Below are 72,089 nucleotides of genomic sequence, written 5' to 3'. Positions count from 1 at the left end.
CTTTATTTATTGTATTCCGGACTCGGTTCTGTGGATGTGTTGTTGTCTCATTCTCATTTCCATCCTTTACTCTTTGTATTTGAGTCTTGGGTTGTGTTGGGTAGGTTTGAAACAGGTTGGTTGTGCTCTGAAACCAAAAGTTGATGCCCAGAATTTGGCCTTCACGCTCAAGCGGGCCTGTAGACACCCTATTTTTGACCATCCTCAAGACTTGGACGTCATCGTTTGAACACTCGATGATCATCCCTGTTCGTGTTCGTCTTGAGTTCTCGGAGGTTTCGGCTACGCGCTTTGCCTCAAGACCTCTCGACTTGTTTGTTTTGTGTTTGGTTTACATCAAATACTTATTGTTTTGCTTCTGAGGGTGGGAAATAGCTTGTAGGCCATCCACATACCTCACCGGCCATGGCTTGAGGCCACCGGCCTTGTTTCCTTGCCACCGGCCATTGGTGATGGCCGGTCGGCACTATTGATGGTCGGTTGGCATTGTGTTTGGTCGGCCGGCCACTGTTTTTGATCAATCGGCCACTTTTCCTGGCCGAGACCTTTTCTTGAGGGAGCTTGACCCTTTTGAACCCCCTTTTTTTAGCTTCTTGAGGAAGCTTGAACCTTTTTAGCTTCTCCAAGAAGCTTGACCCTTTTTAAGCTTCTCCAAGAAGCTTGATCCTGTTTTTTAGCTTATTGAAGAAGCTTGAACCTCTTGCCCCCTTTGTCTAGCTTCTCCAAGAAGCTTGGCCCTTTTGCTCCAAGCTTCTAAGAGAAGCTTGGCTTTTTTGATCAAAGCTTCTAAGAGAAGCTTTGCCCCCTTAGTTTTTCTATAAAAAGAGGGCCTCTTCTCCCCTTTAGAGGGTTGGAAAAATCTGATATATAAGATATATATATCACTCTCTCTCTATATCTCCCTCTCTTTCTACATTTGGGTAGGTTAGAGGGTCCAAAAGGGTCTTGTTCTTGGCCTATTGCACACCACTTCATAGCCACACACCTCCATCATCACTTGGAGGTTCTTGGAGCTTGTTTTCAGAGGTTGAGGATTGCATTTTTGGGTCTAAAGGCTGTTGGTTCTTGCTGGTCTTCAAAGGTAACCCCTTTTCCCTCTTTATTCCCTGTTTTTGCACACCCTTTTAGCCTGTCTTGCTTGCTGATTTGGGCTTTGTGTATAACATAAAAAAGTTCTGTTTTTTTGTGTTTAAGATACTTCATTAAGGTCACTTTTGTGTTTGGGGTTGTTTACCCCTCTTAGGCCTTATTTGGCCCCATTTTGTGCTATTTTTGGTGAGCTTCGGGACCACCTTGTTTGGGCCTCCTCACCACTAAAATCTCGAGGGATTTCAGTGGTGAGGATGGTGGTTTAAGGTCCTATGAAGTAGAGGGCCATCCCCTCTCCTTATTGTCTTCAAAAAGTGCCATTTTAAGCCTCATGTGTGAGCACCATTTTTGAACTCATATTGGCCATGTCTTAAGTAGTATTTGTGCTTATTTTGCCATGATATAGCCTGTTTTAAGTAGGTTTAGACACACCATGCTTGCCTTGCATACTTGTCTTGTAATGCCATGAATTGCCTTAACATGTGCCTAGCATTTAGACCACTATGCTTACTTGTTTTGGCTTAGCTTTGTGAAGCTTTTATGCTTGTTTTAGCATGCTTAAGGTCTGTTTTTGGTTGCTTAGGCCATCCATGGCTTGCTTTGTATAGCTACCATGTAACCCCCCCTTGGCTTGCCTTGAGTTTTAAACCATTGTTGCATGCTTAGCTTGAAATGTTTACTTGGTTTTGCACCTTCTATAACATGATTTCAGAGCTTTCTATGCATGCCATGTATCCATGTTTATCCTCTTTTAAGTGCGCTTCGAAGTTGCTCTTTGGTACCTAAGTGTTGGACCTTGTGTGCATGTATGCTTGTATGTGTTTTGGCCCTCATTTCCATGACATTTGGCCGCTGTTTTGGACCTAGTAGAGAGCTGTCCAAATTAGTTTAAGACCATCCCTTTGGCATGTTGTTGCATGCTATACATGTTTGTATGTTTAGGTACTTAGCCTATTTACATGTTGGATGTTTAAGTGTCATCGCATTTGGCATGCTTCTTGTATTAAGTTGCTTTGCATATTTACATGTGTTATGCCTTTCATGTTATTGCATGTGTGTCATTAACATTGATGTTATATGCCTTGCATGCTTACTTGTTTAGTTCATGTGCCTATTGCACATGGTTTTGTTGTTTGCATGATCATGTTGCACACTTAGCTCACATGCCTAGGTTGCATTACATTGGCATGCATGCTTTGCCTCTTGAATTGAGTATGATAGAGGTTGAGGTCATTGTTTGTTTATGTGCATTTCATTCTACATTGAAAATGCATACTTGATCTCTTGGGCCATCACGAATTGAAATGCGCGATTGGTGGTCCGAGAATCGAACACCATATCCCTTTGAGTCATAAATATGATAAGGGATGTGGTGGTGCTTACATTTGCTTGAAATGCATTACCATGCCTCGTTTTGCCTTCTGCTGTTGTCAAAACAAGTTCTGCAGGAAGCTTTGGCCGGCCGGCCATCTATACTGCCGACCGGCCATCCATTGTTGGCCGATGGCTTTACAAATGGTCGATGACCATCCGGACATGGCCGGTGGTGTTCTGTCTTACCCGGTGATGTTCCATAGTGTCCATAGAATGCTCCCTGGGACTTGTGCAATTTTCAGAGGAGTAGAGCAGGGAAAACAGAGGCAAACTTGTGCATGACGTTGGATTTTCGAGCAAACCCGAGCACGCGCGCATTGGACCCTCTTCCCGAGGCCTTTACTGCTTTCTTAGCTTAGTTAATTTGCTTAATTAATTAGGTGGTCTGTAATAATTAATTAGCTTGTAGGTTAATTAATTTGTATTATTCTTTTGGTTCCTCCGAGCAAGGGCGAATTTGTAATAAGTGTGGGTGCGTGTGTGCATGTCTTCCAATCCCCACTTCTTTCTCCCTTTTACTTACCTGCTTTCGATGGTTAGTATTAGGACATATTTAATTTAGCATACCTTATGCTATGCATGCGTGCATCCATACATTTGTCTTGCATGCACTGGGCTCAGCGCACCATACTAACTGCATTGTATTTCAATTCCAAGTTGAATACGTGTTAGTTGTAGCATCATCATATGCCATCTATAGATTAGCCGAGCCTATTGTAGCTGCATCTTGCATGTGTTGCATTAGCCATCTTAACATGAACTAGGATCATGCATATGATTAATAACTAGTTTCTGTTTTGGCTTGGAGTACTCGGTGAGCATTTATATTTTAGCATCCTTGCATGCGTGTGAGTGTTGCCATAACAGCATGCTTACCATGAGGCTACTTGCTTATGTGATATAACTGCTTGAATGCCTGTGGGTGGAGGTTGAATTTCCTAAATTGGAATAATGCATTAAAACTGTGAAATTTAAGCCCACTAGATAGTGGCAAAACCATCTTTTCTAAAGCCCACTTGAGGGTGGCAAAACCTGCATTTTAGCCTACTTGCGTGTAGCAAACTATTCTAAAAAACAAGCCCGCAATGTTTTGTTCCAAATTAGGCGATTTGGTCTATACTTGTTTGTTGTGCGCATAACATAGTAATTCTAGGCTAATAATCGGAATAAGAACACATAACGCTTTCAAAACAAGATATCATGGTTAGTAGAGGCCGATCTTTGATCGGGCGAGAGGGGGTGCTCATAGCTGACCTTCCCTAATCGTACCCAAGTTCCCGAGCCGAGGCAACTTTGGTGATGACGGACACGTGGCCTTTGGCACCGAGTCAGGGTTTCCTAAATTCCCCCAAAATAAAATATTTAGGTGGCGACTCTGTATCTGGCAAAGTAGTCCATGTTTGGCACTTTTTTTCAAAAATCTGTTTCTCAAAATGATTTGCCAGATTTGGACTCTTTGGTTCAGATTAAGAACCGTGACAATTCGAGAGTCCGAACTGTAGTAGACCCACAAAACGAACAGAACGGGACTCGTCCTCTCGGGGCTTTCGGGGACGTCTACAGTTTCTGGCGACTCCGCTGGGGATTTAGAGAGCTTGACTCGAACTCATGATATCCTGTTTTGATTTCATTTATGTGTCTCTTTGCATTGCATGTGCATTGGTGCGCCTAGGACACCGTGTTTGCCATCTGCCATTCCTGAACGATTTGCCGGAGGCTTGAATTTGTCAAAGCATGCCATAAGGCTGACCGGTTGTGGGCTCTGACAGTATGGGAACACAAACCCCGATTTTACCGGGGCACCCTTTTAGACCATTCGACCTAGTGCATATCGAAATCCATAGTGACTATTCCAAATTAGAACAGGTTGCTTACCCGATGTTAGGTTGTTTGAAAACTGCTGCGTGCGTAGTGACACCCTAGCTCCTGACAAAATAGGACAGGGAAACCATACCCCAACATAGGAGTGTCTTGGCTCTCTTTTGTTTGCTATGTGCTTTTAGAGTGTATCTCTACAGGGAATGCGCATACCAGTTTGCAAGTCTGAGTAACAGGCCCGCGGGCATCACTATCAGTATTTGGGGAATCAGTTTTACCTGAGGGTATCAGTTTACAGGCAGTATCTTGGGCGGAATTCTGTAGGGGGGCACAGTCATTCAGCTTTGCTCATATGGGTTATGGTGAAATCAGGCTGAGATGCTCTATGTTTTCCCTTTTGCTAGGTAATCTTGGAACCATAGCTTCAGAAGGATCCGATATTCCCCGAGGTTCATCGGACTTGTGCTGATAGACTTTGTCAGGTCAGAGATTCAGTTCAAGGGCAATCAGTGTTCCTTTGCCAGAGGCAGGGTAAAAAGGCCAGTCAGGCACAGATCATCAGTTCAATAGTCTTCGGATCAGCAATCATTATCCATCTCACCTGTGTGCGGTTGGGTTGAGATATCTGCTTTTACCATAGAGACAGATATACCGATAGATCAGTTAGATCAAGGCAGTATGGCGGGAATGGAAGAGATGGTGCGCCAACTCCAGGGTAGTATGAAAGCCATACAGCAAGATGCTGTCCGTCAAGCAGAATTCGCTAAGCAACAGGCTGTGGTCATAGCCCAACGGGTAGAGACAATTACCAGGTTAGAGCAGCAAACTGGAGTATCTACTTCACACTAGGCTCCTCCCCCACCAAGAGTTCCAACACTCGGGGAGACAGCTAATGTCCAGGAAGATACGGACACTCCGACAGGGCCAGCTCTGCCCCCGGTTCTACCCCAGCTATCTAAAACACCCACCAACCTACCAGACCCCCCTTTGATGTCAAGACGGACCCCACAGCATTGAAAGTGAACAAGCTTGAGAAATTGTTCAAGAAGTCTCAGGGGGCCCACTTCATTCCTGATATTGAATATGGGTATACAAACTCGGCTGTGACGCTGCCGGACAGATTTAAGATGCCGCACATCGATCGCTTTGATGGATTGGGGGATCCCATGATACATTTACGGCTCTTTTCGGACATACTAAGGCCGATGGGCCTTACCAGATTACAGAAGCTATCATTGTTTGGCCGGACCCTGTCTGGGATAGCCGCAATCTGGTATGCAAAATTGGAGAACTCTGTGAAACAGAGTTGGGAAGAGATGGCTGAGGCCTTCAGTGATCAATACTCCTATAACGCACAGATTGAGGTCACAACTCGTGATCTTGAAGTCACCCGCCAAGAGCCAAAGGAGAGCTTCTCAGAATTTGTGGCCCGCTGGAGGGCCAAGGCCTCAATGATGACCATTAGGCCAACAGATAAGAATTAAATACGGATGGTTGTGCGCAACCTCCAGCCCAAACTAATGCAGAAAATGATCGTGCTCCCCTTCCTTACCTTTTCAGATTTGCACGAGATGGGAGTATAGATCGAGGACGCTATGAAGCAGGGCCTCATTGACCAGGAGAAGGAGCAGCCTAAGAGGGCGTTTTCCCGCAATTCAAGTGCGACCACCAGCAGTGATGCAGCTGCAAAATCTTCTGAAGTGGGCATGGTCACCACCACCACACCAAGAACAGCCACCCCCTTTGTTGGTGCATCCAATCCAAACACCCGAACTTCAGACTATCTCCCCTGAGGCAAGAGGGTTTTCGCCCCACTCTTTATGCCTTTATCTAAAGCTCTAAGGGTCCTACTCAGGAAAGGACATCTGAAACCATTAGAACAACGGCCTCCACCCGATCCTCTCCCTGCAAAGCATGACCCGACTAAGTACTGTGCTTTTCATCAACAAACCGGTCATGACACCGACAGTTGCGTCCGTCTCGGCCACGAGATACAAAATCTGATTGACAACAAGGTCATCCCCGCACCAGGTCCTACAAAGTCTATGGGCACTTGATCAGTGAACTTGTGGGGGATAATATGATGTGATCGAGGGATGAACCACCTGGTGGCGGCGCTCAGTTTACTCTGGATGTGGCGTATGGCACGCACTGTTTTGAGCATTTGCGAATGCTAGTTTTGTACTTTCTGACTTGGGTATTGGGTTAGTTTTGTCGTTTTGTATTGAGTCAGTCTTTTCATACTGAGTCAGTCGGGTCTGTCTTGTTGTGTCGAGTCAGTCCTGTTTTGTTAAAGTCGGGTGATTTCGGGGGTGTTACTTCGGACATCACTTGCTTGTTTTGTGCTTGTCTTTTTTGCTTTCTTTTGAGTCTATTTCTACCTTGGAGCCAGTTACGCCAACAGATCCGAATGGAAAAGCAGTGATTTTCATACTCTTGTGTTTGCTTCTGCGGTGTGCCAGTTGTGCCAGAAATTTTAAATGAGATGGCAGTATTTGACTAGAAGCTGTGTCTTTTCTGTGCCTTGAATTCATTGCATCGACCTAAGTTTTCTAGAAATTTTTTCGAAACATTGTGATAAAAATGAAGAGGAAGGAATTCCTCAGGTTTTGCAAAATTTGATCAACTGAGAGAAAGAGAGGCATTCTAAGCCCTTAATGATCAAGATCATGCTTGTTAATATGAGTACTGAGAAGGATCCTGACTTGATCCAGATTGGTTCTACATTGTCTTCAGCACGAGCGATTTGTCGCTTTCTTAAAAGATTTCAAAAACTGTTTTGCGCGATCTTGCGAAGACTTGTGTGGAATCACTCTTGAGATTGTGCAGCTTAGGATCGCTCTCAGCCTAGAGACTCGACCCCTCATTTTCAAACCTTGGACTAGAATTCAGAATGGTCAACGGTCAACCATCAAAGGAGGCCTGTGTGGCCATATTCAAAGCAGCCCTCGAACAAGAGGCAAGAAAGTCAGGCCAAGAAGATCAGATGTTATCAAAAGAAGCTTGCAAAGCTAGATCAGAAGCACTCTTGGAACTAGGGGCAAAGAATTTCAAATGTGCTTGAAGAGCCGAAGATGGATCATTCCATAAGTAGGTCGGCAAGAATGCCAAATCCCAAAAGGGAGGAAAAAAGATAGTTTCTGCTGAAGAACAACTGAGTTCCTATCCGCAACACTAGGGGCAAATTCAGCCCCCCATTGGATGGACTCCTGCATCGTCAGCGAACATCAGCCATTCTCTTGGATTCAGATGACTTCAGGATCTCAAAACCATTTGACATAGACAAAGCTACACTTTTACCCTTGAGAGGCTCGCTGGGCCGAAAAACCCGGAAGGGCGACCCAGGCAAAAGATAGAGCAAGAAAAAAGAAAAAAAAAAAAAAGAAAGAAGAAAAAGAAAAATGCAAAGAATACAACAAAGAAGAAAAAGAACAAAAAAAAAAAAAAGATGAAAAGAATTGAAAAGAAAAGAAGAAAAACATAACTCGCAAGGTTGAAAACCCAGAAAGGCGGCCTTGGCAAAAGTTAGAGCGCAAAAGGAGAGGTTAATACCCGAGTATACCTTAACCCGAACTGCGTAAGGCTTGATTCCCATCTTTGGGATACGTAGGCAACTTCGTTCTGAAGTTAAGCCACAAACACTTCCAAAGCGACTGTGTCCATATATTGGTTTTGACCATCTTCGTCTTCTCTGTATCCGAGAGCTCGGTTGTGATCATCACTAAAGAGGACTGTTTACAACATGCTGAGGCGTTATCCAGACAAGGGGCAACTTTCCGTTGCTATGAGTCGCCGTTCAAACCAGGGGCGACTTTCCGTTGCCCTGCAGTGCCATCCAAACAAGGGGCAATTTTCCATTGCCTCCGATCCGAGGTTGTGCATCTCGAGAGTAAGTTTCGTGCTCGTCGATCATTGATCGTTTGCAAAAACAGTTTTTGAGAATTTTTACTGAGGTTGACTATTTTCTCGAAAATTATTTCATCTTTTTCAAAACTGGACCATTTCTCGGACCCAAAAAGGGAAAATTTCCAGTGCTCATAGCCTGACTTGCATGATTTTCAAATAAAAAATCGAACAAGTATGTTAATCTAACTCTCATATCGGTCAAAATTGTTTTAGTAGAAAGCAAAAACAAAAAATGGTCAAAATGATGAAATAGGGGCACAGTTGAGTAAGGTGTTCTCTCTTTCTCCTGTTGTTAACATACTTGCCAGAAAGGGCACTCTACTTGCCAAGAAGGGCACAACTGAGGTTAATAACAAAAGGGCTGAAAGCTCTCTCATCCTCCAAGCAACGAGGTATCAAACCAAGTGCGAAGCATGAACCGGAACGGGACAAGATACTCCACTCCCTTATCTGGACAGATCTGATCACGTCCAAACTCCCCAGCAGAGCATCGTAAACCGATGTCAGCTGCAGATTTGCTATACACCCAATTGTAGCACAGCCCCTCTGTGGAAGAAACCCACTGTTGTGAACAAGAAGAAGAATCTGGCAGAATGCTAGGGGCAAGAGCCCATAACTTTCTGTTTATCCATCAACCACCCAGGAGAGAGATAAAAAATGAGAGATTGAAGAATAGAGAAATGTGCGCTGAGAGAAAAAGCGAGAAAAGGGTTTTGAGAGAAAAAAGAGCATGAGGGCCGAGTGATGTGAGAATCACAAATGAGGAAAGGGTGGGAAATAATACCCGGAGAAACTGGCTCCTCGTGCACTGAGAGGTCTCTCGTCTTTGTAACACGTCTGTGTGTCGTTTCTTTTGTTTTGTTTACCTCAACTTTTGAGTCTTCTTCGAGTGTTACTCGATGTGTTTAGGTCGTGTACCTTTTGTTGAGTCATAGTATGCTGTGTTCAGTTGTAGGCTCAATACCCGGTTGAGAACCCTTTTCTCATTTTCAAAAAATCGTTTTGTGCTCAGAGTGCTGCGCCATTCCGCACATTTCTGCAAAACAGGATTATTTCTTTCATAAACCGCAAGGTTCAACCCAGGTCATGTGAGAACAGTAAAACAAGGACCTATTTGAAGCTATATAGGTTCCAGACTATAAAGCAAAAGAAAAGAGGGAAAGCCGAAGCATCTGAGTGTGTTTCACCTTTAACAAATTCCGTGATTGTACTCCGGATGTACCTCTTCAGGCCTTGTTAGTGTTCCGAAGAATGAGTGTGCCTCTATTCCAAGCTTAAGCTTACTTCAAGTCAGAATGGCAATTAAAGCAGCAGCAGATGTTATCTCTCACCAACACAAACAGGGTGTACCCTTTTCAAGCGGAGTGTGTTACAAACCCCTCCGAGAGGTAAATCGGAGGTCGCGTTGGGATTTGGTCTCGTTAAGGCTTGTATTTCCTTATTCGGCATTTTGTTTCAAACGCTCTTTTGAAGTTGCACATTCATCGCATTGTTACGCACTCCATTCGTTGCATTGTTATGCACATCTATCTAGCATTGTTATGCATCGTTACACCTGCATTGTTATGCACATTATATTTGCACTGTCGTGCACCTTTTCACTTGCGTTGTCACGCACTTTCCACTTGTATTGTTATACACTCTCTCTTATTCGGAAATACCGGGATACGTCCCTATGTTTCTTCTCCTTGTTTTGAAACACTGGGATATGTCCCTATTTTTCTTCTCCTTTTTCGAAACACTGGGATACGTCTCTATGTTTCTCATTCCTTTCTGAAACACCGGGATACGTCCCTATGTTTCTCATTCCATCCGAAACACCGGGATACGTCCCTATGTTTCTCATTCCTTGCAGAACACCGGGATACGTCCCTACATTTCTCTCTTTTTCCGAAACACCAGGATACGTCCCTATGTTTCTCATTCCTTTCTAAAACACCGGGATACGTCCCTATGTTTCTCATTCCTTCTGAAACACCGGGATACGTCCCTATGTTTCTCATTCCTTGCGGAACACCCGGATACGTCCCTACATTTCTCTCTTTTTCCGAAACACCAGGATACGTCCCTATGTTTCTCATTCCTTTCTGAAACACCGGGATACGTCCCTATGTTTCTCATTCCTTCCAAAACACCGGGATACGTCCCTATGTTTCTCATTCCTTGCAGAACACCGGGATACGTCCCTACATTTCTCTCTTTTTTTCGAAACACCAGGATACGTCCCTATGTTTCTCATTCTTTTCCGAAACACCGGGATACGTCCCTATGTTTCTCGCTCATTTTCTGAAACATCGGGATACGTCCCTATGTTTCTTCTCCTTTTCGAAACACCGGGATACGTCCCTATGTTCCTCCTACTTTTCCGAAACATCGGGATACGTCCCTATGTTTTCTCTTCTCATTCCGAAACACTGGGATACGTCCCTATGTTTCTCCCCCTTCGGTTAAAAGCATTTGGAATACGTTCCAATGCTCACTCAATTCGAAACACCAGGATACGTCCCTATGTTTCTCTCTCTTTCCGAAACACTGGGATACGTCCCTATGTTTCTCCCTCTTTGGTTAAGAGCATTTGGAATACGTTCTAGTGCTTGAACCACTCTGGAACACTGGGATACGTCCCTATGTTTCTCTTTCTTTCCAAAACTCCGGGATACGTCCCTATGTTTCTCATTCCTTTCGAAACCCCGGGATACGTCCCTATGTGTCTCTTTCCTTCCGAAACTTCGGGATACGTCCCTATGTTTCTCCTTCTTTCCGAAACTTCAGAATACGTTCTAATTCTCACTCAATTCGAAACACCGGGATACGTCCCTATGTTTCTCTCACTTTTCGAAACAGCGGGATATGTCCTAATGTTTCTCCTTCTTTGGTTACGAGCATTTGGAATACGTTCCAATGCTTATACCTTATCGAAACACCGGGATACGTCCCTACGTTTCTCTCTCTTTCCGAAACACCGGGATACGTCCCTATGTTTCTTCCACCTTTCCGAAACACCGGGATACGTCCCTATGTTTCTTCCACTTTTTCGAAACACTGGGATACGTCCCTATGTTTCTTCCGCTCTTCCGAAACACAGGGATACGTCCCTATGTTTCTCCCTCTTTGGTTAAGAGCATTTGGAATACGTTCTAGTGCTTGAACCACTCTGGAACTCCGGGATACGTCCCTATGTTTCTCATTCCTTCCGAAACTCCGGGATACGTCCCTATGTTTCTCTTTCCTTCCGAAACTTCGGGATACGTCCCTATGTTTCTCCTTCCTTCCGAAACTTCGGGATACGTCCCTATGTTTTCTCTTCTCATTCCGAAACACTGGGATACGTCCTTATGTCTCTCCCTCTTTGGTTAAAAGCGTTCGGAATACGTTCCAATGCTCACACAATTCGAAACACCGGGATACGTCCCTATGTTTCTCACTCAATTCGGAACACTGGGATACGTCCCTATGTTTCTCTTTCCTTCCGAAACTTCGGGATACGTCCCTATGTTTCTCCTTCCTTCCGAAACTTCGGAATACGTTCCAATTCTCACTCAATTCGAAACACCGGGATACGTCCCTATGTTTCTCACTCAATTCGAAACACCGGGATACGTCCCTATGTTTCTCTCTCTTTTCGAAACAGCGGGATATGTCCTAATGTTTCTTCTTCTTTGGTTACGAGCATTTGGAATACGTTCCAATGCTTATACCTTATCGAAACACCGGGATACGTCCCTACGTTTCTCTCTCTTTCCGAACCACCGGGATACGTCCCTATGTTTCTTCCACTTTTCCGAAACACCGGGATACGTCCCTATGTTTCTTCCACCTTTCTGAAACACCGGGATACGTCCTTATGTTTCTTCCACTTTTTGAAAACACTGGGATACGTCCCTATGTTTCTTCCGCTCTTCCGAAACACAGGGATGCGTCCCTATGTTCCTCCCTCTTTGGTTAAGAGCATTTGGAATACGTTCCAATGCTTATACCTTTCCAAAACACCGGGATACTCCCCTATGTTTCTTTGCATGATCATAAGTTATGCTCGGCTTTGTGCATTGTCTTGCATTTTGCCCCTGCCCTCGGGCGCATACCTTTATTTGTAGCTTGTATGCCTTTGTCTGAGTCTTCGGCCTTGTCAGAAATGGGTCATCTCTGGGCGTTGACAATCACTCCCGTCATTGTTATGACTTTCGAGTTCTGTCAAAGAGGGGCAACTGTAGACACCCCACTTTTGACCGTCCTCAAGACTTGGACGTCATCGTTTGAACACTCGATGATCATCCTTGCTCGTGTTCGTCTTGAGTTCTCGGAGGTTTCGGCTACGCGCCTTGCCTCAAGACCTCTCGACTTGTTTGTTTTGTGTTTGGTTTTACATCAAACACTTATTGTTTTGCTTCTGAGGGTGGGAAATAGCTTGTAGGCCATCTCCACACCTCACCGGCCATGGCTTGAGGCCACCGGCCTTGTTTCCTTGCCACCGGCCATTGGTGATGGTCGGTCGGCACTATTGATGGTCGGTTGACATTGTGTTTGGTCGGCCGGCCACTGTTTTTGATCAATCGGCCACTTTTCCTGGTCGAGACCTTTTCTTAAGGGAGCTTGACCCTTTTGAACCCCCTTTTTTAGCTTCTTGAGGAAGCTTGAACCTTTTTAGCTTCTCCAAGAAGCTTGACCCTTTTTTAGCTTCTCCAAGAAGCTTGATCCTTTTTTTTAGCTTCTTGAAGAAGCTTGAACCTCTTGCCCCCTTTGTCTAGCTTCTCCAAGAAGCTTGGCCCTTTTGCTCCAAGCTTCTAAGAGAAGCTTGGCCTTTTTGATCAAAGCTTCTAAGAGAAGCTTTGCCCCTTTGGTTTCTCTATAAAAAGAGGGCCTCGTCTCCCCTTTAGAGGGTTAGAAAAATCTGATATATAAGATATATATATCATTTTCTCTCTATATCTCCCTCTCTTTCTACATTTGGGTGGGTTAGAGGGTCCAAAAGGGTCTTGTTCTTGGCCTATTGCACACCACTTCATAGCCACACACCTCCATCATCACTTGGAGGTCTTGGAGCTTGTTTTCAAAGGTTGAGGGTTGCATTTTTGGGTCTAAAGGCTGCTGGTTCTTGCTGGTCTTCAAAGGTAACCCCTTTTCCCTCTTTATTCCCCATTTTCGCACACCCTTTTATCCTGTCTTGCTTGCTGATTTGGGATTTTTGTATAACATAAAAAAGTTCTTTTTTTTTTTGTGTTTAAGATACTTCATTAAGGTCACTTTTGTGTTTGGGGTTGTTTACCCCCTCTTAGGCCTTGTTTGGCCCCATTTTGTGCTATTTTTGGTGAGCTTCGGGACCACCTTGTTTGGGCCTCCTCACCACTGAAATCTTGATGGATTTAAGTGGTGAGGATGGTGGTTTAAGGTCCTAAGAAGGAGAGGGCCATCCCCTCTCCTTGTTGTCTTCAAAAAGTGCCATTTTAAGCCTCATGTGTGAGCACCATTTTTGAACTCATGTTGGCCATGTATTAAGTAGTATTTGTGCTTATTTTGCCATGATATAGCCTGTTTTAAGTTGGTTTAGACACACCATGCTTGCCTTGCATACTTGTCTTGTAATGCCATGAATTGCCCTAACATGTGCCTAGCATTTAGACCACTATGCTTACTTGTTTTGGCCTAGCTTTGTGAAGCTTTTATGCTTGTTTTAGCATGCTTAGGGTCTGTTTTTGGTTTCTTAGGCCATCCATGGCTTGCTTTGTATAGCTACCATGTAACCCCCTCTTGGCTTGTCTTGAGTTTTAAACCATTGTTGCATGCTTAGCTTGAAATGTTTACTTGGTTTTGCACCTTCTATAACATGATTTCAGAGCTTTCTATGCATGCCATGTATCCATGTTTATCCTCTTTTAAGTGCGCTTCGAAGTTGCTCTTTGGTACCTAAGTGTTGGACCTTGTGTGCATGTATGCTTGTATGTGTTTTGGCCCTCATTTCCATGACATTTGGCCGCTGTTTTGGACCTAGTAGAGAGCTGTCCAAATTAGTTTAAGACCATCCCTTTGGCATGTTGTTGCATGCTATACATGTTTGTATGTTTAGGTACTTAGCCTATATACATGTTGGATGTTTAAGTGTCATCGCATTTGGCATGCTTCTTGTATTAAGTTGCTTTGCATATTTACATGTGTTATGCCTTTCATGTTATTGCATGTGTGTCATTAACATTGATGTTATATGCCTTGCATGCTTACTTGTTTAGTTCATGTGCCTATTGCACATGGTTTTGTTGTTTGCATGATCATGTTGCACACTTAGCTCACATGCCTAGGTTGCATTACATTGGCATGCATGCTTTGCCTCTTGAATTGAGTATGATAGAGGTTGAGGTCATTGTTTGTTTATGTGCATTTCATTCTACATTGAAAATGCATACTTGATCTCTTGGGCCATCACGTATTGAAATGCGCGATTGGTGGTTTGAGAATCGAGCACCATATCCCTTTGAGTCATAAATATGATAAGGGATGTGGTGGTGCATACATTTGCTTGAAATGCATTACCATCCCTTGTTTTGCCTTCTGCTGCTGTCAAAACAAGTTCTGCAGGAAGCTTTGGCCGGCCGGCCATCTATACTGCCGACCGGCCATCCATTGTTGGCCGATGGCTTTACAAATGGTCGATGACCATCCGGACATGGCCGGTGGTGTTCTGTCTTAGCCGGTGATGTTCCATAGTGTCCATAGAATGCTCCCTGGGACTTGTGCAATTTTCAGAGGAGTAGAGCAGGGAAAACAGAGTCAAACTTGTGCATGGCGTTAGATTTCCGAGCAAACCCGAGCACGCGCGCATTGGACCCTCTTCCCGAGGCCTTTACTGCTTTCTTAGCTTAGTTAATTTGCTTAATTAATTAGGTGGTCTGTAATAATTAATTAGCTTGTAGGTTAATTAATTTGTATTATTCTTTTGGTCCCTCCGAGCAAGGGCGAATTTGTAATAAGTGTGGGTGCGTGTGTGCATGTCTTCCAATCCCCACTTCTTTCTCCCTTTTACTTACCTGCTTTCGATGGTTAGTATTAGGACATATTTAATTTAGCATACCTTATGCTATGCATGCGTGCATCCATACATTTGTCTTGCATGCACTGGGCTCAGCGCACCATACTAACTGCATTGTATTTCAATTCCAAGTTGAATACGTGTTAGTTGTAGCATCATCATATGTCATCCATAGATTAGCCGAGCCTATTGTAGCTGCATCTTGCATGTGTTGCATTAGCCATCTTAACATGAACTAGGATCATGCATATGATTACTAACTAGTTTCTGTTTTGGCTTGGAGTACTCGGTGACTATTTATGTTTTAGCATCCTTGCATGCGTGTGAGTGTTGCCATAACAGCATGCTTACCATGAGGCTACTTGCTTATGTGATATAACTGCTTGAATGCTTGTGGGTGGAGGTTGAATTACCTAAATTGGAATAATGCATTAAAACTGTGAGTTTTAAGCCCACTAGATAGTGGCAAAACCATCTTTTCTAAAGCCCACTTGAGGGTGGCAAAACCTGCATTTTAGCCTGCTTGCGTGTAGCAAACTATTCTAAAAAACAAGCCCGTAATGTTTTGTTCCAAATTAGGCGATTTGGTCTATACGTGTTTGTTGTGCGCATAACATAGTAATTCTAGGCTAATAATCGGAATAAGAACACATAACGCTTTCAAAACAAGATATCACGGTTAGTAGAGGCCGATCTTTGATTGGGCGAGAGGGGGTGCTCATAGTTGACCTTCCCCAATTGTACCCAAGTTCCCGAGCCGAGGCAACTTTGGTGATGACGGACACGTGGCCTTTGGCACCGAGTCAGGGTTTCCTAAATTCCCCCAAAATAAAATATTTAGGTGGCGACTCTGTATCTGGCAAAACAGTCCATGTTTGGCACTTCTTTTCAAAAATCTGTTTCTCAAAACGATTTGACAGATTTGGACTCTTTGGTTCAGATTAAGAACCGTGACAATTCGAGAGTTCGAACTGTAGTAGACCCACAAAACGAACAGAACGGGACTCGTCCTCCGGGGGCGTTCAGGGACATCTACAGGGCCGTTTGTTGTTGCTTCTCCACTTGAGCGGGAGTTTTGATGCTCGAGCGTGACCCTTTGATTTTGTTCCTCCGCTCGAGTGGAGAGTTTGACGCTCGAGCGGGGACCATCGTCTGCAAAACTTCTGTGAGTGTGCATCCGACCCTCGAGTAGGCGTTTTGACGCTCGAGCGTGAGTCTGTGTCTGATGCTCGTGCGGGGGTTTCCATGCTTGAGCGGAGAGGCTTTTGTATCACTTCGGGATTTCACTTTTTGGATCATTTTTCAACATCCTTTCTCTCTCTTACTTTTCGAAAACCACTATTTGAGAGCACCTCACTCTAAAACCTTAACTTCTCTCTAGGATTTGATCTAGTTAGAGTGATCTCCTACCCTTAAGCCTTTACAAAAAGTGTAGAGCTTGGTGTGGGCTTCCTATCAATCCGAAAATTTCTTGATTTGGAGCACTTCGAGATTTCTTCATCATCTCCTTTAGGTTTCATCTCTTGAGATAGGGATAACTACTAATTTATATGATCTTTGACATAAATTTTTAGTCATTTCGATTTAATGTTGAAGTTGGGTGATTTTGGGTGTTAGGGTTTCTAAATGTACAAAGAGGGGTTTGGTTATTTTGACTCATAATGTGTATCTTGGGTCTTAATATGATGATGTTGTTGTTGTTGTTGAGGATATTTGGGACCTTTTGGTCATTGTAGAGAAAAAGGGGGAGAAAGCCCTAATTTTTGCTATGAATTAATTTATATAAATAATTTGGGAATGTTATGGAATTATGAAATTGAGTTGGGAATAATGAAATTGGCTCATTATGAGGTAGAATGGTGGAGTTGGATTCATTAATCACTCACCTTTGAAATTGTTGATATTTTACCTGTTGGTGCATTTATTATCTGCTTAGAAATAATTGCTTTGGGCTATCGGTGGAGGATAGTCTTGATTGTTGTAGACACTGCATGATGATTATGTGAATTAAAACTAATCAAGTTGAGTATTTGAATACATGGGTGCCGAATCCCGCGGATGAAATTTCCGTAAAATGGCCATTCAAAAATAATTACACATGGGTGCCGGATCCCGCGGATGCAATTTTCGTAAAATGGCAATTCAAAAATATCTATACATGGGTGCCGGATCCCGCGGATGAAATTTTCGTAAAATGGCAATCCAGAAACATCTATACATGGGTGCCGAGTCTCACGGATGAAATTTCCGTGAAATGGCCATGAGAAAATAATTACACATGGGTGCCGAATCTTGTGGACGCAATGTCCATGAAATGGTTGTTTGAAGTATTGTTGGCTCGAGATATAATCTCGCTTAAGTTGTTTGGCCAGGTTCTGAGCCGTGTTTATAAGTTGAGTTTTGTTAAGTGAAGGATTATGGAACTGGGTTGTACTGTATGTTGGTTTATATGAGTTAAACATTTATCAAGTGCTAATGTTTTAGTTATTGCTCATATTATGTCCTTTTTGTAACCAAGTGTTGACTTGGAAAGTTGTACGCCTATAGGGCATTTACTTTTATTGTCAACATGTAATAACTTTTGTAAGAATACTCTGATGATTGTAATATGAAATCTCTTCTATTTATCATGAATGTATGTTATGATGGGTTTATTTTTTAGGGCGTTACATTCTCCCACAAGTCTCTTGTGCCAAGGCCGTCGTGTGTGCCAAGTTTCATGTTATTCCGACGTCGTTCGGTGATTTTGGGGCGTCAACATCTCGGATTCTAATTTTCTTAAGGAATTAGTTTGCCTAGACCGAAATTTGGCTCTAACTCTCAAACTGGGAACCCAATTCAAGTCTCGTCTTCTCCCATAAGTCTCTTGTGCCTAGGCGGTCGTGTGTGCCAAGTTCCATGCTAATCTGACGTCATTTGGTGATATGGGAACCTCAACACCTCGAATTCTAAACTTCTTAAGGAACTAGTTTGCCTAGACCCAAATCCTACTCTAACTCCCAAATCGAGAACCTAATTCAAGTCCCATCTTCTCCTATAAGTCTCTCATGCCTAGGCGGTCCTGTGTGCCACGTTTCGTGCTAATCCGATGCCGTTTGGTGATTTTGGGGCGTTAACATCTCGAATTTTAAATTTCCTAAAGAACTAGTTGGCCTAGACCGAAATTTGACTCTAACTCTCAAACTGGGAACCCGATTCGAGTCCTGTCTTCTCCCACAAGTCTCTCGTGCCTAGGTGGTTGTGTGTGACAAGTTTCATGCTAATCCGACGCCGTTTGGTGGTTTTGGGGCGTCAACACCTTAAATTCTAAGTTTCTTAGGCCCTGTTTGTTTTCAAAGGTAGAATAAAAGGGATTATTAGTGAGGGGACTGTTAGTGAGGGGACTACTAGTGAGGAGACTAAGAAAATTGTGTTTGTTTGATAACCAATGGACTAGTAATAGTTCATGTTTGTTTAGAGATAGGGATAAGATAAACCATGTGAAATTCCACAAATACCCTTTTTGCATTATTATCAAATTTAGACTTATACCAACTAAAGAATAAATAAATTTTTACTCAATGTTATTGTAACGCCCTCAAAATAATGCGTATAAATCCAACATTCAAGATATACATAACCAAGAGAATAAAACATATTTCCATTCATCAGAGTATTCTTACAAAAAGCAATACATGTTGACAATAAAAGTAAATGCCCTGTAGGCTTACAACTTTCCAAGTCAACACTTGGTTACAACAAAAGAAGAGTTCTAACTCTCTACACAAATAAGCCCTTGGCCTTAATTTACATGTATCACCAAAATAATAAAACAACCGAAAGAGTCTTCAACTCCCAAAACCATCCAAGCTAAGGCCTTGGTGGCGGCATAGCACCTGAACCTGAAAATGATGTCCCATATAGGGTGAGCCTAACGCCCAGTAGAGATATGCTAAATATAATATGAGCAATAACTAAAACATTGGCATTTGATAAATGTTTAACTTATATAAACAAACAAACATCTTTTTCTATTTCATTAACCAAACCAATTCATAGATATGGTTCCCTATTCAGCCAAACAGTTCATAATGAGCCTACAACTCATATCAACAATGCTTCGTTAAGATCAATTAACATGAGACCACAACTCATATAATTAACACTTCAACACTTCAAGTTCGAATGAGACTGCAACTTATATTATCAACACTTCAATACTTTAATTTATCTACGTTATACAAACGCAATTAGGATTTCGGGACTTTCACCCTGGACACTCTGGCCAATTTAGTTATCACTGGAGTCCATCCCCTATCTCCTCCGAAATCCGGTTTAGGAGTACATCCCCTATCTCCTCCTAAACCGTGGAGTATATCCCCTATCTCCTCCCAAACAATATACATATGTAATGTATTTCAACACTTATCATATACAATGATCAAGCCAAGCACATATTCAATGTGTTATTCCATCCGTCATATTCAATGACATATTCAATTGATTAGTTTTAAATCACCTAATCATCATGCAGTGTCTACAACAATCAAGACTGTCCTTCACCGATAGCCCAAAACAATTATTTCTAAACAGATAATAAATTATCAAACAGATAAATTATCTACAATATCAAAGGTGAGTGATTAATCAATCCAACTCCACCATTAAATCTCACAATTATCCAATTTCACTATTTCCAACTCAATTTCATATCTCCATAGCTTTCCCAAATTAATTCATCACAATAAATTAGGGCTTTTCTCCTATTTTTCTCAGCATTGACCCAAAAGTCCAAATATTATCAATAAACAACAATAACCTTATTTTAAGACCCAAAATGCCTATGTATTGGTCAAAAGGACAAAACCCCTCTTAATTCTTCTTCTTTTTTTCTTTTTTAATTATTAAAGAATCCAATTATCAAAAAAAATTTAGTCAATGTTATTTATTTATTTATTAATATTAATGAATCCAACTATCAATAAATTTGTAGTCAATGTTATTCTCTCTTCTTTTTTTTTTTAATTTTTTTATTCTTTTTTGTAAATATTAAATAATCCAACTATCAATAAACTTGTACTCAAACAACACCTTCCATACTGTGCTGAGTATGAAAGACAAAATCCTGTCTCCCTCCTGTTTCCCTGTAGCATAAGTTTAAATCTTACCACCACGCACACAAAAAAGCACACACATGCCTACCTATTTCAAAAAAAATATCAATATAATTTATTTAGAGAAAACTTAAATGGGCAAGACACGTAGTTAAAATGTCCACTAAACTGTATGCTTGAGTATAATTCCTAAAAAGGTTCTTTAACAACTCCTAGCCTAAAGTGGTAGGCACATGCAAACTCAATAAACATTTCTCCAAGAAGTTCAAAGTCCAATGCATATAATAGAAATTGTGGACATCGAATTGTTCCATGACAAGGACAAACCTCAAAGATTCAACAGATAATTGTGTATGATAACAACTTTGAAAGAGCGTCACCACCAGCAATGACATGAGATATATCAACATGAAGTGTAATATTCCCATACATAAAATGACAGGTCAATGACAATACAATTTTAGTTGTCCATTGTTAGATTGGGTCCTTTATCTGAAAGCTTCAACTCAAAGCTAAAGCCTTGAAAGATTTCTTGCCGAAATTGACCAAACAACCATTATATAAACAACCATTGTTAGATTCCAGTTAATACAACATATGTGACAAACAACCATTACATAAACATTCCCTGCTAAAATTGACCAAACGGTTGGGACCACCCCCAGCCCCACATGGGCCCGAATTCAAATTGATGACCTTTCTTTCTCTAATGGAGTCTCTGGAAGCAATTGAAAGCTCAAAATATCCAATGAGTCCAAACTTGCAGAATCCAAACTTCACTGTCCCAAGTTTAGCAGAGGATTTAGATGCTACACATGCTATTAATAAGCTAAGAAAGGTCAGACAACGCGCATCATTACGTTTTCTATTTTTAACAAATAGAAAATGTTATCTCTCATTTTGTGCACTATGTCTCGTTGCTGAAATTGCTTGAAGACCAGACTCTAACATTAAACAGGTTGACACTATACCAGGGTTTACATTTCCTGCTTATAATAATAAATAAAGGGGTTACAAGTTTGTGTATCTATTACTTTGGGTGATGAAAAAGAAATTCCATCAATGAGTTAAGATAATACCCAAATAAATTTGATACGTACCAAGTAACTGTAGTTCAAGAATATGTACCAATCACTAGGCTGAAGTTCTGAAAATAAGTTATAGTATCTAACAAAAGAGTTCCAAACCTTTTCTCGATGGAAAAGAAGTTCCAACACCCTAGCACCAACAGCATAGCCTGCATCCTCCAACTTGCCCCAATCCAACAACATTAGAGAACACCCACACTGGAATGTATGATCTAATACAGATCAATTACGCAGTAACTTAATTAAAATATAACCATCAGCTACTAAACAAGTTTGTTCTAGAATAAACCAATGTATGGACCTACTTAAAATTATTAACATTAAACAGACGCAAGTGGTCTCCACAATTCAACTAAATTATATAAGAACATGGGACACCCACAGTGGTCAGAATCACAAGTAGCAAAAGTAGCATATTATGGCTCTTTCAAAAGTAGCAGAGAGCATCATACACATGTTACAAGAATTAGTCCTAACTAGTCCAACATAGGAGCAACATATAAACAGATTGCAAGCTACAAAAACCAGTCTTAAACAGCTCAACACATGAGCAAACAAAAAGAAACCCATCATACAAAAAGACCATCATACAGTAGATGCCACATTCAAATATGACCTTCCAATAGCAAAGAAACCCACTCCATCTTGTCATTCTCATCTAAACTAAAGAACAAGTCAACTTTGTCTTCATCTTTCACTATCATAGATGTTGCCATCAATCTTTGGGTATTACTCATTGGCAACTTCAGAAGTTCTTCATTAACCAACCTCCTTTGTTAGGATAGGTCCTATGAATATCCTATCCTATGAGCAATCTCCACCATCGTAGTATTAGTATTCTCAATGAATGATCCAAGATTTTTTTCCTTCTCTGATAGTTCACTGGGAATCCCCTCAGCAGGTCGAGCCTGTTTTTTCCCAGTCTTAGTAGAGTTAGCACGGTTGGGAACATTACCTACAGTAGACATTGAGTAGTCTGTATCACTTATGTTCATACTAAACTGTTCAACAGGAGACTGTTCTCCTTCTTCTGTAGTTGCATTTGCATCCTCATTTTCCATGGCTGTAGCTGCATCAGCAGGATCCTCAGCCAGTTCACCAGTCGCTCTATCCTTTCCAAATAGAATAAGCCAATCTTCATAGAACAGGAATTGCCTGTTTCGCATCCCTTTTGCATCTGATACCCTCTACACAAGTGATTATCCAATTATTAAAAAGAATAGATTGATTTATAAGTAAAGAGTCATGCAAATAACAACATAAAAATGAGATTTACCCTGACATAGTTCTATTATACGTCGTCACTATTAACAAGCACCATCTTTTGTTCATTATCCCAATCAAAACCACTTATCTTTAACATATCTTGAAGAGTGTTATATTGTTTCCTCCATAACTTAATTTTCGAGTTGATGTGAGGAGTGGCTTGAAGATCAGTTCCAAAAAATGCACTTAAGATCTTCTTCTCACATTCATTGTAGAAGCTGCCCTAAACTGATTATTATCAAGCTTCCACCTGTGATTACTTGCGGTTACATCCTTCATGGTTATAATGAGAAAGAGTTCCTCACGGTGATTCCAAAACCTTCGAGGTTTCCCCTTCTTACGAGAACTAGTGGTACTTGTGTCATCCATACCTATATATATGTATATCATAAGTTTAAATCATAACACACATGTTAATCATAAATAACAAATAAACTTACACAATATTTGTTACAAATACCACACAAAAACTAAACAAATATGGTTCGAATTACATGCTATAATAAACTCTTACTATTACATAAAAATCATCATATAACACTAATTTATTGACCTCTGCTTGCTTGCCATTCATTAAACATTTGGATTGCCCAGGCAGTTCTCCATTCACTCCATTGATCAGATGCTTCAACAACATCAATCATTTCATCTCCTAATTTAGTAGCTGGAGGAAGAGGATTCATTTCCTCATTCTTATCATCATCAAGATCCGTAGGCATTTCACGTTGTATGAGATTGTAGAGAAGGCAACATGCAGTGATAATACGAAGTTGAGTCTTGATTGGAAAGTAAGAATAAGTCCTCAATATTGCCCACCTCATTTTAAGTAGCCCAAAACACCTCTCAATGACGTTATGAGCAGAAAAGTGCCTCATGTTAAAAAACTCTTGTGGAGTTGTTGGAGCACCCCCTTCTCTCCAAATGGAAAGATGGTAACGCTGTCCTTTATATTGTAGCACCTGTATCCTGCAAAGCTTATGGAAAAGTGTATTCGAATCCTTTATTTTTATTTTGGAAATCTTTGGTGTTGTTATGGGTTAGTTTTGGAGGAGTATAATCCGATTTAAACTTGTTGGGTTTGGTTGTTCGCACTTGTTCTTGTCAAGTTCCTTGGAGACTTAGAAATTCTATTCTAGGGTCGACACCAACCTTCCTAAAGGTCAACCCTTACCTATTGGTAAAGTTCCTGGAAGTGTTAATGGAAAATAAGGTAGACACCAGTCTGAGGAGGGTCGACCCTCTTATGTCTGTGTGTTAGTTGCTGAAAAATAGGGTCGACCCCCTGCTGTCTAAGGGTCAACCCCCTTGCATGATGTCAAACATAAGTTTCTTCATAGGGTCGACCCCTATGTTGCAAGGGTCGACCCTTGCAGACTTTTTTTTCCAGATTTCAGCCCAGTTTTTTGCCCTACTTTTTGGAGATTTTGACTTGATATTTTGGGTCGACTTTGGAACTTTATTTCATTTTGACCTAGTACTATAAATAGGCCCCTCACTTAACCTTTTCTTTATTTTTCCTTCTCTTTTTCTTTCTTCAAGCCGTGAGACTCTTTCATCCTCTCCAAAATCACTTTTTGGTCAAAGATCTTTAGATCTACTATCTTGGAAGCATCTCCTCGACTTGCTCCTTTGAGATTAAGTGTAGAGCTTGCCAAGAGCTTCATTTTGATCCAAGTAGAAGTTGGTTTCGACATCTTTGGAGTTTCAACCTTGTTTGGCTCACCTTCTCTTCTAAGCTTGAGGTAGGGATATTCTACTATTTAATATGGGTTTTAACCTAGATATTTGTCATTTTGTATAAATTGTGAGATTTGGGAAGATTTGGGTGAAGTTAGGGTTTGGGTTTAAATTTTGAAATAGGGGTTTCCAATATTTGGCTTCATATATGTAGATGAGGGCTTGATTATGGTATTATAAGAAAATAAATGGTGATATGGGGTCTTGGGGATGATATTGGGAAAAGGGGAAGGTTTTTCCGTAATTTGTGTTAAATGACTATTTTAAATAAATAATGAAATTGACATGGGAAATATGAAATTGGAAGGGTGTATGATTGAATGGTGTAGTTGGATTTGTTAAATCACTCACCTATGGAAACTTGATAAATTATCTGTTTGATAGATTGTATATCTATTTAGAAACATCTGTTTTGGGTTATCGGTAAAGGATAGCTATGATTGTTGTAGAAATTGCATATGGATTAGGTGAATTAAAACTAATCAATTGAATTATGTCATTGAATATGACGGTTTGATTAAACCATTGAATATGTGATTTGATTAGTCATTGTATATGACAACGTGCTTAAATACATTATATATGTATCATTGTTTGGGACAAGATAGGGGATGTACTCCATTGTTTGAGAGGAGATAGGGGATGGACTCCATTGAAAATTAAGTTGGCTGGAGTGTCCAGGGTGAAAGTCCCGAAATCTTATATACATATGGATGCTGGTTCCCTAGGATGTGATTTCGTAAAGTGGCAAGGAGTAGAAGTGTTGTATTGATGAATGTATTGAATTGTGAACCATTGAGTTGTAGTCTCATTTTGGTTGTTTTGATAATAATGAATTAGGTTAATAGATTTACTTGAAACGAATTGAGGTATTGGTTATCTATATTGAATGGTCTTGGAAGGAACATATGTTGGTTAAGAATATTATACATTTATCTGATGCTTATATCTTAGTTAAATCTCATATATTGTTTTAGCATATCTCTACTGGGCTTTGGCTCACCCTACTTGGGAAACCATTTTCAGGTACAAGTGACATGCCGCCCCTAAGGACATAGCTTGGGAGGTTTAGGAGCTGAAGGCTTTATTTTGTTGTGTTGTTTGTGTTAAATGCTTATTCAAGCCGAGGGCTTTGTTTGTATAGAGACTTGGACTCTTCTTTTGTTGTAACCAAGCGAAGTCTTGAGAAGATGCAAGCCCGTAGGGCATTTATTTTGTTGCTATCAATTAGAGTTACATGCTATAGTTTCAAGATGAACATTTATGAAAGTGTAATGCATGTAATATCTTTTGTAATGTAGACTCTGATGAATGAAAATGTAAAATTTCTACCATATTTGTAGATCTTATGAATGGTTGATTTATATCATATTTTTGAGGGCGTTACAACTTGGTATCAGAGCGTACCGGGCTTGAATACTTTGAGTACGTGGGAAGTGGTTAGTACCATAATGGGTTTGTCTCGCTTGTTAGAGACTTAACTATGGATGTTATACGCTTATATGATAACATGCATATGTGGTTATAATGGGTATGAGATTTGATTTCTAGGATGTTGATGGAGTCCATGTGTTTCTGGGAGTCTTGTTGGAATGGTAATTGATCACTGCCTTTTCTAACTGGAACTCTAGAAATGCCACGGGACAGTCATTATCTGGAAATGAAGTTCATATGTGTTTATGTGATTATATGCTTAGATGGAGTGAATTACAGTTGTCCATTGTATTAGGACGCGAGTGAGATAGCTTCGGCACATTTGTAAGTGTGCTAATCTCTTTGTTACCTTTATTAGGATATCAGGATGAGGTCGTGGCGGTAGACGTGGTAGGCCTAGGAGGCACGAGATGCCTATACCGAATGAAATTCCAGCGTAGGAGGAGGGAGTTGGTTAGGCCAACGTGGCCGAGCCAATAGGTCAACAGGCCATGGGCACCTTAGCCCGTGAAATGGCAGGAGCATTGAGGGAATCTATGGACATTCTCAGAGCTGAGAACCAAGTCCAGGCCCATGTAGCTGAAGCCAGGCCGTCTTTTCTGAAGAGGGAGTTTTTCTAATCGAATCCGGATGAGTTTTTGGGTGATCCCAAGGAGCCACTGAAGGCTGATGAGTGGCTTGAGCAGATGGCGAAGACGTTTGAGATGCTCAGTATCGAAGACGGAGGTTTGAGGGTGACCTTGGTATCCTTCCAGTTGAAGGGAAACGCAGGTCAATGGTGAAAATATGCGCGGGGCTGCATTAGAGGGACTGGGGAGCCCTTTGTTGAAGCTTTCTAGGACAAGTACTTACCTGCTATAGTGAGGGAGAAGTTGAGGGATCAATTCTCTAAGTTGGTGTAGTTGAATACACTAGTGGCTGAGTTTGAGGCCACCTTTACCAGCTTGTCTAGGTTTGCACCGAAGTAAGTGGCAATTGAGGAACGCTATTGTCTGGAGTTCGAAAAGAGATTGAGGACCGGGCTCTTGTTTAGAGTTAATGGGTCCATGATTAGGGATTATGGGCGCCGTGTAGAGGCTGCAGCCCACCATGAAACTATCATGCATGCAGAAGAGGAGAGGATGAGGGGCTCCAGGAGAAGTCAGGAGGGTTAGGGGGACAGTAAGAGGCAGAGGGGTTCTAACCCTCAGTAGTCCCACGGAGCGCATTTGAGATCTACATTTCCCGTGCTGAGTTCGGGTTCTGGAAGAGGCAATCAATGAGACATCACCTGTTACAAATGTGGTCAATTGGGCCACAAGTCTCCAGCTTGCCCACAGAGGGGTAGAGGGTAACGAGCAACTTCATCTTTAGCTCGTTCTCAGGGCCAGAGTCAGGACAGGGGCCAACCACTCACTTGTTATCAGTGTGGGCAGGTGGGACACCTGAAGAGGTTTTGCCCACAGTTGGGTGGCACATTTGGTGCGTCTGGTTCGAGGTAGACACAGAGTCACCAGCCAGTGCAGTCGGTATAGGCCCTGAGGGCCAATCAGGGAGCCTTTTCGGCTCAGTCAGTGCAGTAGTCTTATGCTCCGAGAGATGAGCAGGTAGATTAGAGACCCACGGGGCACATGTATGCTGTTACAGCGCCAGATCTTGTACCGGCTCCATCTGTTGTGAGGGGTACCTTTTTGTTTTGTAACTCGGTTGCTAATGTGTTGATTGATACGGGTGCATCCCATTCATTTATTATCTGCATTTACATCTATTTTGGGGTTGGAGTTGGCACAGTTAGTATCTCCTATTTGTGTTGTGTCACCTGTTGGGAGCGAGATAGTTTTAAAACAGGGGTGTTGGGACTGTGACATAGAGGTCGCCGATTGCCGACTTTCTTTTTCTCTTGTATTGATGGACATGTCTGGTTTTGATGTCATTTTGGGTATGGACTGGTTATCATCATACCGGGCTGTTATAGATTGCTACCGTCAGAGAGTGACTGTATGTACCTTGAGCGATGACTGTTTTTATTTCTTGGGGGACCAGGTGGATAGAGTCTTATCACCGATATATGAACCGTGTGGGCGAAATGAGCTTAGTTGTCATCTTGCTAGCTTTGTGAGTAGTGAGTGTGATGAAGTTCGAGTTAAGTTGCCAAGAGTGGTTAGTGAGTACTCACATGTCTTTCCCGAGGATCTTATTAGTTTACCACCTCACTGAGAGATCAAGTTCTCTATTGATTTAGTGCCTGGCACGCACTGATTTCCATGGCACCATATCGGTTTGCGCCAGCTGAGTTGAGTGAGTTGAAGATTCAACTCCAGGAATTACTGGATAAGGGTTTTATTCACCCTAGTACTTCACCTTGGGGAGCACCTGCCCTCCTTGCTAAAAAGAAAAATGGGGCGTTACGACTTTGTATTGATTATCGAAAGTTGAACCGGGTTACGGTTAAGAATAAGTATCCTATGCCTCGTATAGATGATCTGTTTGATCAGTTGAAAGGGTCTCGTTGTTTCTCCAAGATAGACCTAAGATCGAGTTACCACCAGTTGAGGGTTAGGGAGGAAGATATCCCGAAGACGGCATTCCGTATGCGATATGGCCATTATGAGTTTCTTGTCATGCCTTTTAGGCTAACCAATGCCCCAGCTGTATTTATGGACTTGATGAACCGAATCTTTCGAGAGTTCTTAGATCGTTTCGTGGTCATCTTCGTGGACGACATCTTGATCTACTCACCCTCTAAGGAGGAGCACGAGGAACACTTGCGAGTGGTACTTGAGTTGCTTCAAGCCCATAAGCTATATGCTAAGTTCGGGAAGTGTGAGTTTTGGCTAAAAGAGGTTAAGTTCTTAGGCTATGTAGTATCCGGGGAAGGGGTGACTGTAGATTCATCCAAAATTAAGGTAGTGCAGGATTGGGCACGACCTAAGAATGTTTTCGAGATCCGTAGTTTCTTGGGATTCGTCGGGTATTACCGTCGGTTTGTGCAGGATTTCTCCAGATTAGCTTTGCCTTTGACTAGATTGACAAGGAAAAGGGTCAAATTTGTGTGGAGTGAGACTTGTGAAAAGTCGTTCCAAGAGCTTAAGGTTAGACTTACCACCACTCCAGTCTTGATTATTTCGAAGAGGGGTTTGGGCTATTCTGTGTATTGTGATGTGTCACGAGAGGGTTTGGGTTGTGTATTGATGCAAGAAGGGAAAGTAGTAGCCTATGGCTCACGGCAATTGAAAACACACGAAGGGAACTACCCTACCCACGATTTAGAACTAGCAGCTGTGATTTTTGCCTTAAAGATTTGGAGGCACTATCTGTATGGTGAGAGATTTGAGGTGTTTTCTGACCATAAAAGTTTGAAGTATTTGTTTACACAGAAGGACTTGAATTTGAGGCAGAGAAGGTGGATGGAGTTCATAGAGGATTATGATTTCGAGTTACATTACTATCTAGGGAAGGCTAATGTTGTGGCCGATGCCCTAAGTAAGAAATCCATCAGTAGTGTAGCTTGTATTGCTATCCAAGAATGGGAGATGTTGGGTGCTCTTGGGGAGTTTAACTTGCATCTGGGTGAGTCTGTTGAGTCTGCAGCCTTGTTCTCTGTGGTTGCACAACCTACACTTGTGAACCGAGTGTTCGAAGCGCAGAGGGGTGACTTTAAGGTAGAATCCCTTCGGGAGAAGATCTCCAGTGGGAAGGTAGAGAAGGGTTTAACTGTGTATCTCAACCTAAGTATAAGATACCGTGACCGCTTGTTTGTGCCGGAGTCTTGCCGAGAGGAAGTACTTCGAGAGTTTCACCATTCACGCCTTGGGGTGCATCTGGGAGGTACAAAGATGTATCACGATCTGAGTCGCTAGTTTTGGTAGAGGGGTATGAAGAAGGATGTGGTAGTGTTTGTATCGAAGTGCTTTACTTGTTAGCAAGTGAAGGCCGAACATTAGAGGCCAACGAGTTTTTTGTAACCCTTGCCTATAGCTGAGTAGAAATGGGAGCATGTCATGATGTATTTTGTTGTGGGTTTTCTAAGGACTCAATGGGGTAGTGATGCCATTTGGCTGGTGGTTGATCGACTGACTAAGTCGGTGCATTTTATTCTGATGCGCGTAAGAGATTCAGTAGATTACCTTGCCGACTTGTATATTCGGGACAGAGTGAGGTTGCACGGGGTCCCTGTGATGATTGTTTTGGACAGAGACCCGCGTTTCACTGCTCGGTTGTGGCAGTGCTTGCAGAGTGCTGTAGACACCCCATTTTTGACAGCCCATAAGACTTGGGCATTACTGATGGTTTACTTGGTGATAAAAGGTGTGCAGGGCAAAGATCCAGTTTCTTCGGCAAGGAGAGAGACAAGTCTCAAATTCACACCCCGTTTTGAACCAAAGCTATTTTGGATGGTTTTTAGACCTTAAAACCCTCTCTTTCAAAACTTTTTTGAAATAAAGTTTCTGCGATGTTCCGAGGCTCACATTTTGTCAAACGTTGCACTTTTCGGTAAACCGAGCAGGGACAAAGTGGAAATGAATGAAAGAGAGATGAAATCTTTGAAAAATTTTTCAAAACACCTTACTTAGGGGTTTGGAGTTGAAGAAAAGAGGAAAGGAGAGGAGAAAACTAGTTTGGGAGAAGTTCGGCATGAATCCGGGTAAGAGAGAATCGAGCAGTTCTCGCTAAATCAAACTTATCTGTCTATACAAATGAAGTTAAGATATGAAGCCACCACCGTTGGAAAGAAGACTTTCGGGGCTTCATTTTTTGTTCAAGAATCTCTTAAATTCGAGTCCGGATGGCGGAGATATGATTGGTTGAAGTTGGGCATCATCCCGGTTGGATTGAATCTGCGCGGCTTCACCAAAAAGATCATAACTCTTTGAACAGTTGGAATTTTGATGCAAGGTTGATTCCATTGGAAAGATTACTTCCGGGGCTTCAATTTTGACACAGATTGACCTGAAAAGGAGTTCATATGAAGAATTTATGTCCGTTTGAAGTTGGACCTATAGAGCAGATTTTTCCTGCCGACCGGCCAGAACAGATAGCCGACCGACCAAATAGATGGCCGACCGGCCAGAACAGATAGCCGACTGGCCAAGTAGATTGCCGACCGGCTAGTTAAAGTAGCCAACCGACCAATTTTGCTAGCCGATGACCTTCCGGAGTATTCTACAGATTGAGTGGATTACAGCTGTGCCAGCTGTTTTGCATAAAACCCACTGTCCGAAGGTCTTCCCTTTTGGGGGGAAATTTGAATTAGTTTTTCCCCCCTTTTCTCCACCCCTCTCCCTCTATATAACCAGCCTCTCCCCTTCATTTCTAAGGGTTACAAAAACCAGCTGAGGCTTTGATACATACACCCTCTATATCTCTCTCCTTCAACCCTCCAAACCCTAAGGTTCTTGCACCCTTTGCACTACAACCCATAGCACCACACCTCTACAATCCATTCCAGCAACTTGGAGGCCATTTGAAGAGGTTGAGAGCACAGAAACTTGGTCCAAGAGCTGCTGGTTTACTGCTCTACAAGGGTGAGTTCTTCTTTTCCCTTTTCTAGTCTTTTCTTTCTTTGTATCTAAGCCATACTTTCTAGCATTTTTGGGCTCCGACCCAAACTGTAAATAGTCATATTTTGAGTCCCTTTTCATGTTTGATTAAGGGTCTTTCTCTGTTTGAGGCCATTTGCTATCACTTGCTTCTTTATCTCTCTTTTAGGCCTTATTTTTGCATAGTATTTTAGGCCTATTTGTGAGCTGTTTTGGATCTTTCCATAAACTGTAAAATATCTTGTTTTCCGCCCCTCTTCAACATTGTTGAAGGGCTCTCCTTTGTTTGAGAACAGCAGCTGGCACTTGCCTCTTTACCCCTCTTTTAGGCCTTTTCTTGCATGATAGTTTGGCCTTATTTATGATTATTTTTGTGGCTTGATGTAAACTGTAAAGTGACCTTTTTTCAGCCCCTCTTAAACTTTGTTGAAGGGCTCTTTGCCATTTGGGGCCATCTGCTGTCCCTTTGTGTTTAATCTCTCTTTTAGGGCCATTTTTGCATGATAGATTAGCCCTATTTGCATTCATTTTTGGGACTTGTTATAAACTAGAAATATGCATGTTTTGGGACTGTCTTGCATCTGTCTTCATGCTTCATGATCAAATAATGCATGCTTTGTATAGCTATAGGCCAATGCGTATGCCTAGTTTTGTGTTTCGGGGCCATTCCATGCATCGGGTGCCATGTTTCCATGATTTGGGGCTGTTTTGTATCACATTTTAGTGCTGGAATTACATGATTGTATGCCATATTTCATGCCTTGCCATGCCTTGTTAGAGTTGCATACTATGCCTTAGGTTTGCTCCTCGGTTTGTGTGCATGCGTGCACGCATTTCGAGAGTCTCATTTTCATCTAATGGCCACTGATGTGAGTGTGGCTGAGGTCCACTCACATTGGTATAAGCCCATCTTCCATTGTGTATGCCATGTTTCAATGCGTTGTGCATGTTATGTTGTTAGCAATGTGTGTGCCATGTAGTTGCATTGCATGTTTGTATGTTTGCTTGCATGCTTAGGTTGCATGTGCATCGTTATGCATTGCCTCGCCTCTTGATCAACCATGATTGAGGTTGGGCCCCTTGTATGTTTTGTATATATTGCATTTGACATTGAAATGCATACTTGACTCTTCGGCCATCATGCATCGAAATGCACAATTGGTGGCCCGAGGGTCGAGGGGCATACTCCCTTGAGTCCATTACATGATTGGGAGAGTGGCCATGCATACATTGCTTTGAAAATTCCGTGCCATACACTGCTTGCCCTCTGCTGCTGTCAATTGCAGGTGATCATTCCCCGCGGCCAATGACTATTCCTCCTAGCCGGTGGTGCTCCAAAGTGTGCCGAGAACCTATTCCAAGACTTGTGCAGTCTTCAGAGGAGCTAGGGCAGTGTAAACAGAGGTAGTAGTGCTATGGCAGCGAGTTTCCGGGCAAGACGAGTCAAACATGCATCATTCGCGCATTCCGAGGCACGACTGCAGCCACCTTCTTTCTGCATTTATTTTGTTAATTAATTAAAGGTCTGTAATAATTAATTAGCTAGGATAGTTGGTTTGTTATTCGGACTGTATTATTCTTTCGGACCCTCCGAGTGAGGGCAATTGTGTAATAAGTGTGCGTGAGTGTGTGTATGTCTTCCAACCCCACGTCTTTCTTCCCTTTTATTTACCCGCTTATGATGGTAGACTAGGGCATATTTAAATTAGCATACCTTATGCTTAGCATGCGTGCATCCATACATTTGTCTTACATGCACCAGGCTCGGTACATCATGCTAACTGCACTCGTATTTCAATTCCAAGTTGAGTATTTGTTAGTTGCAGCATTTCACATGCTACGTTTAGGATAGCCGAGCCTATTTGGATTGCATCTTTGCATGTGTTGCATTAGCCATTTCAAATATGAACTAGGATCATGCATGTGATCACTAACTGGTTTCTGTTTTGGCTTGGAGTACTAGGTGAGCTTTTATGCTTTAGCATACCGCATGCGTGTGAGTGTTGCTATAATTGCATGACTACCATGAGGCTAGCTGCTTATGTGATATAACTGCTTGAATGCCTGTGGATGGAGGTTGAATTACCTAATTGGAATAATGCATTAAAACTGTGAGTTTTAAGCCCACTAGATAGTGGCAAAACCATCTTTTCTAAAAGCCCACTTAAGGGTGGCAAAACCTGCATTTTAGCCTACTTGCGAGTAGCAAACCATTTGTAAAACAAACATGAAATGTTTTGTTCCAATTTAGGCGATTTGGTCTATACTTGTTTATTGTGCGCATAACATAGTAATTCTAGGCTAATAACCGGAATAAGAACGCATAACGTTTTCAAAATTGGATATCATGGTTAGTAGAGGCCGATCTTCGGATCGGGCGAGAGGGGGTGCTCATAGCTGACCTTCCCCAATCGTACCCAAGTTTCCGAGCCGAGGCAACTTTGGTGATGTCGGACACGTGGCCTTTGGCACCAAGTCAGGGTTTCCTAAATTCCCCCAAAATAAAATATTTAGGTGGCGACTCTGTATCTGGCAAAGCAGTCCATGTTTGACACTTCTTTCAAAAATCGGTTTTCTCAAAACGATTTGCCGGATTTGGACTCTTTGGTTCAGATTAAGAACCGTGACACAAATTGAGTCCGAACTGTAGTGAGGCCCACGGGCACGTGTACAGTTTCTGGCGACTCTGCTGGGGATTTTGAGAGCTTGACTCGAACTCATGATATCCTGTTTTGATTTCATTTATGTGTCTCTTTGCATTGCATTTGCATTGGTGCGCCTAGGACACTGTGTTTGCCATCTGCCATTCCTGAATGGTTTGCCGGAGGCTTGTCTTGCCAAGGCATGACTATAAGGCTGACCGGTTATGGGCTCTGACAGTATGGGAACACAAACCCCGATTTTTACCGGGGCACCCTTTTCGACCATTTGACCTAGTGCATATTCGGATCCATAGTGACCATTCCAAGCTAGGACAGATTGCTTACCCGTTTATAGGTTGTTTGAAACCGCTGTGTGCGTAGTGAAACCCTAGTTCCTGACAAAATAGGACAGGGAAACCCTACCCCAACATAGGGGTGTTTTGGCTCTCACTTATCTGCTATGTGCTTTAGAGTGTGCCTCTACGGGGAATGCATGTATCAGTTTGCAAGTTTGAGTATCAAGCTTGTGGGCATCAGCATCAGTATTTGGGGAATCAGTTTTACCCAAGGGTATCAATTTTGGGACAGATATTTAGGGAACAGTTATCAGTATTGAGTGCAGTCGTTCTGCTATCCGTTTCAGTGAAATTGAACTGAGATGCTGTCTGTTTTCTCTTTTGCAAGGTAGTCCTGGAACTATAGCTTCAGAAGGCTCCACTATCCCCCAGGTACATTGGACTTGTGCTGATAGACTTTGTCGGATCAGAGATTCAGTTCAAGGGCAATCAGTGTTCCTTCGCCAGAGGCAGGGTAAAAACGCCAGTCAGGCACAGATTATCAGTTCAACAGTCTTTGAATCAGCAGTCATTATCCATCTCACCTGTGCGCAGTTGGGTAGAGATATATGTTTTACCTCGGGGAGGTATACCGGTTGCTTAGTTAGATCAGAACAATATGTCGAGTCTGGAAGAGATGATGCGCTGACTCTAGGATAATATGAAAGCCATGCAGCAAGACGCTGTCCATCAAGCAGAATTCGCCAAGCAACAGGCTGTGGTCATAGCACAACAGGCAGAGACAATTGCCAGGTTAGAGCAGCAAACTGGAGTATCTACTTCACACCAGGCTCCTCCTCCACCAAGAGTTCCAACACTCGGGGAGATAGCTAATGTCCAGGAAGATACGGACATTCCGACAGGGCCAGCTCCGCCCCCGGTTCTACCCCAGCTATCTAAAACACCCACCAACCTACCAGACCTCCCCTTTAATGTCGAGACAGACCCCACAGCGTTGAAAGTGAGCAAGCTTGAAAAGCTGTTCAAGAAATCTCAAGGTGTGAAGTCTATTCCAGACATTGAGGATGGGTATACCGACGCAGCTGTGACGCTGCCAGATCGGTTTAAGATGCCACAAATTGATCGTTTTGACAGATCCGGGGATCCCATGGTGCACCTGCGACTGTTTTCAGATATTCTAAGGCCGATGGGTCTCACCAGACTACAGAAGCTTTCACTGTTTGGCCGGACCCTGTCAGGTGTAGCGGCCATCTGGTATGCAAAACTGGAAGATGATGTCAAGAGAAACTGGGATGAGATGGCTGAGGCGTTCATTGCACAGTACTCCTATAACACTCAAATCGAGATTACGACCCATGATCTTGAGACGACAAGGCAGGAGCCTACGGAGAGCTTCTCGGATTCGTGGCCTGGTGGAGGGCGAAGGCCTCGCTGATGACTCTAAGGCCTACTGATAAGGATCAAATTCGGATGATTGTGCGCAATCTCCAGCCTAAGCTAATGTAGAAAATGATCGTGCTCCCCTTCCCTACCTTTTCAGATTTGGATGAGATGGGAGTACAGATCGAGGATGCCATGAAGCAGGGCCTCATTGACCAGGAGAAGGAGCAGCCCAGGAGGGCGTTCACCTGCAGTTCGAATGCGACCACCAGCGGTGATGCAGCTGCTAGGACTTCAGACGTGGGCATGGTCGCCACCACCACATTGAGAGCAGCCACCCCCACGTTGAGAGCATCCACTTCAAACCCCCGAAAACTTCGGACTATCTACCCCAAGGCAAGAGGGTTTTTACCCTGCTCTTTATGTCTTTGTCTAAAGCTCTAAGGGTCCTACTCAGGAAAGGGCATCTGAAACCGTTAGAACAACGGCCCCTACCCGATCCTCTCCCTGCAAAGCATGACCCGACTAAGTACTGTGCTTTCCATCAACAAACTAGTCATGACACCGACAGATGCGTCCGTCTCCGCCACGAGATACAAAATCTGATTGACAATGAGGTCATCGTCGCACCAAGCTCTGCAAAGTCTATCGACACTTGATCAGTGAACTTGTGGGGGATAATGTGATGTGATCAGAGGTTGGACCACCTACGGGCGGCACTCAGTTTACTCCAGATGTGGCGTATGGCACACACTGTTTTGAGCATTTGTGAATGCTAGTTTTGTATATTCTGACTTGGGTATTGGGTCAGTATTGTTGTGTTGTTTTGAGTCTGTCTCTTTATTTTGAGTCAGTCCTTTCATACTGAGTCAGTCGGGTCTGTTTTATTGTATCGAGTCAGTCTTGTTTTGTTAGAGTCAGGTGATTTCGGGGGTGTTACCTTGGATATCACTTGCTTGTTTTGCGTTTGTCCTTTTTCTTTCCTTTGAGTCTGTTTCTGCTGGGAAGCCAGTTGTGCCAACAGATTTGAATGGAACAACAATGATTTTCACACTCTTGTGTTTGCTTTTGCCTTGCGCCAGTTGTGCCAGAAATTTTGAATGAAACGGCAGTGCTTTTCACCTGCTCTTTTGTGCCTTGAACTCATTGCATTGATCTAAGTTTTTTAAAAAACCTTTTGAACACTGCGGTGAAAACAAAGAGGAAGGAATTCCTTGGGATTTGCAAAACTTTGATCAAATTGAGAGAAAGAGAGGCGTGCTAAGCCCTTAATGATTGAAATCATGCTTGTTAATGTGAGTACTGAGAAGGACCCTGGCTTGATCCAGATTGGTTCTACACTGTCTTCGGGGCGAGCGATTTGTCGCTTTCTTAAAAAATTTCAAAAAATATTTTGCGCGGTCCTGCGAAGACTTGTGTGGGATCGCTCTTGAGATTGTGTAGCTTAGGATCGCTCTCAGCCTCGAGATTCGACCCCTCACTTTCAAACCTTGAACCTGAGTTCAGAACGTTCAACGGTCAACCACAACGTGAGGCCTGTGTGGCCATTTTGAAGCAGCCCTCGAACAAGAGGCACCAAAGTCAGATCAAAGGAAGCTTGTAAAGCTAGATTAGAAGCCCCCCCTCAAACTAGGGGCAAAAATGTCAGATATGCTCGAAGAGCCGAAAATGGATCCTTCAGTAAATCCATACAACAGCCATTCTCCTGGATACGAATGGCTTCAAAACCCTAAAACCATTTGGCATGGGCTTGTTACACTTTTACCCTTTGAAAGGCTCACTGGGTCGAAAACCTGGAAGGGCGACCCAAGCAAAAGTTAGAGCAAGAGAAAAATACAAAAAAAAAAAAAGCAAAAAAAAAAAAATGCAAAAGAAAAGAAAAAAAGAAAGAAAAAAAAGAAGAGAAAAAGAAATGAAAAAAATTGAAAAGAAAAGAAGAACAAAGCTCGCAAGGTCGAAAACCTGCAACGGGCGCCTTGGCAAAAGTTAGAGCCTAAAAAGGAGAGGATAATACCCGAGTGTACCTTACCCCGAACTACGTGAGGCTTGATTCCCATCTTTGGGATACGTAGGCAACTTCATTCTGAAGTCCAGCCGTAAAATACTTCAAATTCAACTGTGTCCATGTGATGGTTCTAGTCATCTTTGTCTTTTCTGTATCCGGGAGTTCGGTTGCAATCATCGCTCTGAGGACTGATTACAATACACTACAGTGCCATTCAGACAAGGTGCAACTTTCCGTTGCCATTCAATTCACCGCGGTGTCATTCAAACAAGGACAACTTTCCGTTGCCATTCAATGCGCTGCGGTGCCGTTCAAACAAGGGGCAACTTTCCGTTGCCATGCAGCTCTCTTCGAGCAAGGGGGCAATTTTCCTCCAAATCCGAGGTTGTGCATCTCAAGAGTAGGTTCCGTGCTTGTTAAGCATTGGCCATTTGTAAAAATAGTTTTTGAGAATTTTTACTGAAGTTGACTAATTTTCTTGAAAATTGTTCCATCTTTTCCAAAAACTGGACTGTTTCTTGGACCCAAAAAGGAAAATTTTCAGTGCTCATAACCTAACTTGCATGATTTTAAATCAGAAAATCGAACAAACATGTTAATCTAACTCTCATGTTGGTCAAAATTGTTTTAGTAGAAAACAAACAAAAAAATGGTCAAAATAATGAACTAGGGGCACAGTTGAGTTAGGCTTCCCGTCTTTTTCCCGTTGTCAATGCATTTGCCAGAAAGGGTACCATACTTGCCAAGAAGGGCACAACTGAAGCTGTCAGAAAAGGACAGAAAGCTCTCACATCCTCCGAGCAACGAGGTATCAAGTCAAGTGCGAAGCACGAACTGGGATGGATCAAGATACCCCACTCCCTCATCTGGACTGATCTAACAACGTCCAAACTCCCCGGCAGAGCATCGACCGCCGATGTCAGCTGTAGATTCACTACATGCTTAGTTGCAGCACAACCCCTCTGTGGAAGGAACTCACTAGCTGCGCGCAGAAAAAGAAGAATCTAGCTGAGTACTAGGGGCAAGAGCCCATAACTTTTTGTTTATCCATCAACCACCCTAGGGAGGGATAAAAATGAGAGAATAAAGAATAGAGAGATGTATGATGAGAGAAAAGTGAGAAAAGGGTTTTGAGAGAAAAAGAGCCTGAGGGTCGAGTGATGTGAGAATCACAAATGAGAAAAGGGTGGGAAATAATACTTGGAAAAACTGGCTCCTCGTGCACTGAGAGGTCTCTCGTCTTTGTAACACGTCTGTGTATCGTGTCTTTTGTTTTGATTGTCTCGATTCTTGCTTTGAGTCGTTCCGAGTGTGTCTCGATGTGTTTAGGTGGTTTACCTTTTTGTTTTCCGTTGTTGAGTCTTTCTCGCTGTGTTTAGTCGTAGGCTTAATACCCGGTTAAGAACTCATTTCTTAATTTTAAAAATGAATCGTTTTGTGCTCAGAGTGCTGTGCCATTCTCCACATTTGTGCAAAACAAGATTTGTTCTTTCATAAAAACCGCAGGGTTCTACCCAGGTCATGTGAGAATAGTAAAACCAGGACCTAACTGGAGCTATATAGGTTCCAGACTGCAAAGCAAAAGAAAAGAGGGAAAATCGGAGCATCTGAGTTTATTTCAAATTCCATGATTGTATTCCGGATGTACCTCTTCAGGCCTTGTCAGTGCTCCGAAGAATGAGTGTGCCTCTACTCCAAGCTTAAGCCTGCTTCAAGTCAGAATGGCAATTAAAGCAGCAGCAGATGTTATCTCTCGCCAATGTAAACAGGGTGTCCGTTTTTCGAGCAGAGTTGTGTTGCCAAGTCCTCCGAAAGGTAAATCGGAGGCACCAGAGTACATGTTTGATGCCCTTCCATTGTGTAGAATGTGAACTTTCATATACACTTCGGTTGTATGCGTGTCGCGCATCGTTATGTTTCTGCATAGAATATGCTTTCAATGTTCCATAGAAAATGCCCCCATACTTGCATAGAAAATGCATTTTATCGCACTGTCTTGTGCACCTGCATTGCATTGTTTTGCGCGCTCCTTTGTTTGGAAACACTGGGATACGTCCTTTTGTTTCTTATACCTTTCTGAAACACCGGGATACGTCCCTACGTTTCCATTTCTCTCTCTTTCCAAAACACCGGGATACGTCCCTACGTTTCCGTTTCTCCCTTCTTTCGAAACACCGGGATACGTCCCTATGTTTCCCTTTCTCTTTCTTTTTTGAAACACCGGGATACGTCCCTATGTTTCTCCTACCTTTCTGAAGCACCGGGATGCGTCCCTATGTTTCTTCTTTCATTCCGAAACAACGAGATACGTCCCTATGTTTCTTCCTTCTCTCCGAAACACTAGGATACGTCCCTATGTTTCTCTTTCCATTCCGAAACAACGGGATACGTCCCTATGTTTCTCTTTCCATTCCGAAACAATGGGATATGTCCCTATGTTTTTCCTCCTCTCCGAAACACCGGGATACGTCCCTATGTTTCTTCTCCTTTGTCGAAACACCGGGATACGTCCCTATGTTTCTCCTCCTTGTTCGTAACACTGGGATACGTCCCTAATCCTTGGGATACGTCCCTAATCTCTGGGATACGTCCCTAATCCTTGGGATACCTCCCTAATCCTTGGGATACGTCCCTAATCCTTGGGATACGTCCCTAACCTTTGGGATACGTCCCTAATCTTTGGGATACGTCCCTAATCTTTCGGATACGTCCCTAATCCTTGGGATACGTCCCTAATCTTTGGGATACGTCCCTAACCTTTGGGATACGTCCTTAACCCTTGGGATACGTCCCTAACCTTTGGGATACGTCCCTATGTTTCTCCCTCTTCGGTTAAAAGCGTTCCGAATACGTTCCAATGCTCACACCATTTCGAAACACTGGGATACGTCCCTATGTTTCTCCCTTCTTTCCGAAACTCCGGGATACGTGTAACAAGCCAGCGGGGGACCTCGCTATAGCTCGGACTCGATTTGTAGTCACGGTTCTAAATCTGAACCAAAGAGTCCAAATCCGGCAAATCGTTTTGAGAAAACAGATTTTTGAAAGAAGTGCCAAACATGGACTGCTTTGCCAGATATAGAGTCGCCACCTAAATATTTTATTTTGGGAAATTTAGGAAACCCTGACTCGTTGCCAAAGGCCACGTGTCCGTCATCACCAAAGTTGCCTCAGCTCGGGAACTTGGGTACGATTGGGGAAGGTCACTTCGTGAGCACCCCCGCTCGCCCGGTCATAGACCGGCCTCTACTAACCATGATATCTATTTTTGAAAACATTGTATGTTCTTATTCCGGTTATTAGCCTAGGTTACTATGTGATGCGCACAGCATACAAGTATAGACCAGGTCGCCTGGATTGGAACAAAAACATCTCATGTTTGCTTGTTTGAAAGGTGGTTTGCTACTCGCAAGTAGGCTAAAAATGCAGAGTTTGTCACCATCGGGTGGGCTTAGAAAAGATGGTTTTGCCACTGTCTAGTGGGCTTAAAACAAATAGTTGATGATTTATTCCAATTCAAGTAACCCAACCTTCACCCACAGGCATTCAGGCAGTTATATCATATAAGCACATAGCCTCATGGTAAGCATGCTATTTATGGCAGTCACTCACACGCATACAAGGATGCTAAAGCATAAAACTTACCGAGTACTCCAAGCCAAAACAAAAAAATGTATTAGAAATCATGCATGACCCTAAGTATACAGAAATGCCTAATGCAACACATGCAAAAATGCAAACCATAGCAAGCTCGGCTATTCCAAACATGGTATATGAGATGCTACAACTATCATGTATTCAATTTGGAATTGAAAATACAATGCAGTTAGTATGATGCGCCGAGCTCGGTGCATGCAAAACAGATGAATGAATGCAAACATGCTATCATACTGTATGCTAATTGAAAAAATGCCCTAATCTAACCATCATAAGCGGATAAATAAAAGGGAGAAAGACGTGGGGTTGGAAGACATACAACACACACACGCACACTTATTACAGTTATGCCTTCGCGCAGAGGGTCCGAATAATACAGTCCCGAATAAAAGAATATTACAGTCCAAATAATATACAAATTCCTAATTAATTAACAAATCAACTAAGAAAATAAATAAAACTGGCATGCAAGCCAGGGACTGCCTTGCTTTTGATGGATGATGCATGTCCGGGTTGTCTTGCGCGAAAATCCACCGGGATGCCCCCAATTAGCCTCTGTTTAGCAGTTATTCTTGAAACGCGTGCCAGACTCTGAAAAGTTACTGATTCTTCATTTTGCTGCAACAGAGAGCAGGAAAGGGGCATAGCAATGTATTTTCACAGATATATGCATGCCTCGATCCTCGTGCCACCAATCACGCATATCGAGGCATGATGGCCGAGGAGTCGAATTGCACAACTCAATATAGAATGAATGCACATGAAAATACAACAAGACCTAACTCCATCATGGATGGTCCGGAGTGTCGGTGACTGGGGAATTGAGACGCGTTCCGTCACTCGGAGTACGGAACATACCTCGTTTCCCGTGCCCGGGCTAACTCCTATCCCAAACACGATGCAATATGCATGACATGCATGGAATGCAACTAAGATACAGCCTAGCATGCACAATGCTGTGAAAATGAGATGCCTCGAAGTGCGTGCACACGGGCACACAAACTGAGGAAATGACAGAATGCGATCTAAGATACAACCCAGTATGCATTATGCTGTAAAAATGAGATGTCTCGAAATGCGTGCACGCGGGCACGCAAACCGAGAAAATGACATACGCAATGCAAATGACATGGAAATATGATATGGACTTACACTAACATGAGAGAGCCTCAGCCACACTCACATAAGAGGCTGATAGATGAAAATGAAGTGCCTCGAAATGCGTGCACACAGGCACGCAAACCGAGGCAATGGTATATGCAATGCAATGGCATGGAAATGGCATATAGAATGCAACATGGACTTATACTAACATGAGAGAGCCTCAGCCACACTCACATAAGAGGCCGATGGATGAAAATGAAGTGCCTCGAAATGCGTGCACACGGGCACGCAAACCGAGGCAATGGTATATGCAATGCAATGGCATGGAAATGGCATATAGAATGCAACATGGACTTATACCAACATGAGAGAGCCTCAGCCACACTCACATAAGAGGCCGATGGATGAAAATGAAGTGCCTCGAAATGCGTGCACACGGGCACGCAAACTGAGGCAATGGCATATGCAATGCAATATGGCTAAAATGGCATATAGAATGCAACATGGACTTATACTAACATGAGAGAGCCTCAGCCACACTCACACAAGAGGCCGATGGATGAAAATGAAGTGCCTCGAAATGCGTGCACACGGGCACGCAAACCGAGGCAATGGCATATGCAATGCAATATGGCTAAAATGATATGAAAACATGCTAATGGATTTTCAGCAATGAAATGTGGGGGAAAACAGCCCCGAAATGAGGCGAAAACACACCCGATGCATGGAATCTCTCCCGAAATGCAAATTAGGCGCATAGAATGAACTACAGCTATACAAAGCATGCATAATTGGTACATGAGACAAAAAGACAGAAGAAAGGCAGCCTCAAAATAAGCATTTTTACAGTACAAATCATGGCCAAACAGCAAGCAAAGATAGGGCAACAATGGCATGCAAAAATGGCCCTAAACATGAGATTATGAAGCAACTCACAGCTGCTAACTCCAAATAGGTTAGGGCCCTTCAACAACATTGAAGAGGGGCCAAAAATAAGCCACTTTACAGAACTGTAAAAACCTCAAAAACAAACATAGATATGGCTAAGCTCTTATGCAAGAAAAAGGGCCAAAAGGTGGCCAAAGAAGCAAGTGGTATATGCAAAGCCCAAACTGAAAAATTCCCTTCTACAACATTGAAGAGGGACCAAAAATATGCATATTTACATAACTGTAAAACCCCCAAAACAAATATAGATATGGCTAAGCTCTTATGCAAGAAAATGGGTCAAAAGATGGCCAAAGCACAAAGTATGCTAAATATCCATCAAACAGCCAAAGGCCCTTAATGAAACATGTTAATAAGGTCAAAATAAGACTATTTATAGCTCTATAAAATGACCAAAAATGGAAGCATAATAGGCTGGTGAAGCATGCAAAATATTGACATACAAAGAGGTATTGAAACAAGTGTGAGGTGGGGTTCTCAAATAGGGTTGAACCCTTCAACAAACATGTAGAATAGCTCAAAATAGACCTAGTTTGAGTTAAGGTCGGAGCCTAAAACCGTAAGAAAGATGGCTAGAGGAATGGTGCAAAAATGAGCTAGAAAAGAGGGAAAGTGGACTTACCCTTGAAGGCCAATACTTTTGTTGCTTCTTGGACCAACTTTGATGACTCTAAGCTGCTGGAATTCCTCCCCTTGCTGCTGGAATGGAGTGGTGATGGTAGAGCTTGAAGATGATGAAGAAATGGAGCCCAAAACTTGAAGGAAATGGGGTGATATGTATGTATATGCTCCAACCAATTCTTCTAACCTTCCCTCTTGAGTTGGGAGGCCAGCAATATATGCAAGAGAGGGAGAGAAGAGTCCAGGCAAAAGTGGAGGGAAATGAGCCTTCTTTTCCCTCCAAAAGGGTCCCCCGGATATAGATATTTTTGGGGGAAAACCAAGGCACAGCTGGAAAGCACACACAGTGAGGAACATGGCCGGCCACCTTTTGGAGTTGCAGGTGGCCGGCCGGCCACTTCCCCTAGCCGGCCGGCTAGGTCAAAGGGAAAAAGTGGCCGGCCACCCTCTAGGATGAAGCCCCAGAAGTTAGCTTTCCAATGGCGCAAACCTTGCATTAAAATTCCTCCTGTAGAAAAAGTTATGCCCTTTTCCGTGAAGCCGCGCAGATTTGGTCCAACCAGACTTCAACCAACCACATCTCCCCCCCCCCCGGACTTGGACTTGGGAGATTCTTGAGTGAAAAATGAAGCCCCGGAAGTAAGCTTTCCAATGGTGGTGACCTCATATCTTAATTCCTCTTGTGCAAAGAGTTACGCCGGTTTCGGTGAAGCCGCGCAAATTTTTCTCCTTCCCAGATTCATGCTGAACCACTTTTGACCAAAAAGAAGTTGGCTTTTTAGGAAAATTGCTGGCCTCCCACCCTCCTACAAGCTTTCTAACAGTAAAAATAAGGTCTCCACCAAAAATGAGCCCAAATCGATGCAAAATGAAGGTTCGGGGGCCGAAACACGCAGCCCGAGGCCCCGAAAATTGGCTGTTAGGCACCGGGAGTGGTGTTCGACCACGAAGTGGGTCTCTCAGACCTCAGTGTCCCTCAAAAGGGAGAAAATAAGATGTATGCCAAAAATCAGAGCAAATGGAGATGGTTAAGCGGTCCCGAACCGAGGCACACGGCCTGACGGTTCCGAAAATCGGGAACCGGGCTCCGAAATGGAAAAAATGGCCTACAGCCACAAAATGTAGCCCACGGCCACTGAGAGACGGTCTACGGGACCTCTCCCTCCCCTCAGGAAAAGAAACAGAGAAAACTGAGTCTGGTTCGCAAATCGAGGCAAGGCACAGAAGAGGGTTCGGAAATCCGGAGGCAGGGCTCACGGCCGCGACTCTGAGACTTCTGAACGAGCGCGATATGCAACATCACCAAACACTCAATTGGTGACGTCTAAGTCTTAAGGTCGGTCAAAAATGGGGTGTCTACAATACGTCCCTATGTTTCTCCCTCTTCGGTTAAAAGCGTTCGGAATACGTTCCAATGCTCACACTATTCCGAAACACCGGGATATGTCCCTATGTTTCTCCCTGTCCCCTTTCCCCACACGATTTCAGTGTGTTTGGAATTCATCTTAGGTTGCATTGTCATGCACACCTCTTCACTTGCATTGTCACACACATTCCACTTGCATTGTTTTGAATTATCAAACCGGCTTCGCAAAAGCGTATAAGTCCAATTACAAACCGGCTTTGCGTAGCATATAAGTCCAATGTTCAAACCGGCTTCGCGTAGCGTATAAGTCCAATTATCAAAGTCTTCCTGCATATCGTTTGCATCCTGCCCGTGAACTACGCTGGTTTGATTCCTTGCAAATGGATACGTAGGCAGCCTGCGGGCACAACCATTCATTCATTTGTATTTTGTTTGTTTGTCCAAGTCTTCGGCCTTGTCAAAAACAGGTCATCTCTGGGCTTTGACATTCACTCCCGTCATTCTTATGACTTCCGAGTTCTGACAAAGAGGGGCAACTGTAGACACCCCATTTTTGACAGCCCATAAGACTTGGGCATTACTAATGGTTTACTTGGTGATAAAAGGTGTGCAGGACAAAGATCCAGTTTCTTCGGCAAGGAGAGAGACAAGTCTGATATTCACACCCCGTTTTGGACCAAAGCTATTTTGGATGGTTTTTAGACCTTAAAACCCTCTCTTTCAAAACTTTTTTGAAATAAAGTTTCTGCGATGTTCCGAGGCTCGCATTTTGTCAAACGTTGCGCTTTTCGGTAAACTGAGCAGGGAAAAAGTGGAAATGAATGAAAGAGAGATGAAATATTTGAAAATTATTTCAAAACACCTTGCTTAGGGGTTTGGAGTTGAACAAAAGAGGAAAGGAGAGGAGAAAACTAGTTTGGGAGAAGTTCGGCATGAATCCGGGTAAGAGATAATCGAGCAGTTCTCGCTAAATCGAGCTTATCTGTCTATACAAATGAAGTTAAGCTATGAGGCCACCACCTTTGGAAAGAAGACTTTTGGGGGTTCATTTTTTGTTCAAGAATCTCTTAAATCCGAGTCCGGATGGCGGAGATATGATTGGTTGAAGTTGGGCATCATCTCGGTTGGATCGAATCTGCGCGGCTTCACAAAAAAGAGCATAACTCTTTGAACAGTTGGAATTTTGATGCAAGTCTGGTGCCATTGGAAATCTTACTTCCGGGGCTTCAATTTTGACACAACATTGACCTGAAAAGGAGTTAATATGAAGAATTTATGTCCGTTTGAAGTTGGACCTGTAGAGCAGATTTTTCCTGCCGACCGGCCAGAACAGATGGCTGACCGACCAAATAGATGGCCGACCGGCCAGAACAGATAGCTGACCAGCCAAATAGATTGCCGACCGGCTAGTTAAAGTAGCCGACTGACCAATTTTTCTAGCCGACGACCTTCCGGAGTATTCTACAGATTGAGTGGATTACAGCTGTGCCAGCTGTTTTGCATAAAACCCACTGTCCGAAGGTCTTCCCTTTTGGAGGGAAATTTGAATTAGTTTTTCCCCCCTTTTCTCCACCCCTCTCCCTCTATATAACCAGCCTCTCCCCTTCATTTCTAAAGGTTACAAAAACCAGCTGAGGCTTTGATACATACACCCTCTATATCTCTCTCCTTCAACCCTCAAAACCCTAAGGTTCTTGCACCCTTTGCACTACAACCCATAGCACCACACCTCTACACTCCATTCCAGCAACTTGGAGGCCATTTGAAGAGGTTGAGAGCTCAGAAATTTGGTCCAAGAGCTGCTGGTTTGCTACTCTACAAGGGTGAGTTCTTCTTTTCCCTTTTCTAGTCTTTTCTTGCTTTGTATCTAAACCATACTTTCTAGCATTTTTGGGCTCCGACCCAAACTATAAATAGTCATATTTTGGGCCTCTTTTCATGTTTGATTAAGGGTCTTTCTCTGTTTGAGGCCATTTGCTATCACTTGCTTCTTTATCTCTCTTTTAGGCCTTATTTTTGCATAGTATTTTAGGCCTATTTGTGAGCTGTTTTGGATCTTTCCATAAACTGTAAAATATCTTGTTGTAAGCCCCTCTTCAACATTGTTGAAGGGCTCTTCTTTGTTTGAGAACAGCAGTTTCCACTTGCCTCTTTACCCCTATTTTAGTCATTTTCTTGCATGATAGTTTGGCCTTATTTATGATTATTTTTGTGGCTTGATGTAAACTGTAAAGTGACCTGTTTTGAGGCCCTCTTAAACTTTTTGAAGGGATATTTTCCATTTGGGGCCATCTGCTGTCCCTTTGTGTTTAATCTCTCTTTTAGGGCCATTTTTGCATGATAGATTAGCCCTATTTGCATTCATTTTTGGGACTTGTTATAAACTGGAAATATGAATGTTTTGGGACTGTCTTGCATCTGTCTTCATGCTTCATGATCAAATAATGCATGCTTTATATAGCTATAGGCCAATGCGTATGCCTAGTTTTGTGTTTCGGGGCCATTCCATGCATCGGGTGCCATGTTTCCATGATTTGGGGCTGTTTTGTATCACATTTTAGTGCTGGAATTACATGCTTGTATGCCATATTTCATGCCTTGCCATGCCTTGTTAGAGTTGCATACTATGCCTTAGGTTTGGTCCTCGGTTTGCGTGCATGTGTGCACGCATTTCGAGAGTCTCATTTTTGTCTAATGGCCACTGATGTGAGTGTGGCTGAGGTCCACTCACATTGGTATAAGCCCATCCTGCATTGTGTATGCCATGTTTCAATGTGTTGTGCATGTTATGTTGTTAGCATTGTGTGTGCCATGTAGTTGCATTGTATGTTTGTATGTTTGCTTGCATGCGTAGGTCGCATGTGCATCATTGTGCATTGCCTCGCCTCTTGATCAACCATGATTGAGGTTGGGCCCCTTGTATGTTTTGTATATATTGCATTTGACATTGAAATGCATACTTGACTCTTCGGCCATCATGAATCGAAATGCACAATTGGTGGCCCGAGGGTCGAGGGGCATACTCCCTTGAGTCCATTACATGATTGGGAGAGTGACATGCATACATTGCTTTGAAAATTCCATGCCATACACTGCTTGCCCTCTGCTGCTGTCAATTGCAGGTTCTGTAGGAAGTTTTGGCCGGTCGGCTACATATAGTGCCGACCGGCCAGGAATTTGCAACCGATATATCAAAATGCAGCCGGTGATCATTCCCTGTGGCCGGTGACCATTCCTCCTAGCCGGTGGTGCTCCAAAGTGTGCCGAGAACCTATTCCAAGACTTGTGCAGTCTTCAGAGGAGCTAGGGCAGTGTAAATAGAGGCAGTAGTGCTATGGCAGCGAGTTTCCGGGCAAGACAAGTCAAACATGCATCATTCGCGCATTCCGAGGCACGACTGCGGCGACCTTCTTTCTGCATTTATTTTGTTAATTAATTAAGGGTCTGTAATAATTAATTAGCTAGGATAGTTGATTTGTTATTCGGACTGTATTATTCTTTCGGACCCTTCGAGTGAGGGCAATTGTGTAATAAGTGTGCGTGAGTGTGTGTTTGTCTTCCAACCCCACGTCTTTCTTCCCTTTTATTTACCCGCTTATGATGGTAGACTATGGCATATTTAAATTAGCATACCTTATGCTTAGCATGCGTGCATCCATACATTTGTCTTACATGCACCAGGCTCGGTACATCATGCTAACTGCACTCGTATTTCAATTCCAAGTTGAGTATTTGTTAGTTGCCGCATTTCACATGCTACGTTTAGGATAGCCGAGCCTGTTTGGATTGCATCTTTGCATGTGTTGCATTAGCCATTTCAAATATGAACTAGGATCATGCATGTGATTACTAACTGGTTTCTGTTTTGGCTTGGAGTACTAGGTGAGCTTTTATGCTTTAGCATACCGCATGCGTGTGAGTGTTACTATAATGGCATGACTACCATGAGGCTAGCTGCTTATGTGATATAACTGCTTGAATGCCTGTGGATGGAGGTTGAATTACCTAAATTGGAATAATGCATTAAAAATGTGAGTTTTAAGCCCACTAGATAGTGGCAAAACCATCTTTTCTAAAAGCCCACTTGAGGGTGGCAAAACCTGCATTTTAGCCTACTTGCGAGTAGCAAACCATTTTCAAAACAAACATGAAATGTTTTGTTCCAATTTAGGCGATTTGGTCTATACTTGTTTGTTGTGCGCATAACATAGTAATTCTAGGCTAATAACCGGAATAAGAACGCATAACGTTTTCAAAATTGGATATCATGGTTAGTAGAGGCCGATCTTCGGATCGGGCGAGAGGGGGTGCTCATAGCTGACCTTTCCCAATCGTACCCAAGTTCCCGAGTCGAGACAACTTTGGTGATGACGGACACGTGGCCTTTGGCACCGAGTCAGGGTTTCCTAAATTCCCCCAAAATAAAATATTTAGGTGGCGACTCTGTATCTGGCAAAGCAGTCCATGTTTGGCACTTCTTTCAAAAATCTGTTTTCTCAAAACGATTTGCCGGATTTGGACTCTTTGGTTCAGATTAAGAACCGTGACACAAATTGAGTCCGAACTGTAGCGAGGCCCACGGGCGCGTCTACAAGTGCATTGGGCACTAGATTGGCATTTAGCACGGGTTACCATCCTTAGATTGACGGGCAGTCCGTGCGTACTATTCAGATCCTTGAAGATATGCTTCAAGGCTGTGTCTTTGACTTTACGGGGTCGTGGGAAAGACACTTACCCTTAGTGTACAATAACAGTTTCCAATCGAGTATTGGCATGGCACCGTTTGAGACCTTGTATGGTCGACCGTGTAGATCTCCAGTGTGTTGGGCCGAGGTGGGTGATGCACCTTTGTTGGGTCTAGAGTTGGTTCGAGAAACGACGGAGAATGTAGCACTTATCTGTAAGAAGTTGGTTACATCCCAGAGTCGTCAAAAGAGTTATGCTGACCGTAAGAGGAGACCTTTGTCATTCGAGGTGGGTGATTTGTCATTCGAGGTGGGTGATCTTGTCTTTGTATCACCTAGACGCGGTTTGATGAGATTTGGGAAGAGTGGAAGTTATCTCCTCGATTTATTGGCCCTTTTGAGATCCTTGAGCGGATTGGGGAGGTTGCCTATCGTTTGGCATTGCCGCCACAACTTTCCAGAGTGCATGACGCATTTCATATTAGTATGCTTCGGAAGTATGAACCGGATCCATCGCATGTGTTGGATTGGACCGACTTAGAGGTAGACAAGGATGCTTCATATAAAGAGAGACCGGTGGGAGTCTTGGATAGACTCCAAGTCTTGCGAGGCAAGACAATTCCCTTATTTAAAGTATTGTGGAAACATTACGGGGTTGAGGAAGCAACTTGGGAACGTGAATTGGAAGTCCGAGAGAAATATCCGGACTTATTTGTCGATGTTTGAGTATAAGTAGAAATTTTAGTTTTGATTATGAACTATAAAAACATTGTATATGTTTTGGATTATGGAAGCATTGTAAATGTTGAATATGTTTTGGAAATGCAAGTTTAATTTGAACATTGTATATGTTGTTTGAGTTTGGAAATGCAAATATATCCTAAACATTGAATATGTTTTAGAGATATGAGATATACGTATTGAAATTAGTTAAATTTCAGAAGATGCATATTGGTAATATATGTTGATGTGATATATTGTAGATTTGTTCTCTTATGAGGAGATTGAATGACCAATGGGTGGGTCATGATGTTGTGAATTGAATTGTAATCATTTGAAAATTGGGCAATCATGGTTTTGAAACTTGTACTAAGGCCTCGATTGGGAACCCTCCATTTTAGCCAAAAAGTCAAAAAGTTACTAAATTAGCCAAAAAGCCAACAACCCATACCAAAAAGCCAAAGATTCTCTTTTCTCTCTACTTTTTGCACATCTTTTCGTAAAAAGCTAAAAAGTCATCCCAAACATACTAGTTTTTTTTAACTCATATTTTAGCCAAATAGCCAAAAAGTTACTAAATTAGCCTGTTCCCAAATGAGGCTTAAAATTTCGGGGACAAAATTTCCTAAGGTGGGGAGGTTGTAGCACCTGTATCCTTCAAAGCTTATGGGAAAGTGTATTCGAATCCTTTATTTTTATTTTGGAAATCTTTGGTGTTGTTATGGGTTGGTTTTGGAGGAGTATAATCTGATTTAAACTTGTTGGGTTTGGTTGTTTGCACTTGTTCTTGTCAAAAGTTCCTTGGAGACTTAGAAATTCTATTATAGGGTTGACACTAGCCTTCCTAAGGGTCGACCCTTACCTGTTGGTGAAGTTCCTGGAAGTGTTGTTGGAAAATAGGGTAGACACCAGTCTGGGGAGGGTCGACCCTCTTATGTCTATGTGTTAGTTGTTGGAAAATAGGGTCGACCCCCTCCTGTCTAAGGGTCGACCCCCTTGCATGCTGTCAAACATAAGTTCTTCATAGGGTCGACCCCTGTGTTGTAAGGGTCGACCCCTACAGACTTTTTTTTTCCAGATTTTAGTCCGGTTTTTTGCCCTACTTTTTGGGGATTTTGACTTGATCTTTTGGGTTGACTTTGGGACTTTATTTCACTTTGACCTAGTACTATAAATAGGCCCCTCACTTAACCTTTTCTTTACTTTCCTTCTGTTTTTCTTTCTCCAAGCCGTGAGACTCTTTCATCCTCTCCAAAATCACTTTTTGCTCAAAGATCTTTAGATCTACTCTCTTGGAAGCATCTCCTCGACTTGCTCCTTTGAGATTAAGTGTAGAGCTTGCCAAGAGCTTCGTTTTGATCCAAGTAGAAGTTAGTTTCGACATCTTTGGAGTTTCAACCTTGTTTGGCTCACCTTCTCTTCTAAGCTTGAGGTAGGGATATTCTACTCTTTAATATGGGTTTTAACCTAGATATTTGTCATTTTGTATAAATGGTGGGATTTGGAAAGATTTGGGTGAAGTTAGGGTTTGGGTTTAAATTTTGAAAGAGGGTTTCCAATATTTGGCTTCATATATGTAGATGAGGGCTTGATTATGGTATTACAAGAAAATAAATGGTGAGATTAGGTCTTGGGGATGATATTGGGAAAAGGAGAAGATTTTGCCATAATTTGTGTTAAATGACTATTTTAAATAAATAATGAAATTGACATGGAAATATGAAATTGGAAGGGTGTATGATTGAATGGTGTAGTTGGATTTGTTAAATCACTCACCTATGAAAACTTGATAAATTATCTGTTTGATAGATTGTATATCTATTTAGAAACATCTGTTTTGGGCTATCGATGGAGGATAGCTATGATTGTTGTAGAAATTGCATGTGGATTAGGTGAATTGAAACTAATCAATTGAATTATGTCATTGAATATGACGGTTTGATTAAACCATTGAATATGTGATTTGATTAGTCATTGTATATGACAACGTGTTTAAATACATTGTATATGTATCATAGTTTGGGAGGAGATAGAGGATACACTCCATTGTTTGAGAGGAGATAGGGGATGGACTCCATTGAAAATTAAGTTGGCTGGAGTGTCCAGGGTGAAAGTCCCGAAATCTTATATACATATGGATGCTGGTTCCCTCGGATGTGATTTCGTAAAGTGGCAAGGAGTAGAAGTGTTGGATTGATGAATGTATTGAATTGTGAACCATTGAGTTGTAGTCTCATTTTGGTTGTTTTGATAATAATGAATTTGGTTAATAGATTTACCCGAAATGAATTGAGGTATTGGTTATCTATATTGAATGGTCTTGGAAGGAATATGTGTTGGTTAAGAATATTGCACATTTATCTGATGCTTATATCTTAGTTAAATCTCATATATTGTTTTAGCATATCTCTACTGGGCTTTGGCTCACCCTACGTGGGAAACCATTTTCAGGGACAGGTGACAAGCCGCCCCCAAGGACATAGCTTGGGAGGTTTAGGAGCTGAAGGCTTCATTTTGTTGTTTTGTTTGTATTGAATGTTTATTCAAGCCGATGGCTTTGTTTGTATAGAGACTTGGACTCTTCTTTTGTTGTAACCAAGCGAAGTCCTGGGAAAATGTAAGCCTGTAAGGCATTTATTTTGTTGTTATCAATTAGAGTTACATGCTATAGTTTCAAGATGAACATTTATGAAAGTGTAATGCATATAATATCTTTTGTAATGTAGACTCTCATGAATGAAAATGTAACATTTCTACCATATTTGTAGATATTATGAATGGTTGATTTATATCATATTTTTGAGGGCGTTACATATACGGTGCAAGAAAACCCTCCCTATTTGTGTAACCTGCATCTACGAGATAGTAGTGGCCTGTAATTATGTAACATGGTTTCACTATGTATGTAACAAAATAATTGTTTAATATAGATAAAGTGTACTTATATATATAACAATATATAATTTTCATACCAGTAGGGACTTTCAACCCATTGGGTCTACTGACAGCATCTCTATGTACTCTAGAGTCAGAAGCAGATCCTTCCCATCCAGGCAAGACATATATGAATTGCATGTCTTGGGAGCACATACCCAATACATTTGTGGCAATTTCTCCATTTTTTGTTCTATACCTCGGTTTGTCTATTGCGGGGGCAAGAACCTTAACATAGGTTCCATCTAAAGCACCAAGACAATTCTAAAAATAAAATAATATTATAAAATTAATATATGCAATACAAAAATATAATATGTTAATTTAGTGAAGTTGTAAATATATTGTACTTGAAAACAACTCCACCTATCATTTGTACAATTAGCAGTTATTGGTTCGGGCTTCTTAAGGAGGAGACCGTGGAGGCGCAACACAACTTTGAGAACATTATTGAAGTGCTTACTAATTGTTTGACCACTCTGCATGATATTAAATTTAATTTTGCGGTTCTTAGTATGATGTGCAAACACATTCAAAAACATTGCTACTTGCTTCTCTAAGACGACATACTTTGAATCAGACAATCCAACACTTCGCACCAACCCACATAAAAGCATAAAAGTATGCCTATTCATCCAAAGTTGGTCATGACAACTTATGTCACTGTCGTTGACCATTCTATTCAAATGGTCAATTTGTTTTCTATAGGGACGAGGTGATCTAGGTAGTTGCAACCTAATTTCTTTCTTCTTGAATGCAACATATAAAATCACTATATACATATCACATGCATAATTAATGTATGAAACAACATGTTGCAGGGTTACAAATTCCTCTATCAGGTCTTTTCTCCCTTTCTTAGTGGCATAATTATACATCTACAAAAAATGAATAAACAATAAGCGGCTAAAATTAGCACAAAAAGTAAAACAAATAATAGAAACTGTTGACTACAATAAAACAAAGTATAAAGGCCAAAAAGCCACATAGAGAAAAAGATTTAATGAAAAACAGAGGAAAGAACTATGCAAAAAATTACCAAGTGGAGCATTGTTCAAATTTTTTCATACCACATGTTAACAATGTGAAAGTAGTATTAATTTCCTACAGAAAAGAAATAGAAAAGATCATAAAAATAAAACATAAAGAAAAAAAAATAATTTGGTTCCACACAAAATTAGCACTACATGGATGCACAAAGACATCAAAGAAAATGAAAAGATATTTATTTTCAATGGAAATTTAACTTAAACATTTAGTTATAATACACAATCTTTGAGTACAACAGATGCCATTACAACACAAGTGCAGAAATATCTGAAAAAGCACATGAATAGGTAAATATGTTCCTTGCTTTTACTTAAGAAAAAAAAGGGGCAGTTTCTTACAAGAATGGTCCTTTTTCTTACAAGAATGATACAAACCCATTATTTGAATATTTCATTCTCATACACTTTTATTAGTTGTATTAGAATGAGGAAAACATGGTATGTATGTAGTTCATTTCATGAGAAACACATTCCATAATGTTAAAGTTTCAAATTATGTAATTAAATTTGAAATTTTCAATGACTATTAATTTTATTCACACCTTGAAAACCAAAATGGACTATCATATTTTATTAAAAATCATTCAACCTTATTACTCAGATGTGGTCTGCATAGTAAATTCTAGATGGAAATTGAGTAGTTCTACCACATGATGGCAAATTAGTATTTTCAAGTGTAAAACAGGGGAAAGAGAAAATATAGAAACTATAGAACTTATATGGAGTGAAACTTAAAATAGGATATCTTGTCCAAATAAAATTTTCTATTAGCCAATATGGGGTTTAACAGAAATTATTCAACAATGCTCGTATGGGATTCAATAAAAATCCAGTTTTTCCATTAGCCAAATTTCACCATTTACCACCCAAATATATATATATATATATATATATTCTTGATATATGGAATGTAGTGATAGAAAGAAATTGATGCTTCCTATGCCTTTAACACATCAACTCAAAATAGAGAAACAAATCAACTTGTAGTCCCACACAGAAAATACACTAACACATCAACTAAAAAGAGAGAAAGAAATCAACTTGTAGTCCTTCACAGAAATTCTTCAATCCGTTTTCTGTAATTTCAATAAAGGTAGTAAAGAGGAACTTTTACAACCAATATGGCTGTAAATGAAAACTATTGCTGTATTTAGTGTGGTCCATGTTAAACACTCTTTTCACATATATATAACCAATAATGGAATTGAAGACTTTAATTCTCATAAAACTAAAAACCCATCAAAGAAATAAAAAAAATTAACCATTTGAATCAACTAAAAAATCACATTTTAAATTGACAGCTAAACAACAAATAGCTAACATATACACACCTCATTTATTTATTTATACCAAAGATGACATATAGCTAACAAATATAGAATAATAATATTATTTAATCCAAACCCACTGATAGTATGGACAAACATATACAACCCAACACTTCAATTATGTAGCAATTAACCAGCAATCCAAACCCTCATATGTGTAAAAAAAAAAAAAATCAACCCTTCAAACCCCAAATGACCAAAAAAAAAAAAAGAAAAAAAAAAGGCCAAGAGAACAAAACCCAATTTCAAAAGCAACCCATTGACAATTTCCAACCACCAAGTTAATAATCAAATAGCAACCAAAACAAAAACTGATCATGCCTGTAACACACTCCAATTATGTAGCAATTACCAGCAATCAAAACCCCAAATGTGTAAAAAATATATCATTCAAACCCCAAATGGAAAAAAAAACAAAACAAAACAAAACAAAAAAACAAAACAAAACCCAATTTGAAGCAGATGGAGCAGAACCCAATTTGAAACAAAACCCAATTCCAACCACCAAGTTCATAATAACTTGCTTAACAAAAAAAAAAAAAAAAAAAATACCAATGCAGCAGATGCTTCACTGAATCTGAAGATGAGAGAGAGCTAGGGCACACTGTGAAGAAGAGAAGAGAGCTTCTTTTTGCCTCTCCTTCTTGCTGTTGTTGCTTCCAAGGATGAGTAGGGCAAACTGAATCTTTTAGATTGAAAATCTGATGAAGAAGATGAAAGCTTCTCTTTGCCTCTCCTTCCTCGTCCTGCTACTTCTTCCAAGGATGAGCTAGGACAACGATGGGTAAATAAGTAATCACTCCCCTAATACCAACGGACTAAATTTTCAATACCATGTGTTGGGGCAGCCTATGAAACCTGTATGCAAGGCCTATCTTCAAGCCTCCAGCTTATCAATCCGTTGTTGAACTCTACAAACAAATAGAATATTAAGTTGACCCCACCACTATTCTAATCCCATTCCATCTTCTATGCCCAAAACAAATAGGGCCTTAAGGAATTAGTTTGCCTAGATCCAAATTCGGCTATAAATCCCAAACCGTGAACCCGATTCAAGTCCTGTCATCTCCCACAAGTCTCTCATGCCTAGGCGGTTGTGTGTCCCAAGTTTCGTGCTAATCCGACGCCGTTTTGTGATTTTGGGGCGTCAACAACTCGAATTCTAAGTTTCTTAAGGAACTAGTTTGCCTTGACCCAAATCCGGCTCTAACTCCCAACCTGGGAACCTGATTCAAGTCTGGTCTTCTCCCACAAGTCTCTCGTGCCTAGGCGGTCGCGTGTGCCAAGTTTCGTGCTCATCCGACGCCGTTTGGAGATTTTGGGACATTGACAACTCGAATTCTAAGTTTCTTAAAAAACTAGTTTGCCTAGACTGAATTCCGGCTCTAACTCCTAAATTGGGAACTCGATTTGAGTCCCATCTTCTCCCACAAGTCTCTCATGCTGAGGTGGTCGTGTGTGCCAAGTTTTGTAATAATTTGACGCCGTTGGGCGATTTTGGGATGTCAACACCTCGAAGTCTAAGTTTCTTAAGGAACTAGTTTGCCTAGACCCAAATCCGTCTTTAACTCCCAAACCGGAAACCCGATTCGAGCCCCGTCTTCTCCCATAAGTCTCTTGTGCCTAGGCAGTTGTGTGTGCCAAGTTTCGTGCTAATCTGACGCTGTTTGGTGATTTTGGGGCGTCAACACCTCGAATTCTAAGTTTCTTAAGGAACTAGTTTGCCTAGACCGAAATTCGACTCTGACTCCCAAACCAAGAACCCGATTCGAGTCCCATCTTCTCCCACAAGTCTCTCGTGCCTAGGCGGTCGTGTGTGCCAAGTTTCGTGCTAATCTGACACCATTTGGTGGTTTTATGACGTCAACACTTTGAATTCTAAGTTTCTTAAGGAACTAGTTTGCCTAGACTGAAATTCGGCTCTATCTCCCAAACTGGGAACCCGATTCGAGTCCCGTCTTCTTTCACAAGTCTCTCATGTCTAGGTGGTCGTGTGTGCCAAGTTTCGTGCTAATCCGATACCGTTTGGTGATTTTGGGGCGTCATCACCTCGAATTCTAAGTTTCTTAAGAAACTAGTTTAGCACAACATAGAAGAGGTATACACTGTAGAAGTCACCTCAAAAGTGCTTCATCATGGAAATCCTTCCTGTTGGTCATCCTAATCAGCAAAACATTGGTCAGTGATTCAACACCATCTATCTAAACCGCAAGTAATTTTCAATCAATTACTAAAATTTGTTAGCTTGGTGTAGCTTTTCCACAGTGACATTTTCCTATTAATATTACAAAGAAATTAAAATACAATTAAACCAACCTTTGTTAGGAATTGGTTGACAATGCTATCATGAACTCCAGTACAATCTCTAGTTGAACCTCTTGACTGCAGGAGCAAGCCAAAGAATAAATTGCATAACCAAATAATTAAACTGTTGATAAGGGACCGTTAATAACAATAACAAATTAACTTAATTTATATGATAACATAACACCAAAAGAGATTGCAGAATGGCTAACAATTACATGACTCATTAGAACACTGAAAACATAAATAAATCAAGTAATAAAAAACAGTTATAAAAAATACTAATCAATTATTAGCATCAAGATACAAGTATCTTAACAAACTTGACTCCAAATCAAAAGGCCTTTTTGGACTTCATAAACTTGACCTATCATGAAAAATATTTACTAACATCAACTAAATAAAAATAGACGTTAGGACCTAATTTGCAGATTGAGTAATGAAATTAAAAACTAGTTGTCGGCAAATGCAAGACCTCAGAAGTGTGAATGTTAAATAGGACTTGTTAGATAAGCTCTCAAGAGTGTGAAGTTCTCCAGACTACATTGATATAATGTAAGAACATATATTTGAGGATTCAGATTGTTTACTCCGTTTGAAACTTAAACACTTAAATCATTACTCAACAGTTCTTTCATAATGAAGCAACAGTTGAATGTGCACTTCAATGAACTTTTTTTCTTCAAAGGAAAAGCAAAAGGGAGAGAACCCCAAAAAATCCATTCATCATAAAACCACCAAAACTTATATTTAGCGAACCCATGGCAAATAATAGCAGCTAATTGTTTTGCCAACCCATAATTTCAAGAACTTGTGAGAAACTTTCAACTAAAATTTTAAGAGTTCCTACCTTACAAATTGAATCAATTTCATCAAATATGATAACCTGCAAGTCACTTTGATCCCTTGAAAAGAAGAAATGAAAGCATTAGACATAGACGAGAACGACCAAAAGTAACTTTAGCTAGTGTAGCCCTCTTACCTCGAATTCTCTGGTCCAGTTCAGCGTCAGCAAATAAAACAAATAAGTCCCAAAAGTAAGCAAACAAATGTGTGTTTGAGTGCCATGTGAACATATGCAAGGATGCATTATCCACGCAATGAAAGAATAAACTAAATTTCCCAAAAGCATCATTTGTTGCAAGAAATATTATACGTCACGGCCAATTACTCCTAAAGTACAACAAATGCTCCCAAAACTATTAAAGATCACAATGTCAGACCTGGAGCACCAGCGCCCAATTGTACAACACATCATAATCTTCTTCTCTCCAGTGCACTTGCATAGATGCGCAACCATATCAAGAGGTGTTCATGAAAATATGCAGCCTTGTCATCAGCATAACAGTTCCAAACATTTCATAATGAATTTCAAAAAGGTATGCAGCTTTACTGAACTATTATTGAAAACAAATATAGTAAAATAGAAATTGAACAAATGCTAAGAATAAAATATATATATATATATATATATATAAAGTTCATGAGGGAAGCAAGAGAAGGTTGTCACTTGCAAAGAAAGTAAAGTCAAATGGAAAATCTGGAATCAAGAGTAAGTTATATGTTAAGCTAGATCCCGTCTCTAAGAGAACTATATGCAAGTGTCAAACACACACAAAGCGAGTTCAATGGTAAATGTGCCCACGAAGCTGTATAAACACTAAGAACATAGAGCTTGAAATAAAAGTAATTTATTAGTCAATATTGCCATTGAAGAGATTTAACTTTTTGTCTCTAAAATGAAGAGAGTGCTGCCAGTGTACATATCAAGTCCATTAATCAATTTTCCATCAAAGATTATACCTTTTCTAACCTCAGAATACAAGTTGTATGTATAAAAAAAAAAAAAGGGTCTAACGAACTAAGAACCAAAACACAATAGTCCCCACAATACAGAACAAGAGAATAAAGGCATTGCTTGATTTTGCAATGAAACCCAATTCAAAGATAAAAATGGAGATGAAAATAAAGCTAAAATAAAGCTAACATGACTGATATCAAACTTTTTAAAGCAAAACCTAACTTTATATATATATATATGGTTGCTTCTAATGGCTATAAATTGAGAACCAAACAGAGTTATATTAGAATAAAATTAACTATATCAGAATAAAATTATATCGAAGTCTAAGGGAAATAGGATTCCAGAAAATGTATCTTAAAACAAAACACCACCCATAGTAAACAAACAAAACTAGCTGGTTCAATGGCTGAAATCATGACATAGAATCATCCCCAAATTGAGCCGAGAGCCTATAAAAACTGAGTGGTAGTTTGCAGTTTTGTCAACCCAGTATAACCATATCTCACAACACATCACCTTTCAACCAACTAATTTATCAAATTTCCCAAAAATGCAGTCCAATATATGTTCCACATTCAGCATCATAGCAAACACTAATTACATCTATGATATTTACCTTTCTCCATGCTAAATGATCAAACAAAAATAAAATGCAAATAAACAGCACCAATTAATAGCTAACAAAAGGAACACCTATTGAATAAATAGAGTTATATATCACAACAAATGCAGCTAAGCACAATTTTCAACTTATAGTTATGTAAACCTACAATCCTAGATTAAAGACAAATAAGAAAAAAGAAAAAGAACAGCACCAAACTGTAGCAAATGCGTTTCTTGGAATCTAAAAATTAAACAAAATCTAACAAGGAACCAAATTCATTCAACGAACTAATTCTAAAATAAGTAACAAATAACTTTTCTTTCCTTTTAGACATATTTTCCGCGACTGTATCAACAATTATCCATAGTTCAAAAATTCAATTATAGCACAAAGATGAAGAAAAAAAAAAGGAGCTTTTTAAGACATTAGCAATGAAAATCTCTGTTCCTAGTGAATTAGCTATGGAATTGAGAAAAGACTCAGATCCAAACCCGAATCAATGCGAACAAAGAAGCCAAAAACTTTTTTGCTCAAATCTACAGCTACAGATCCAAATTTGAATACCATACAATGAAATCCAACCCTAGAAATGAATGAATCCACTCGATCTCCAACCAATCTTTTTTAAAATCCCAATTACAAAAAATAAAAATAAAAGTTCATAATTTCATACCAGTTCGAATAGGTGTTTGCAAAAGCACAAAAAGTAACAAAAACCCATGCTTTCTTTTTAATTTTCTTCTTCTTTAACTCAATTTTCTAAGCAATCAAATGGATTTAAGCGAGAAATAAATGAAAATTCAAGAGAGTAAAAAAGAAAGTGAGCAAACAAAATATAAATATACATACCCAGACAAAATTTAGTGGTAGAAAGAGAGAAGGTCAGCGAAGGAACTGAAATTTTGACGAAGTGGTAGATCGTTTAGTAGGTGAAGTTGTCAGTGCCTGAAAGCAAATTCATGAGAGAGATTACAAGGAAAATGAGAGAGAGAGAGAGAGAGAGAGAGAGAGAGAGAGAGAGAGCTTGAACATTACTTGAATAAGAAATAAAAACTAGAAATTGTTACAATGAAACAAGGGTTTACCTGGTCACCAGGATTGATACTCTCAGCATCTATGTCCCTATCAAACTGAGTTAGAGGAAGACCATTTGAAAATGCTCCCTACTCTGTATTGATAATCCAAATCAAGAACATTCATCAAAATATAGCCTTGAAAAAAACCCCTTGGTTATTGATCTAGGTAGGAATTTTACAAACCATCCTTCCAGATGTGGAATTGTGGCCCTGTAACTTAGGTATAGCATCTATGCATTCTATATAGCATGCATTGGTTCTGGTCCCCAGAATGACAGCAACTGAGACATCATCATCCCAGTATCTTGCTCCAGCTAGTGTTCCCATAGTATCATTGACCTAAGTTGTCCCAAATTAATAACAATAACACACCATTCAACAGACCAGATAAATACAAATAATAACTTCATTGTTCTACGTCTATCCTAGTACAAGGTTGGGGTCATATAGTATCAGGTGAAGGGGCAACTGTAGATTCTTTGAAGATAGATTCAGTACAAGATTGGGAGCAACCTAAAAATGTTTTTGAGGTCCGGAGTTTTTTGGGGTTGGTGGGGTACTATCGGCGCTTTGTTAGCGATTTTTCTAGATTAGCCGCACCTTGGACTAGGTTGACTAGAAAGGGGGTTAAGTTTGTATGGAGCGAGGCTTGTGAAAAGTCTTTCCAAGAGCTCAAAACTAGGTTGACCACGGCACCGGTGTTGATCATTCCGGAGAGAGGCTTGGGTTACACCGTTTATTATGATGCGTCTCGGGATGGGCTTAGTTGTGTTTTGATGTAAGAGGGAAAGGTCGTAGCCTATGGTTCACGACAATTGAAAACCCATGAGAAGAATTACCCTGCCCACGACCTAGAGTTAGCCGCAGTAATGTTTGCCTTAAAAATTTTGAGGCATTACTTGTATGGCGAGAAGTTTGAGCTTTTCTCTAACCATAAGAGCTTGAAGTATTTGTTTTCCCAGAAAGACTTGAACTTATGTCAACGGAGGTGGATGGAATTTTTAGAAGACTATGATTTTGAGTTACACTATCACCCGAGGAAGGCCAATGTAGTGGCTGACGCCTTATGTCGAAAAACCGTGAGTAGTTTGGCAAGTGTGGCCATTCGGGAGTGGTTTATGTTGGGTGAAGTCGGCAAGTTCAAATTGCAATTGGGTGAATCTGAGGAGGGCGCAACATTGTTTACCTTGAGTGCTCAACCTGTCTTAATTAGTGCTCAACCTGTCTCAAACCCACTGTGGTACTAACCACTTCCCACGTACCCAAGTATTCAAACCCGGTACGCTCTGATACCAAGTTGTAACGCCCTCAAAATAATACATATAAACCCAACATTTATGGTATACATAGACAAGAGAATAAAATATATTTCCATTCATCAGAGTATTCTTACAAAAAGTAATACATGTTGACAACAAAAGTAAATGCCCTGTAGGCTTACAACTCTCCAAGTCAACACTTGGTTACAACAAAAGAAGAGTTCTAACTCTCTACACAAATAAGCCCTTGGCTTGACTTTACATGTATCACCAAAATATTAAAACAACCAAAAGAGTTTTCAATTCCCAAAACCATCCAAGCTAAGGCCTTGGGGGCGGCATAATATCTGAACCTGAAAATGATGTCCCATATACGGTAAGCCAACGCCCAGTAGAGATATGCTAAACATAATATGAGCAATAACTAAAACATTGACATTTGATAAATGTTTAACTCATATAAACAAACAAACATCTTTTTCCATTTCATTATCTGAACCAATTCATAGAAGTGGTTCCCTATTCAGCCAAACAGTTCATAATGAGCCTACAACTCATATAACAATACTTCAACGATTCAATTTCAAATGAGACTACAACTCATATTAACAATACTTCAGCGATTCAATTTCAAATGAGACTACATCTCATACTAACAATACTTCAATTTATCTACGTTATGCAAACGCAATTAGGATTTCAGGACTTTCACCCTGGACACTCCGGCCAACTTGGTTATCATTGGAGTCCATCCCCTATCTCCTCCCAAATCCGATTTAGGAGTACATCCCTGTCTCTTCCCAAACCGTGGAGTACATCCCCTATCTCCTCCCAAATTACATACATATACAATGTATTCCAGCACTTATCATATACAATGATCAATCAATACACATATTTAATGTATTATTCCAACCGTCATATTCAATGACATATTCCAGGTAATTAGTTTCAGTTTTCCCTAATCAACATATAGTGTCTACAACAATCTAGACTATCCTCCACCGATAGCCCAAAGCAATTATCTCTAAACAGATAATAAATTTATCAAACAGATAAAACATCAACGAATTCAAAGGTGAGTGATTAATCAATCCAACTCCACCATTAAGTCTCATAATTATCCAATTTCATTATTTCCAACTCAATTTCATATTTCCATAACTTTCCCAAATTAATTATACCAATTAATTCATCACAATCAATTAGGGCTTTTCTCCCCATTTTTTTAACATTGACCCAAAGGTCCAAATATCATCAATAAACATCAATAAGTCTATTTTAAGACCCAAAATACACATGTATTGGTCAAAAGAACAAAACCCCTCTTTATACATGTTGAAACCCTAACACCCAAAACTTTCCAACTTCAACATTAAATCAAAATGACCACAAGTTTATGTCAAAGATCATAAATATGAGTAGTAATCCTAGCCTCAAATGAAGAGACCCAAAGGAGATGATGAACCAACTCGAAAGTGCTCCAAACCCCAAGATTTTTGGATCAAAATGGAGGTCCTACAAAGCTCTACCACTTTAATGAAGGCACAAGGGTTGGGTCTCACTAAACCAAGATCAAAATGTAGAGAGAGAGAGTTCTAGAGAGAGAAGCTCTCAAATTAGGGGTTTGAAAAGCTAGAGAGAGAGAATGGCCCGCAAAAGTGATTTAAAATGCTAAAATTCGGACTAATATAATACACAGTCCGCTCAAGCGTGAAAAGTGCCGCTCGAGCATCGAATGCACACTTCCAGAAGTTCTGCAGACGAAGGTCCCCGCTCGAGCGTGAAAGTGGACGCTCGAGCGTCCGACGACCTGCAAGAAAAAATACTGAAGGTTAAAAAATCCCGCTCGAGCGTCAGAATGCCCACTTGAGCGGAGGAGCAAAAGCAAAAGGCCCGCTCGAGCGTCAAAAGCCCCGCTCGAGCGTGAAGGCCAAAATCTGGGCATCAACTCTTTATTTCTAAACACAACCAACCTGTTTCAAACCTGCCCAACGCAACTCAAAACTCGAATACAAGAGTAATGTATGGGAACGAGAATAAGACAACAGCACATCCACGGAACCGAGTCCGAAATACAATAAACAAGGAAGGAAAAACCGGGATCACTATATTTAAAGTATGATAGTGTGAGATATTTTCAAATCAAATTTGTTTAGATAGACTTTATAGATTTTTAAAATTTCAAATTGGATATTGAAAGGCCAAAGAAATATTTTAACTGAATAAATAAAAATTAATTTTATTAATTTTATTTGTTTGTATATCTGATTTAATTTTTTTTTTGTTATGTTATAATATAATATATAAGATATAGACAGATACTCACAACTTTCATGAAAAATATTATCTAATTTTTTGGAGGAGAAAAAAGGAATACAAGTTTTAATTTATTTTTTTTTGAAAATTGGAGAGAGAGATTATGATGGAGAGATTATGAAATATATAGCGATCCCGATTGTCCCTTTACTGTTCTGTTGTATTCCGGACTCGGTTCCATGGAGTTGGTAGTTGTATCTATCTTGTCGTCATCCGTTAATTCTATTTGTTTGAATTCTAGGATGTGTTGGGCATGTTTTGAACAGGTGGGTTGAACCTTGATCTAAAATCTTGTTGCCAGGTTTTTGGTCGTTTCGCTCGAGTGGGTTTTGTTGCGCTCGAGCGGAGATTGCACACTCCAAGTTTTTCGTGTCCCTGCAAAACTTCTGCAGGTGTGATTTTTGCGCTCAAGCGGGTTTCTTTACGCTCGAGCGGGTACTCTGGCGCTCGAGGGGGTAGTACTTTTTGGTGTAAGTTCTGGGAGGGGGAAATCTACACTCGAGCGAACTGGCTTTAGCGCTCGAGTGCATGTACTTTATTCTTGTGTCTTGGCGCTCGAGCGGGCCTTCTTGCGCTTGAGCGTACCCAGTTTTTGTTCTTGACGCTCGAGCGTTGTGTTCTCTGCTCGAGGAGAATGTCGTATATCAGTTAGCAGCGGGGCATTTTAAAATCACTTTTTACATTCTCTCTCTCTCTCTTACTTTCTAAAAAGCTATTTTGAGAGCTCCTCTCTCTAGAAACTCCCTTCTCTCTAGGGTTCGATCTAGTTAGAGTGTCTCTCTATCCTCTGGCCTTTGTAAAAAGTGTGTGGATCGTCGAGGGCTCCATTTTGATCCGTGGATCTTTGAGTTTGGAGCATTTTGGTTTTCTTCAACTTCTCCGTTTGAGCTCTAACTTCGAGGTAGGGATATCCTACTGCTTCTCATGAGTTTTGTCTTTGAGTTTTAGTATTTTGATGAGTTGGGGGCTGTTGGGTAGTTTTGAGAAAGTTTGGGCCTTTGTGTAATTTTACAAAAGTTGGGGTTTTGTTTATATGAACTTGTATGCATGTTTGGCATAGAGAAATGAGATCAATATTGTTTTATTGGTAAAAATGGAACCTTGGGGTTGTGATGTTAATTATGAGAAATGCTCTAATTACATTGATGAATTAATTGGGATAATTAAGTTGAAAGAAAGAAGAATTAAATCGAAAATGTTGGAATTGGATGTGTATGGGATTAAAGGGGGTAGTTTGATTTGTTTATAGCTCATCTAGTTGAAATGTTGATTATATATCCATTTGGTGCATTTATTTTCAGTATAGAAATAACTACTTTGGGCTATTAGTGGAGGATAGTCTTGATTGTTGTAGATACTGCATGATGATTAGGCAAACTAAAACTAATCCATTGAGTATGCTATTGAATATAACAACTGGAATAATACATTAATTCTATGTATTGATTGAATGTGTATGACCTATGTTTATATACATGTGTTGTGTGGGAGGAGATAGGGGATGTACTCCACGGTTTAGGGGAAGATAGGGGATGGACCTCTAAATCGGATTTCGTGTGACATTGATACAGCACTACAATGTGTATCAATTGTTGATTATGGAAGTGTTTGAATTGATTTGATATAGCACTAAAATGTATATCGTTATCAATTGTAAAGTATAGAAGTGATTCTATGTTATGTTGATACAGCACCAAAATGTGTATCTTTCGCAAAGTGCAGGAATGGTTTAAGTGTTATTGATATAGCATTAAAATGTGTATCCCTCAGAAATTTTGAAAGTGTTTTTAAGATGAGTCTAAATCTCATTAAGTTATTTGGCTAGGTGTCGAGCCTTAGTTTCAAACTCAAAGTTGGAAAAGATATGAGAAATGAAATGTAACATGGACTTAATGTCATGAAATCGAAATGTGATATATGTGGATGTATCTGCGTTGACCATCTATCAATTGCTAATCTTTTAGTCATTATTCGTGGTTGGTTTAGTGTATTTCTACTGGGCTGTGGCTCACCATTTATGGGACATCATTTTCAGGTACAGGTAGCATGCCACCTCCAAGGACATAGCTTAGGAGGCCAGAGGCAGGCAGACTGTTTTGTTTACTTTCTTTTGATGTATTACATGTAAATTCAAGCCAAGGGCTTAATGTGTATTGAGTTAGCACTCTTCTTTTGTAACCAAGTGTTAACTTTGAAAGCTGTAAGCCCGTAGGGCATTTGCTTTTGTTGTTAACATGTAATACTTTTGTAAGGAACTACTTTGACGAATAGAAGAATATTTATCTGTTACACCAATGCATGTCTATGTTGTTGGGTTTTAATGTTATTATTTTTGAGGGCGTTACAACTTGGTATCAGAGCGTACCGGGTTCGAATACCTTGGGTACGTGGGAAGTGATTAGTATCACAATGGGTTTGTCTCGCTTGTTAGAGACTTATGTGTGACATTATGTTTTTATTTGATAACATGTTTATGTGACTACTTGGGTATGGGATTTAGTTTCTAGGATGTTGATTGGATCCTTGGGTTTCTGTGAGTCTTGTTGGGAAAGAACTTGATCAATGCTATTTCTAACCGGAACTCTAGTAACGCCTCGGGACTATCATTATCCGAAAATGAAATTCGTAAGTGCTTATGTGTTTATGTGCTTACGTGGAGTGAATTACAGTTGTCCATGTATTAGGACGCGAGTGTTTAGTTTTGGCACATTTATGAATATGCTAACGTTCTTCGTTACTTTTGTTAGGATGTCAAGACGAGGACGTGGTAGACGTGGCAGACTTGGTAGGCAGGAGATGCCTTTACCGGATGATATTCCGGCACAGCAGGAGGGGGTTGGCCAGGCCAATGTGGCTGACCCAACAGGTCAGGAGGCTATGGGCGCTTTAGCCCGAGGGATAGCCGATGCTTTGAGGGAGTCTGTGGGTATTTTCCGAGCTGAGAATCCAGTTCAGGCTCCAGTTCAGGCCCAGGTTGTTAAGGTAGGGCCTTCCTTCTTGAAAAGGGAGTTTTTCCGGTCTAACCCGGACGAGTTTATTGGGGATCCGAAGGAGCCACTGAAGGCTGACGAGTGGTTAGAGCAGATGAGTAAGACGTTCGAGATGCTTGGCATCGAGGACGGAGCGTTGAAAGTGACCTTGGCATCCTTCCAGCTAAAAAGGGGTGCGGGTCAGTGGTGAAAGTACATGAGGGGCCGTATTGCTGGCACGTGGGAGGCTTTTCAGGAGAAGTATTTATCTCCAGCAGTCAGGGAGAAGCTGAGAGACCAGTTCTGTCAGCTTTTGCAATTGAGTTCTTCAGTAGCCGAGTATGAGGCTGCTTTTACTAGCTTATCCAGGTTCGCACCTGAACTTGTGGCGTCTGAGGAACGCCGCTGTATTGAGTTCGAGAAGAGGTTGAGGCGCGGCCTCAAGATGAGGGTTGGAGGTTCAATGATCCGAGATTATGGGCACTTGGTTGATGCTGCAGCCCATGTGGAGATCATGATGCAGGAAGAGGAGGGACAGAGAGGCTCCAAGAGGAGCCAAGATGGTCAAGGTGATGGTAGGAAGCAGAGGAGTGCAAACCCTCAGCAGTCTCAGGGGGGTGTTGCTAGATCGACCTTTCCGGTGCCGAGTGCAGGCTCGGGGAGAGGTAATCAGGGGGAGTTCACCTGTTACAAATGTGGTCAGTTGGGCCACAAGGCTTCAGTTTGCCCACAGAGGGGAGGAGGTCAGAGAGCTGCTTCTTCTTCAGCTAGACCGCAGAGCCAGAGTCAGGGCAGGGGTCAGTCCTTGTCTTGTTATCAGTGTGGTCAGCCTGGGCACCTGAAGAGGTTTTGCCCACAGTTGAGTGCCACTTCGGGCGCGTCTGGTTCTAGGCAGACGTAGGGTTTTCAGCCAGCTCAGTCTGTGCAGGCCTCGAGGGCCAATCAGGGGGCTTCATCGTCCCAGTCTGTGCAGCAGTCGTATGCTCCGAGGGGTGAGCAGTTGGATCAGGGGCCTACTGGGCGCATGTATGTTGTTACCGCACAGGATCTTGTTCCTGCTTCATCAGTAGTAAGAGGTACCTTTCTGTTTTGTAACTCGGTTGCTAGTGTATTGATTGATACGGGTGCATCTCATTCTTTTGTATCTGCTGCATTTGCATCTGTTTTGGAATTGGAGTTGGCATAGTTAGCATCTCCTATATGTGTAGTATCACCAATTGGTGGTGAGTTGATCTGGAAACAAGGTGTTAGGGGTTGTGATATAGAGGTCGCCGACCATAGGCTTCCTTTTCCTTTCGTTGTCATGCCCATGAAGGGTTTTGATGTTATTTTGGGAATGGACTGGCTATCGTCATACCGGGCTGTTATTGATTGCTACCGCCAGAGGGTCACAGTTTGTACCTTGAGCGGGGAGTGTTTGCATTTCTTGAGGGATTGGGTTGGTAGTGTGTTGCCGCCGATGTATGATCCGCGAAGGCGGAATGAGCTTAGTGGTCTACTTGCTAGCTTTATGAGTGGTGAGTGTGATGAGACCCAGATTGTATTGCCAAGGGTGGTTTGTGAGTATTCGATTGTTTTTCCTGAGGATCTCGTTAGTTTGCCACCTCACCGAGAGATAGAGTTCTCTATTGATTTAGTGCCCGGCACAGCGCCGATTTCTATGGCACCTTATCGTTTTGCCCCAGCCGAGTTGAGTGAGTTGAAGATTCAGCTCCAGGAATTGCTAGATAAGGGTTTTTTTTGCCCTAGTGTTTCACCATGGGGGGCACCGGCCCTCTTTGCTAAAAACAAAGATGGTGCCTTAAGATTGTGTATAGACTACCGGAAGTTTAATCGGGCTACGGTCAAGAATAAGTACCCTATGCCTCGTATAGATGATCTATTTGACCAGTTGAAGGGTTCCTGTTGTTTCTCTAAGATAGACTTGAGATCGGGTTACCACCAGTTGAGGGTCAGGGAGGAGGATATTCCGAAGACGGCATTCCGTACGCGGTATGGCCACTATGAGTTTCTGGTGATACCATTCGGGCTTACCAATGCACCGGCAGTCTTTATGGACTTGATGAACCGGATCTTCCGGGAATTCTTAGACCGTTTTGTAGTCGTTTTCGTGGACGACATGTTGATTTATTCGCCTTCGGAGGAGGAGCACGAGGAACACTTGAGAGTGGCGCTTGAGTTGCTTAGAGCCCATAGGCTTTATGCCAAGTTTGGGAAGTGTGAGTTCTGGCTAGGAGAGGTCAAATTTTTAGGCCATGTGGTATCCGGGGAAGGGGAGTCTGTTGATACATCCAAGGTTGAGGCAGTGCAAGATTGGGTACAGCCTAAGAGCGTTTTTGAGATCCACAGTTTTCTGGGATTAGCTGGGTATTACCGTCGGTTTGTAAAAGATTTCTCCAGGCTAGCTTCGCCGTTGACTAGATTGACGCGAAAGGGAGTCAAATTTGTATGGAGTGAGACTTGTGAAAAGTCGTTCCAAGAGTTGAAAGTTAGATTGACCACCGCTCCGGTTTTGATTATTCCGGAGAGAGGGTTGGGTTATGCAGTTTATTGTGATGCCTCACGAGAGGGTTTGGGTTGTGTGTTGATGCAAGAGGGAAAAGTGGTAGCTTATGGCTCACGTCAGTTGAAAATACAAGAGAAGAATTACCCTACACATGACCTAGAGTTAGCAGCAGTGATCTTTGCCTTGAAGATCTGGAGGCATTACCTTTATGGTGAGAGGTTCGAGGTGTTCTCGGACCACAAGAGTTTGAAGTATCTGTTTACACAGAGGGACTTGAATTTGAGGCAAAGGAGATGGATGGAGTTCATTGAGGACTATGATTTTGAGTTGCACTATCACCCGGGAAAGGCCAATGTTGTGGCCGATGCCCTTAGTAGGAAATCCATTAGTGATGTAGCTTGTATAGCCATCCGGGAATGGGAGATGTTGGGTGCACTTGGCGAGTTCAATTTACTACTGGGCGAATCCGTTGAGGCTACGACCTTGTTTTCTGTTGTTGCGCAGCCTGCACTTGTGACCCGAGTGTTAGAGGCACAGAGAGATGACCTTGAGGTAGAATCACTCCGAGAGAAGATCTTCAGTGGGAAGGTTGAGAAGGGTTTGACGGTGTATCCCGACTTGAGTGTGAGATACCGAGACCATTTGTTTGTGCTGGAGTCTTGCCGAGAGGAAGTACTCCGAGAGTTTCATCATTCACGCCTTGCGGTGCATCCGGGAGGTACTAAGATGTATCGAGATTTAGGTCGCCAGTTTTGGTGGCGGGGTATGAAGAGAGTTGTGACTGTTTTCGTATCGAAGTGCCTCACTTGCCAGCAAGTGAAGGCCGAGCATCAGAGGCCAGCGGGTTTGTTGCAACCCTTGCCTATTGCCGAGTGGAAGTGGGAGCATGTCACTATGGACTACGTTGTAGGTCTTCCGAGGACTCAGCGGGGTAGTGATGCCATTTGGGTGGTTGTAGACCGGTTAACCAAGTCGGCGCATTTCATTCCTATGCGCGTGAGAGATTCGGTAGATCATCTCGCCGACTTGTATATTCGGGACATAGTGAGATTGCACGGGGTCCCAGTGACGATCGTCTCAGATAGAGATCCTCGTTTTACTACTAGGTTGTGGCAGAGTTTGTAGAGTGCATTGGGCACTAAGTTGACCTTTAGTACGGCTTATCATCCTC

General features: G+C 41.5%; 1 protein-coding gene across 4 annotated transcripts; it reads right to left on the bottom strand.

Moving 5' to 3' along the window:
- Positions 1-21,726: 21,726 nt before the first annotated feature.
- LOC114291073 (uncharacterized) lies at positions 21,727-62,281 on the bottom strand. 4 transcript variants are annotated; one of them, XM_082899840.1, is made up of 7 exons: positions 62,049-62,281; positions 61,875-61,957; positions 61,639-61,734; positions 59,605-59,660; positions 59,232-59,286; positions 58,394-58,459; positions 22,044-22,573 (listed from the first exon to the last, which is right to left on the bottom strand). In XM_082899840.1, exons 4-7 carry the CDS (start codon positions 59,637-59,639, stop codon positions 22,175-22,177), a joined length of 555 nt encoding a protein of 184 aa, XP_082755966.1. In that variant the 5' UTR covers positions 59,640-59,660; positions 61,639-61,734; positions 61,875-61,957; positions 62,049-62,281; the 3' UTR covers positions 22,044-22,174. The 4 variants fall into 4 exon arrangements, 2 of the variants coding, with proteins under 2 accessions (XP_082755965.1, XP_082755966.1); XR_014347166.1 differs by lacking the exons at positions 59,232-59,286; positions 59,605-59,660 and having other exon boundaries at positions 22,500-22,573; XR_003639276.2 differs by lacking the exons at positions 59,605-59,660; positions 61,639-61,734; positions 61,875-61,957; positions 62,049-62,281 and adding an exon at positions 22,663-23,023 and having other exon boundaries at positions 21,727-22,573; positions 59,232-59,522.
- Between the last annotated feature and the right edge of the window lie 9,808 nt (positions 62,282-72,089).

The sequence above is a fragment of the Camellia sinensis genome, chromosome 12, assembly GCF_055761805.1.
Source record: "Camellia sinensis isolate YWXY chromosome 12, ASM5576180v1, whole genome shotgun sequence".
Classification (NCBI taxonomy): domain Eukaryota; kingdom Viridiplantae; phylum Streptophyta; class Magnoliopsida; order Ericales; family Theaceae; genus Camellia; species Camellia sinensis.
This window is presented reverse-complemented; position numbering and strand designations above follow the sequence as displayed.

What these genes read in the sequence shown, in the direction of transcription:
- LOC114291073 (XM_082899839.1), bottom strand. Translation starts at nt 59,681, where the DNA reads ATGGTTGCGCATCTATGCAAGTGCACTGGAGAGAAGAAGATTATGATG. An exon ending in ATTGGGCGCTGGTGCTCCAG is followed by an intron (nt 59,287 to 59,604) that starts GTCTGACATTGT and finishes CTTCTTTTCAAG; the next exon opens with GGATCAAAGTGACTTGCAGG. An exon ending in TCAACCAATTCCTAACAAAG is followed by an intron (nt 22,574 to 58,393) that starts GTTGGTTTAATT and finishes TCACTTGTGTAG; the next exon opens with AGGGTATCAGATGCAAAAGG.